The sequence below is a fragment of the Mytilus galloprovincialis genome, chromosome 9 (genome assembly GCF_965363235.1).
Source record: "Mytilus galloprovincialis chromosome 9, xbMytGall1.hap1.1, whole genome shotgun sequence".
NCBI lineage: Eukaryota > Metazoa > Mollusca > Bivalvia > Mytilida > Mytilidae > Mytilus > Mytilus galloprovincialis.
In genome coordinates, this window is record NC_134846.1 from 59057986 (window position 1) to 59127061 (window position 69076).

At 33.3% G+C, this 69076-nt stretch overlaps 2 protein-coding genes across 2 annotated transcripts; one reads left to right on the forward strand and one right to left on the reverse strand.

The window, feature by feature from the left end:
• The first annotated feature begins 6803 nt into the window (after positions 1–6803).
• On the forward strand, positions 6804–43037 carry LOC143045439 (mitotic checkpoint serine/threonine-protein kinase BUB1-like). The gene is made up of 24 exons (XM_076217932.1): positions 6804–7008; positions 14396–14455; positions 14973–15117; positions 15796–15992; positions 17040–17188; positions 17776–17960; positions 18327–18406; positions 18826–18867; positions 19346–19557; positions 20082–20238; positions 21010–21105; positions 21379–21814; positions 22916–23057; positions 24016–24106; positions 24472–24562; positions 25789–26042; positions 27750–28093; positions 28362–28486; positions 29423–29509; positions 30419–30508; positions 30896–31050; positions 31799–31988; positions 35153–35259; positions 39491–43037. Exons 1-24 carry the CDS (start codon positions 6875–6877, stop codon positions 39663–39665), a joined length of 3744 nt encoding a protein of 1247 aa, XP_076074047.1. The 5' UTR covers positions 6804–6874; the 3' UTR covers positions 39666–43037.
• Positions 43038–62803: 19766 nt separating this feature from the next.
• Positions 62804–66370, reverse strand: LOC143045440 (carboxylesterase 1D-like). The gene is made up of 3 exons (XM_076217933.1): positions 66266–66370; positions 63899–65455; positions 62804–63094 (listed from the first exon to the last, which is right to left on the reverse strand). The coding sequence occupies exons 1-3, from the start codon at positions 66292–66294 to the stop codon at positions 62893–62895; spliced, it is 1788 nt and encodes a 595-aa protein (XP_076074048.1). The 5' UTR covers positions 66295–66370; the 3' UTR covers positions 62804–62892.
• Positions 66371–69076: the final 2706 nt, after the last annotated feature.

Genomic DNA, 69076 nt, shown 5'->3' on the forward strand with positions numbered 1-69076 from the left:
GTCTTGTTACCATGGAAACAATGCAAAAAGGTCAAAAATTTCAAAAATAAGAATTTTCCGCAAACTGGATGAAACTTTACAGGAATGGTAACTGGCATAGGCAGAGTTGGATTTTGAAGTTAGAATTTTCAAAATGGCCGCCGTAACCATGGAAACAGCAAAAATATCAAAAATTCAAAATGTTCAAACTTAATGAAACTTTGCAAAAATGTTACTAGACATCTGTAGATGCTCTCTTTGACTTTGGAATTGTCAAAATGGCTGTCGCTCACCTGGTAATAGGGGGAAGGGGTGCCTTCCGTTATTGCTAGCAATTACAAATCTAGTTGTTAATAGTCTTACATATGGTAATAGTTCTGAATTGGTTGAGGTAAAATGATCTTTTTATGACCTATTTATATGTGTTTGTGCTCAACCGATCCTTTTACTTCATGTTCAATACGCATTTGTTCCTTACTTGTTTTTTATACGTTCTACCTAGCTTTTAACTGCTTTATGTCCGTATGTTTGAAGATGGATCTTGGTTCGACGGGATGAAATCACCGTGTTAGCGCTTGCGTAAAAACGAAGATGTGGTATGATTACCAATGAGACAACACTCCACATTAGACCAAAATGACACAGAAATTATCAACTATAGTTCACTGTACGGCCTTCAACAATGAGCATAACCCAAACCGTGTAGTCACCTATAAAAGGCCCAGACATGACAACCTCATACAATTCAAACAACAAAACTGACGGCCGTATTTCATATACAAAAAAATAAACGCGGAAATATGTAACACAAAAACAAACGATAACTACTTAATTTCAGGCTCTTGTCTAGGGACAGGCACATACTTACATAATGTGGTAGAGTTAAACATGTAAGCAGGGTGTACATCGTTTCGGAGCATGCTATTACCTTGTTTAATTCGTTCCATCACTCGCTTATAATTCGCTTATAATACGTGTATCTTACGTTGCACCTTTTAAAACATGATTTTCAATTGTTTTGTTGTCTCTTGTGGAAGATTTGGGCTCTTAGAGGTGATATAACTCTATAAGTGCATTTGTATCCGTTCCAGCGGTCGGATAATACCCTGTTAAATATTCGTTACTAATTCGCTTTTAAAAAGTTTGTTGTACGTTGCACCTTTTAGAAAAGGATTTCCAATTGTGTTCATATCTCTGGTGGTAATAATGTGTTCTTATAGATGAAATACCCCTATAAGCGCATATGTACTCGTTCCAGCGATCGGTTAATACCCTGTTACCTATTCGTTACCTATTCGTTACCTATTCACTTATAGTACGTTTGTTGTACGTTGCACCTTTTAGAAAAGGATTTTCAATTAAATTCATATCTCTGATGGTAACAATGTGTTCTTAGAGATGAAATGACCCCATTAGAGCGCATGTACCCGTTCCAGCGCTCGGTAAATAACCTGTTACCTATTCGTTACTTATTCGCTTTTAATGCGCGGGGTATACGGTGCACCTTGAAATAAATCGTTTTTTAATTGTGTTCAGGTCTCTGGTGGTAAGAATGTGTTCTAAGAGATGAAATTACCCTATTAGCGCGCATGTACCCGTTCCAGCGCTCGGTTAATACCCTGTTACCTATTCGTTACCTATTCGTTACCTATTCGCTTATAATACATTTTTTTATACGTTTCACCTGTTAGAAAAGGATTTTCAATTATGTCCAGGTCTCAGACGGTAACAATGTGTTCTTAGAGATGAAATGACCCCATTAGAGCGCATGTACCCGTTCCAGCGCTCGGTAAATAACCTGTTACCTATTCGTTACCTATTCACTTATAATACGTTTGTTGTACATTGCACCTTTCAGAAAAGGATTTTCAATGGTGTCCGTGTCTCTGGTGGTAACAATGTGTTCTTAGAGATGAAATGACCCTATTAGCGCGCATGTACCCGTTCCAGCGCTCGATAAATACCATGTTACCTATTCGTTACCTATTCACTTATAATACGTTTGTTGTACGTTGCACCTTTTAGAAAAGGATTTTTAATTCAGTTCACATCTCTGGTGGTAATAATGTGTTCTTTTAGATGAAATACCCCTTTTAGCGCGTATGTACTCGTTCCAGCGCTCAGTTAATACCCTGCTTCTTATTCGTTCCTTATTTGCTTTTAATGCACGAGGTATACGTTGCATCTTGAAATAAATCGTTTTTTAATTGTGTTCATGTCTCAGGTGGTAACAATGTGTTCTTAGAGATGAAATGACCCTATTAGAGCGCATGAACCCGTTCCAGCGCTCGTTTAATACCGTATTACCAATTCGTTACCTATTCGTTACCTATTCACTTATAATACGTTTGTTGTATGTTGCACCTTTTAGAAAAGGATTTTTAATTGTCTCCATGTCTCTTGTGGTAACAATGTGTTCTTAGAGATGAAATTTCCCTATTAGCGCGCATGTACCCGTTCCAGCGCTCGGTGAATACCCTGTTACCTATTCGTTATCTATTCACTTATAATACTTTTGTTGTATGTTGCACCTTTTAGAAAAGGATTTTTAATTGTCTCCATGTCTCTGGTGGTAACAATGTGTTCTTAGAGATGAAATGACCCTATTAGCGTGCATGTACCCGTTCCAGCGCTCGATAAATACCCTGTTACCTATTCGTTACCTATTTACTTATATTACGTTTGTTGTACGTTGCATCTTTTAGAAAAGGATTTTTAATTCAGTTCATATCTCTGGTGGTAACGAGTAGGTAACAGGGTATTAACCGAGCGCTGTAACGGGTACATGCGCGCTAATAGGGTAATTTCATCTCTAAGAACACATTCTTACCACCAGAGACCTGAACACAATTAAAAAACGATTTATTTCAAGGTGCACCGTATACCCCGCGCATTAAAAGCGAATAAGTAACGAATAGGTAACAGGTTATTTACCGAGCGCTGGAACGGGTACATGCGCTCTAATGGGGTCATTTCATCTCTAAGAACACATTGTTACCATCAGAGATATGAATTTAATTGAAAATCCTTTTCTAAAAGGTGCAACGTACAACAAACGTACTATAAGTGAATAGGTAACGAATAGGTAACGAATAGGTAACAGGGTATTAACCGATCGCTGGAACGAGTACATATGCGCTTATAGGGGTATTTCATCTATAAGAACACATTATTACCACCAGAGATATGAACACAATTGGAAATCCTTTTCTAAAAGGTGCAACGTACAACAAACTTTTTAAAAGCGAATTAGTAACGAATATTTAACAGGGTATTATCCGACCGCTGGAACGGATACAAATGCACTTATAGAGTTATATCACCTCTAAGAGCCCAAATCTTCCACAAGAGACAACAAAACAATTGAAAATCATGTTTTAAAAGGTGCAACGTAAGATACACGTATTATAAGCGAATTATAAGCGAGTGATGGAACGAATTAAACAAGGTAATAGCATGCTCCGAAACGATGTACACCCTGCTTACATGTTTAACTCTACCACATTATGTAAGTATGTGCCTGTCCCTAGACAAGAGCCTGAAATTAAGTAGTTATCGTTTGTTTTTGTGTTACATATTTCCGCGTTTATTTTTTTGTATATGAAATACGGCCGTCAGTTTTGTTGTTTGAATTGTATGAGGTTGTCATGTCTGGGCCTTTTATAGGTGACTACACGGTTTGGGCTATGCTCATTGTTGAAGGCCGTACAGTGAACTATAGTTGATAATTTCTGTGTCATTTTGGTCTAATGTGGAGTGTTGTCTCATTGGTAATCATACCACATCTTCGTTTTTACGCAAGCGCTAACACGGTGATTTCATCCCGTCGAACCAAGATCCATCTTCAAACATACGGACATAAAGCAGTTAAAAGCTAGGTAGAACGTATAAAAAACAAGTAAGGAACAAATGCGTATCGAACATGAAGTAAAAGGATCGGTTGAGCACAAACACATATAAATAGGTCATAAAAAGATCATTTTACCTCAACCAATTCAGAACTATTACCATATGTAAGACTATTAACAACTAGATTTGTAATTGCTAGCAATAACGGAAGGCACCCCTTCCCCCTATTACCAGGTGAGCGACAGCCATTTTGACAATTCCAAAGTCAAAGAGAGCATCTACAGATGTCTAGTAACATTTTTGCAAAGTTTCATTAAGTTTGAACATTTTGAATTTTTGATATTTTTGCTGTTTCCATGGTTACGGCGGCCATTTTGAAAATTCTAACTTCAAAATCCAACTCTGCCTATGCCAGTTACCATTCCTGTAAAGTTTCATCCAGTTTGCGGAAAATTCTTATTTTTGAAATTTTTGACCTTTTTGCATTGTTTCCATGGTAACAAGACCTATTTTGGAAATTCCAACTCCAATGTTGCTCATCATTACTGTGAAGTTTCATGAAGTTTTGAGCATTTTGAGAATTTTGAAAATTTTGGTGTAGTTTCCATGGCAACATAGTAGTTCCAATGATCGCCAAAATCATCCAACACCTGTATATAGTGGGCACCTACATTGTTTTAAAATATGATGATTCTGAGTTCAAGCATATCCAAACAGTTCACCAAAAACCAAAAGCTCATTTTTTCACAATTGTGCCGTTTCCATGGTAACGGCAGCCATATTAAACTATTCCATGCCATAATTAAAAAGGGGGAAGGATATTAAAAATCAAATAAGTAACGAATAGGGAATAGGGAATAGGTAACGAATAGGTAACGAATAGGGAATAGGTAACGAATAGGCAACGAATAGGGAATAGGGAATAGGTAACGAATAGGTAACGAATAGGGAATAGGGAATAGGTAACGAATAGGTAACGAATAGGGAATAGGGAATAGGTAACGAATAGGCAACGAATAGGGAATAGGGAATAGGTAACGAATAGGGAATAGGGAATAGGTAACCAACTTGACGCCCATCTAATATAGAGCCTTGCGGCACACCTTTGTATATATCTTTCCAGGTACTTATATCTATACCAACTTTTACACATTGCTTTCTTTTACTTAAATAGCTGTCTATCAAGCTCAAAGCTGTTTCGGATAACCCATATGCCTTTAGTTTTAAAATTGATAAATTGTGAGGAAGGCAACCAAAGGCTTTCGAGAGGTCCATCAACACAGCAGCAATATATTGATTATCATCAATAGCCTTCTTCCAATCCTCAATGATTTTCAAAAGTGCTGTCTGGCAGCCATATCCTGCTCTATAGGCAGACAAATATGGGTGAAATATATTTTGAAAAAAATCAACTAGCTGCTTGAAGATGGCTCTCTCGAAAAACTTTGATACAACCGGCAATATTCGTTTGTTTATATTAATCGATTTCAAATCAATCGTTCTGGTTTTATTAAAATTCAAGTATAATAAAACTTTTTAATGACCTTTGTATTTCTTTCCTTGGAGGACAATATTTAATATATAATATATAAAAATATATTTTGGTGGGTGGACAATATTTCATACTTTTGCAGTATATTCTTTCCACTCGAGGGATAATATTTCATGAGGGGGGGCAAGGGGGGTCCCAATATCAGCAAAACAGCAAATTGATTTGGCTCATAACAGATAACAAGGAATTAAAATGGACAAAAACAGATAACAGTAAATGAAATATTAAAATAATTCGGTCTTTGACAAATCAGTATTTCTTATTACGGATATAATCCTTTGTAATGCATTCCATTTTCTATGACTATGTTTTTAGTATTAATTTATGTATCTAGAATGTGTTTAAATTACTACTCAATATATTATAATATTTTTTATACGCTCGTTTACGGAACGTATTATGGTATACAATTATACAATGCATTTGTTTCTGCTTTGAAAAGAATCACAGAGCTGAGTCTATGTACCATATTATATAAAAGGTTAACTGGTTGTTAGGACCTAGTCCTTAATTGAGATCCTTGTCAGATATTCCTGACCATATGTTTTCCTTTTTGTCATATTAAGAATTGTTTAATTTGATATGTTCGTATGGGAAACAAGGAACATTATTCTCATACAAAAAATTAAGATAGTTCTAAATACACATTCATAAAAAAAATGGAATTTATTACAAGGATAATCATAAGATATACTTGAATTGTCTTGGTCCTCACTTCTGTGATGGGTAAATGTTAATGGAATCCTTCTCTGAAGACGGGACAAACATATTAGTAGTGGTAGACCCCAATGTCCAATGATCAATTTATACCGAATATTGACTGTCCAAAAAAATGCTAGCATTCCAATTTTCAATAACAGTTAACAGCAAATACATTATCACAATAACAGATAACAAAAAAACTAATAGCCCAATAACAGCTAACAAAGAATAAGACAATAACAGCTAACAGCAAACATATTTTCAAAATAACAGATAACAAAGAATTAAATTGCCCCATAACAGCATAACAGTTAAACCCCTTGCCCCCCCTCTTTCATGGCAATGGACATCAGTTACTACCAAAATTCGACAGGCACTTGTATCAGATCAAAAATTTCCTATATACCTTAATTTAACACAAGGTATTCATATTCGATAGTCGAAGTCAGTATATAGGATTTTTTTTCTGAGACAAGTGCCTGTGCAAAATTCTATGAAAACTGACTGTCCATGTCTTACAACAGCACTAAATTTAACGTATTATTTACAGATCTCTGTGTTTTAATTAATCACTCTAACGTGTTACAAAGCAAATATTTAAATACAAAACACAATCTCAAAAATACAAAAAAAAAAAAAAAACCACAAAAAAAAACCCGAAAAATATAGTGTCCATATCGTCTGTATTCTAATTTTACAAATCTCAGAAGCGGAAGTGCGCATGCCAGAAGGCGGAAATTTTGAACAATTTTTGTTTTGAGGGAGAGAGGGACTGAGTTTTTCTTCTTTAAAATGAGTGAGGAGAATGAATGGGAACTCAGTAAGGAAAATGTGCAACCAATCCGCCAAGGGAGACACTTTTCAAATCTTTCAGCGTCGCTGCAATCATCAGAAGACCAACTGGCACAGATAAGAAAAGAGAAACAGTAAGCATGATAAAATTTATAAATCCCTTTTAGTTTTAGAATTCTATAGCCTGAGCTATTTTCCAAGTTTTGCCAACCTTAGATTGACATCAAAAGATTGATGCATGTTTTTGAAGCCTGGCCCACTAGCTTACCACCCTGGCCAAACTTCCCATTTGCATCAGGCTCAGCAAGGCTAGGCTATAATGATGGAGACTCGATTGTAACGATTGATACGATCTATAACAATTGAACAATGTTTGTTCATTCAATCAACTCAATGCAGATGTGTTATGAAGAAGACTCGATCGTAACAATTGAACATCATATGTCGAATCAATCAACTAAATGTGTTTTGATGAAGACTCGATCGATAACGATTGAACATCATATGTCGAATCAATCAACTCAATGTGTTTGATGAAGACTCGATCGTAACCATTGATACGATCGAGAACGATTGAACATTGTTTGTCGATTCAATCAACTCAATGCATACATATGTGTTATGTCTAATGACAAAGATTCGATCGTAACTATCGATACTATCATTGCTGTGTGCATGAGTTAATAGTATAGTAGAATTAGAGTTAGAGTTAGGGTTATAAAAAAGAAGATGTGGTATGATTGCCAATGAGACAACTGTCCACCACAAGAGACCAAAATGACACAGACTTTAACAACTATAGATCACTGTAGACTGTATTGAATGTGCAACCTAGTGCCGTTAGCTGTGTCAATGTGCCATCCAGCAATATGTGCTTTGTCCATGTCACATCTAGCTCCTCTGACCGTGATAATGCACCATACAGCACTGTAGTCTGTATCAATATGCCATATAGTGCTGTGAATAAATTATTAATTTACGGAGTTGAATAATCTTATACCATATTTTTAATGAGAAGAAACAGCAGATAGAGTTTATTATAGGGATCAACCGTGGCACAACTGTATAATTGAGTACTAGGAGAAGTAGCCAATTATAGATCCATGTATGTACACACAGAAAATAGAATATAAATATTTAGATAATTCTTGGATAACAATTAACTTTAAATATACATGATGTTGTGGTTTTATTTTGCATATTTGTTATTTATACTATTATACAAATAAGAAGATGTGATATGATTGCCAATTAGACACCTCTCAAACAAGAAGCCAGAATGTAAACAACTGCTTTTTTTTATTATCAAAATATGTACACATAAACTGGTGTTGAACCAGAATAATACATACATACAGCTGACTGGGTTGACAATTTGGATAAACCATGGCACAATTGTGTCGAATGAATACGATATAGGATTAAACACATTTTTTCTAGAGGTTATTGTTTGTGTAAACCGGGGCGATTAACTCACGAACTGTTTTATTTGTTTGAGTTTGTGAGTAAGAGCCTTGGTTTACACATCAATAACCTCTAGAAAAAATGTGTTTAATCCTTATAATTCTTCAGCCAAACATTTGTGATATCTAATAAACATTTTTTTTTATGATGGCTACTATATATATTATCATCAAAAGCACAATGGCAAGTCGTAACTAAGGAGTACGCCGCCATCTTGACTTTCTAAAAACCATAAATGTCAGATAAATACAACGGAATCTTAAATAAAATAGCACCTACCTCAAAAACTTCTTTTTAATTAAATGTTATTCGAATTTGAAGCGTACACGTAACGAAATAATCTTTCCCTTGAAAATTTCTATTCGTATGACGTCGTGTTTTGCCATGACGTAAATTCGCCAAATCCTTCATGAAATTTCGCGGAATTTTATTAAATTTTATTTTTATACATTTTCAAAGCTTAGTGAATTAAATTTATTTCTTTTTTTTTTTTTTTTTTGTTATATATGCACTAGAATAGTCACAACTGTTATGCAATTGTTTTTAAATCTCAAAGTGCTGAAAATCCTGGGATCACTGCAAGCTTGTGTATCGCGCATGAATAGATTACAAAAGTAGTTTCGGAAACATGGTTTATCGAAGTGTAAACTTAGATAAAAATTCTAATTGACCAATCCAATTCAAGTATTTATAGATATGCAAATCATATAAGAATTATTCAGTGATATTGTTGTTGTTTTTTCAAAACTACCTCTACCGTTTTTTATTTGGGAAAATGCATAAATTGTATTGAAATTGGGAAATTTGTATATTTTATTCTAAACCCATCACTGATTATTTGATGGCTTTGCTGTCTTTTTTGCACTGTTTTTTTCATGTATATTTTGGTTGTCAGACATTTTCAATCTGAAAGGTACTTTTCGGAGAGGGAAAGAAACAGAAGCAATGATGGTACTTAATGCATTGAAAACTACATGTGTACAAACACCATGATGATTCTGATCAGAAAACCGGATCTCAAAAGTGCTTTCTAATTATTATCAAAATAATATCATGAATACGATATTTACAAACATTACATCCAATGCCATCACTGTTTGGGGAAAATGTTAAACTTTTTGGGAGGAATTTTAAGCTATTTTTTTAAGTAATTGGGAATTTTCTCTAGGGGAAAAGGCAGAATTTTGGCTGTAATTTGAGGCAAACAATATCACTGTATATCGAAACATTCGTCCCCCATACTTGCCAACAAGAAGATAGTTGATTGAGGTTACTATATTACTCACAGTGGCAGACTAGTGCTCATTAAATACCATCAATACTATCGAGCTTCATGTATAAAACGAATCTACAGTACATGTAGCTACTAGTATATTGATTGTATTGATCAATCTTGGGACAAATGTATTTATAAAATTGGCTTAAACGCAACGCTTGAATATCTATTAAAATACAGAGTTGACTGAGTTGACCATATTTATCAACCGTGGCATAATCGTATCGATTGAATATGATTAATACTTTCGTGATTATTTTATATTATTAATGAGGAGTTGACTGAGTTAATTATATTGATCAACTGTGGCGCAATCGTAACGATTGAATACGATCAAAACGATTGCGTTACGTTTAAAATGTAAAAAAAATAGAGTTGACTAAGTTGATTATATTGATCAACTGTGGCACAATTGTAATGATTGAATACAATCGATACGATCATGCAACATTTAGAATATGAAAATAGAGTTGACTGAGTTGATTATATGGATCAACTGTGGCACAATCGTAACGATTAAATACGATCGATACGATTGTGAAACGTTTAGAATATGAAAATAGAGTTGACTGAGTTCATTATATTGATCAACTGTTGCACAATCGTAGCGATTGAATACGGTCGATACGATTGTGAAACGTTTAGAATATGAAAATAGAGTTGACTGAGTTCATTATATTGTTCAACTGTTGCACAATCGTAACGATTGAATACGGTCGATAAGAATGTGCAACGTTTAAAATGTAAAAATGTAAAGGTAACTGAGTTGATTAATTGATCAACTGAGTTGATTATATTGATCAACTGTGGCACAATCGTAACGATTGAATACGATCAATACAATCGTGCAAAGTTTAAAATGTAAAAAAATAAAGTTGACTGGTTATTTATGTTGATCAACTGTTGCACAATCGTAACGATTGAATAGGATCGATACGATTGTGCAACGTTTGTAATGTAAAAAATAGAGTTGACTGAGTTAATTATATTGATCAACTGTGGCGCAATCGTAATGATTGAATACGATCAAAACGATTGCGTTATGTTTAAAATGTAAAAAAAATAGAGTTGACTAAGTTGATTATATTGATCAACTGTGGCACAATTGTAATGATTGAATACAATCGATACGATCATGCAACATTTAGAATATGAAAATAGAGTTGACTGAGTTGATTATATTGATCAACTGTGGCACAATCGTAACGATTAAATACGATCGATACGATTGTGAAACGTTTAGAATATGAAAATAGAGTTGACTGAGTTCATTATATTGATCAACTGTTGCACAATCGTAACGATTGAATACGGTCGATAAGAATGTGCAACGTTTAAAATGTAAAAAAGTAAAGGTAACTGAGTTGATTAATTGATCAACTGATTTGATTATATTGATCAACTGTGGCACAATCGTAACGATTGAATACGATCAATACAATCGTGCAAAGTTTAAAATGTAAAAAAATAAAGTTGACTGAGTTATTTATGTTGATCAACTGTTGCACAATCGTAACGATTGAATAGGATCGATACGATTGTGCAACGTTTGTAATGTAAAAAATAGAGTTGACTGAGTTGATTATATTGATCAACTGTGGCACAATCGTAACGATGGAATCAGACAGGATATGATGGATCTGATCGTGCAGAGTTTGAAAAAAGAATGATAGAATTGAATATAATCATAGCACAGTTGACTGAGTTGATATATCCTGACATGAATGATATATGTTAATTTGGTACAACAATTGATTGAATCGACAAACTGATACGATCGAGTACAGTTGACAAGATAATTATACTAAAAAATAAAACATGTCGAATCAATCGATTGTCTGATACTGTACCATACTCGTCAATGTCCTCTTTGCATCAGCAAGGCTAGTCGATGTAAGGCGTCAAAGAAAAAAGGTATATTAGCCTTTCAAGACATTAATTTATAATGATTTGGACTACAGCAAGGCCAAAGTGATACAATCCATGTGTCTTTTATGACCACTTTTGTTGTCTCGCCTTGTCAGAGTCAAAAAGAGAGACATGGGTATGCTGTTTCCGGCGGCGTCAACAATGTATTAGTTTGTGATTAGGTCTAGTTTATGGTGAACCACAAGTGGTAGGTCAATCATATTTGGTATGCAGTTGTATAAGCATTGGCACATCTCATTTCCATGGAGATTATTTGGCCATGTCCTCTCAGTCATGGTCTATTGACTTTGAAACTTTTGCTTAATTTACATGTATTAGTTTGTGATTAGGTCAGTTTATGGTAGGCCATTAGTAGTAGGCCAATGTTAATTGGTATTCAGTTGTATAAGCATTGGCACATCTCATTTCCATGGAGAATATTTGGCCTAGCCCCCTCAGTCATTGTTTACTTTGAAACTTATCTTAGTTTACATATTAGTTTGTGATTAGATCAGTTTAAAATGAACTTCTAATATTAAGTCAATGATATTTGGTATGCAAATTTATTGGCATTTGCAATTATCATTTCCATGGAGATTATATAGCCCCACCACTCTTCATGGTTCATTGACTTTGAAACTTTTACATTGTTTACAAGTTAATGTTTGTGTTTAGGTTTGGGAATGACTTATAATAAGTCAATGGTATTTGGTATGCAGTTGTATTAGCATTGGCACATCTCATTTACATGGAGATTGTTTAGCCATGTAACTCAGTCATGGTTCATTGACTTTCAATATTAGCATAACGTGTGTAAGATGTTAAAGTATTGCTATTTTGATTTCAACATTTGCATAATCAAATTACAAAAAGGCGAGACATATATCTGTGTTAACAGTTTATTTATCCAAACAGAATTTTATTATTTATGGTTCTATTAATGATCAAATGATTCAGGAAATTGGTAAGGTTCAGATCAATATGAGGGTCGTAAATGAGGTACATTTTGTACTTTCATGATAATTTTTGGTGCATGACGATAAAATGTACACTTTCTTTTAGACGACAAACAAATGGTCTGATTTTGACAAATCATGATATTTTTTTACAAAATGATGGTCACAATAATCATTTGAAACCTCTGACAAATCACAATAAGGATATTTTGACGAATCACAGTAAACTTTTAACCAGTTTGACGCTATCAGAAGCCAAAAATTATATCTTGACGCCTGTTGGTTAAGGGCATTACTACATTACCCTCCATTATTGCAATATTTTGATTGAAAATTGAAAATTGGATTTTGCATTATTTGTTCATTTTGTACAAGTATATGGTTATTTGGTTATGAAATGATTTCAATATGAAAATATAGTTGTAGCAGGAAATGGTGTTAAATAGATGCTGAGCCATAGCTCATAGGTCCTTATGATATTTTTTACCATTTGCAGACTACATGTAAATGTATACATCATATAGGTTTGCAAATTGTCAAAAATATCATAAGGACTGTGCTTGGTTTTAAATTGTCATAATTTTTTCTTTGCTATTAACAACAATATTGCTGTTCCAAAGACTGAAAAGTATAACTCAGTGTGGATATCAGTATCCCAATCCACATTAACAGTCATTACAACTGGAAGGACGTGCTGGGTCAGCTCCACTTTATGCGCTATCTACGATGCGGGTTTACTGATAGATGGTTCAACAGCACACTACTTTCGATGACAGAAACCAATCCAATTCTGCATGTAATTAAGAAGATGTGGTATGATTGCCAATGCAACAACTCAAGAGACCAAAATGACACAGAAATTAATAATAATAGGTCACTGTATGGCCTTCAACAATGAGCAAAGCCCATAACGCATAGTACGTTTATAAACTTGTTGTTTTGCGTAATACTCACGTTAGCATATGGTCCGTAACACCCAATATGGAAATATTATGCCGACTGACATCCAAGGGTCTGTATTGTAGGTGTTGAATACAATAGACCGTTATTTCAGTGTCTTACGACTTTGGTCATGATAATGCTTCCTGTCATCGTTATTACTAGGTTCGAGACTCATCGACAAGTACTCTTGTCATCGTGATAATCAGGCTGCCAAGCTGACCAACCTGGCCCTGAATGGAGCCCAGACAGGAAAAAAAACAGCAAAATAGTAAACAAACCAAACAACTACTCATGAAAAACCAAGATGGCCGTCTACCAAAATGGTGCCTTCCATCTGTTCCTGACCAATTGTAGAAAATATTTAAAGCTCACCAAACAACTTCAGGCACAGAGCCAACAGTGAGACTCAGAGGGCTGTAAAGCCAGTCAGGGTTGTTAAACACTTCCATCGTTATAACTGAATGATGAAAAATAAGAAGTTAACGATTTTGTTTGAATTCACTAGTACAATGTATATTGAGTTTTCTACTGAAAAGAGGATTTCATCATTTTATGTTTGACAGGATAATGAGGTTTACTTTGTAGATTTATTTAGATTAACTTATCATGTTTTATATATATATATATAAGTCTGAAAATTACACCAAACAGTGTTAGAGTTAGATTTTATACTGACAAATTTTTGTCAGTCCCTCAGCGGGATTCGAACTCACACCTTTGATACACTACAGCACCAATCGCTTAGCCTCATGTCCAGCGCTCTAGACCACTCGACCACATTCGCTATATTAAAATATAACTTCAATAGTCGTAGTGTTACCTTGTCACGGAAGGTGAATCTAGAGATAGACATGAGACACGTGTTTTTTAAGCGTGTGTAGATGTTATATTATTATTTTCATACACAATGTATTTATTATTTGTCAGCAATCTAACTCAACAATTTTTATATATATATATATATTTTAATCATAGACAATTTGAAGATGAACTCAGAACATACAGTGGAGAAGATCCCTTGGAAGTTTGGTATAGGTATGTAAAATTAATACATTGAAATGTTACAAACAGAAACATAGATTCTTTTTCATTGGCCGAATTATAATTAATGCATACAAGCAGGCTGATGCTAACTGATAACTAGTGCAAAGAATTTGCTACGGTCCGCCACTTTGCTTTTCCCAACTGTCAATAGCCTCATCTAGTGGCTCTGATATCCACAAGAGTCGTTTTAAAACTAACTGATTTTCCGATACAAATATTATTGACAATCCCATATCCACATTTAAAGTAACCTTTACAAAGTTTGATTGCCTCTGCAATGAATCTATAATATCCATAAATGTAAATAATTTCTTTTTTATAATTGTTCATCTTACATGTCTAAAATTAAAATGTTATTACAGGTTATATATACATTTTGATATAAGATCCAAGGTAAACGTAAAACCGTGTCTCTTCAAATTGAAATATTTTGTCAAAATGGTTTTGGGGAGGGGACATTTATCATGGGGAAACCCTATTATTTCATAGCTTTTTCTATGCTTTTCAGATATTTGGTCTGGACAGAACAGAATTGTGTTAAAGGTGGAAAAGAAAACAACCTTGAAAAGTTATTAGAGAATTATCTGAAACAGTTTACAGAAGAGAAAAGATACCATAATGACCCTCGATATGTGTCAGCATGGATTAGATACGTAAGTTTGGGTATAGTTTATTACCATTTATGAGACCTAATCTACATTTGAGATCACCCCTAGTTTTTTGATGGGGTTCGTGTTGTTTATTCTTTAGTTTTCTATGTTGTGTCGTGTGTGTTGTTGTTTGTTTGTCTTTTTCATTTTTAGCCATGGCGTTGTCAGTTTGTTTTAGATTTACGAGTTTGACTGTCCCTTTGGTATCTTTCATCCCTCTTTTGTAAGACTTGTGACACTAGAAATGTCTCCTTCATAATAATGGCCATTGAAGTTACTGCTACTGTGTATAAAATGTTATATACCATCAAACTTATGTATGTCATATTCAGTTTCATATGGAAAAGGATTGAAAAAATATTCCCTTGAATTTGACAGTTGCAGGAACTTGAGCCTACATTTCATTGCTTTAAAAAAATCTGATCTTGAATATATATCTTGGGTGTTACAAAGCATCATGATAATTCATCATTTTCATTATTTATTTGGTGTTTCTAAAATTATTTAGAAAATGTAAGAACTAAGCTTTTTGTAGTCATTATAACATCTAGAGGCAGTCGATTATAGTTCATTGACCTTTCAAAGGTACAAATGATCACATTTTTTACAACATTAAAAACAAAAAATGCACAATTTTTCCTTGATAATCAAATAATTTTCCTTATTTTCTCATTCTTACAGGCAAATATGTGTAAAGATCCTTCCGACATATTTAATTATATGTTTGATCAAAAGATTGGGAATGAACTTAGCTGTTTCTATGAGTCATGGGCCTGGATTCTGGAACAAATGGGAAATACTAAGAAAGCCAATCTAATTTACCAGGAGGGAATTAAAAGAAGATCGGAACCTATGGACCTTCTTGAAAGGAAATACAAGTAAGACTTCAAGATTTTATGTTATTTTGATTAAATGAGTTTTATATATAAAAAAGTCCCATCCCTCTGATTTTCAACTAGATATACTTTAGCTCAGGTGGATTTTATTCTCCTCACACACCCACAGTTACATGAGTTAAGAGTGAGAACATGACTGGACAAACTTCATTAGTCCACATGTAGAAACAGTTACAGAATTAGAGAAACAGACAGATCAAGTACATAACTTTGTTATAGATGAAAATACAACATGTACTTCTCATCATTCAAATTATGCATAAATAATGTATCTTGGAGAGAAAAGTAAAACTTTCTTAATTAATATTTTCATTATTCCCCTTAGAATCCCCTAGCTCGATAAAGTCAGAGTAATAAGTATGTGGAAATTGAAATTTAGATGGAAGGTTTGGACCACAAAACAGAAGTTTATCCCTAAAAAAATTTTTTTTTTAAATCAACCTGGTTTACACCACTTTATTAAATGTGTATATAATTTACTATTTCACTCCTTTCAAAGTTGAAATAAATATTTGAAGGTGTGGTTTGCTTTCTTTGTTTGTCTATACGTTAGCATTCAGATGAGTACCTCACTCAAATTGAAATAAAGGCAGCATTCAAGTAAGGTCTGTTTCTTAGGTCATAATTGATTTCTACTGTTTTCATCATATATATCTAATATATTTATAGAATTGCTTTAAACTGTATGAAAGAATATGCGAGGATGCATGTACAGAAAATTTGTAAACATATGCACTACCTTGGAACTATGGCAAAGATATTACTAAATTTTATACAATTTTACAGTAAAAAAATCATAATCTATCTAGTTTAATTTAAAGTTTGAGTGAGCTTCTTGTGGTTGTCAGATAGAAATGAAAAATATTTTGAGGTGTAGTATAGTTGTGACATTTACTGAGAAAAAGATAAAGTCAATGAATTACTTTCTTGTTATATCTTGTACTTTTTCTTGGTCATCTAGCTGTGATTTAAAAATGAATGCACATGGTCATGAGAATACATATTAAAAATATAATGAATTTATTTTAGCAACTTTCAAATGAGGGTAGCAAGAGGCCTAGCAGGTAAAATAATGGATGACGCACCAGAAGAATCAGTTGAGAAAAGGGCAGCACTTGGGCAGCTCAAAACAATGAGTAGGAAAGTGCCAGTGAATAGAGCAGATAACACAGCACTGAGTAAGTCATACAGGCAGAGTTCTTGAAAAGTGGTGGTCTGAAGGTCCTGACTACCAAAATTTCCAAAGGACCAAATCCATTTTGAAATTTTGAAATAGAAATAATAGCTAGTACTTGCAGTTTTTTTTAAGCAACCCCAGGAAAAAATATGAATTCTAGAACTCTGATACTTAAGGATCATATTCCAAGGGTGTCCATTTAGAGACATTAGCATCATTATCTCTCAATGTCTTATCTTTAAAGAAAGCTTTTTATAGAAAGCTATTGTTTAAATATGAAATTTGCTTTAGTCTAGAATTTTAGTTTATTGAAGGACCTTTTGTCTGATTTTAAAATACTCTTTAAAATGTAAAAATATTTGAATAAGCTCTCACCGCGATATGGCCTTTTTGTGCTAATGCAGCGTAAAGCAAACAACAATCAATCAATTTAAATACGACGTGCACAACTTGTCTAGACTCAGAAAAATGATTTTAAACTATGCTAAGATCATAACAACTGTGCAATTATTACTACTTAAAATTGAGTTATTAACTTATCATTAGAAAATTCATGATGTTTTAATTTTTTCTTCAATTTATCAATAGAACCCAGAGGCCTTGGTCTTCAGTCTATAAAACCAGCACAAGTTGGACAATCATTTCAAATATTTAATGATGAGAATCAAGACCCATCATTGCCAGGGCAACAAGGGGACTGGTCTGATGTTCCTACAAAAGCAGCTGTCAATAAAGAAAATGAAAGGAAAGCAGGAGTATGGAGCAAAGCTAAGGTGAGATCACAAAGACAATTGGATTTTTTTTTTTATTTTTGTAAGTTATAGATTGAGAAAGGTGAAGAAGGTAAGTATGATCACATGCTGTATATCGAACAACTTGAATTTTAATTATACCCAAACTTAGCAATGAACAGTTACTGCTGAAGTCATTTAATGTATCTTTTGGTTGTAGTTTAAAAAAAATATAAAATGATTATTAGTTGGGAGAGCAAACTGACTTTTTAAATTGTTATTTGGGAGTATTTTTGCTTTTTATACCAAACAACCTTCATAGCTGAGCATACTATTTATAAAACTATTTTGTGAAAATATGAAAATGTTTAAGACTTTCTTTCAAACATTTGACAATCTGCATTGTAGATACCATGTAAAACAGTGGCACCACCACCAACACCATCCTTCACACCATTTATTGACGAGACTGCTGATCAACCAATGGCGTAAGTAATTTTTACTTACCTAATGTTTACATTAGGAACAGAAATGTCCAAAGATTTGATTCATTTATAGATAAAGTAAATAAGTTATTGACAAATTTCCACTAAACTTCATAGCATATCTATCATGTGAAAATAAATTTACCTAGTAATGCAAGATTTTAAGTAGTCTTTAAGGACTGGTCAGTCTGGTCTCTCAAACGTCATTTTCATGGTTTGTTGGTCAATTTATGTTTTTGTGATATTTACATCATACAACACTTCCATACACAATGTTGACCTATTATATTTGAGAAACTAAAAGAAAATAATACTGTTAATTCATTTAGTTGGCACTTCCGTCTTACATAGAACACTGTATTCAAGGCCAGCAAACAAAAATCTATAAAATCTATTAAATTGATATTATTATCTATTTTTAGGACACCAAGGAAGTTACCTGAAGTTGGAAATCAGGTTTTGAGGTAAGAAGGGATTTCATTCTGCAAAAATTTCTTTGTCATATATATGTTCTGTAAGAAACATAGAATTAATTTTGTTCGTTTACAGATTTTTTTTTCTCGCTGAGCCACAACTTGCAATCCCAGCATTTAGGGAGTTAATTTAATTTGAATTGTATGCAACTGGTGAAGAAACTTGATGATTGTCTTCCCATATCCTGAATACTGTTGAATAAGCAGCCTCCATTTTATGTCTATATACAGTTGCTTTAATTTGAATTATCATTCATTTGCTTAAAAATCCTAACAAATTGGCATCAGTCAGTTTTGAGATAGTGTCAACAGAGTTTGAAATATGTAAGAAGGATGAATCTCAGCTATATACTTATACTTAAATGTGAATATTCAATGCCACAATGATATTTCTTATTTTTCAGTGCTCGTAAATCTCTTAAAACAAACTGATAACTTCAAAACTTATCATATGATATATATTTTTCAGTGCTCGTAAACCTCTGAAACATACTGACAATTTACACAATCTAAGACATGAGACAAATGATCCTACTCAGCGATCTATGTATTGTAAAGATAAGGTATATTGTGGAGCTGAAGAGTATTCATTGGAAGAAATAAGAGCAGCTAAATGGTTCTCCAAAAAGAAGAAAGAAGAAGACAAAAGAAGATTAGAGGAAGAACAACAATTGATTGATGGTAAACATATTTTATAAGTCATTTAATACATGAATATTCTTATCCTATTTGCCAATATATACTTGTATCCGATATTCAATTACACGATAAAATTGGCATTTAAAATATAGGGAAGTGTTTGGTGTTTTGAAATAATATTACAATTGTCGATACATTCGTTTAGCCGATATCCGATTAGGTAGAGTCTACTGTATTTGCTCCATATTATGTTTTTGTGAGTTAATAAATCAAATGTCATATTTTTGATTACTGAATACTCTTGATCTCTTTCTATCAATTACCATTTTTACACCAAAATTAAGACTGCTTAAAAGATCTGAGAAAAGAACAAGGAAAATAATGTCTTTTCTGGTTACGTTAGATTTTCAAAATTATGTTAATTGACTGAAATTTCAATATACATTGATGGCGATTAAAAAAAAATCTCCCAATAAAATGACCTGAATCATTTCTTAACAATCAATAATTTGCTGTTCTCCCTCCAGTAAGTCATTATTTATCTTCATATTTTTGTATCCTAACAGAACAGAGGGAGCAGTTAAGACGTAACCAACTGATGCTTCAGCAGGAGGCAGAACAATTCAGAATGCGTCAACAAACATTACAACAGGAACATCAGGCTATACTAGAGCAATGTAAATCAGAAATACAAAGACAACAGCAGGAATTCAAAAGGGAAAGGTATTTCATTCTTTTTTCATTGAAGAGTTTGACTGCATTAATTAAGTTTTATAGACCAGTCTGTATCTCAGATACTCACTCAATATGTCAACTAGATTTGGTGTATGGAATTATTGTAAGGTACATACATATCCATCAATCAAGGTGCATCTGTATATGAATCATTTTCATAGTTAATCAGTTATTATTAAGTTTGTGTGGTCAGGTCCATTTCACAGTAACTGTAAACAATAAGTCAACTATTACCTTGAGAGCTTGCGCCTTATAAATTGATACTTTGAATTTTAAGTTGAGTTAAGGTTAGCATGACGTGCGTCACATTAGACCTATCAGTTGGTTGTTCTCATCAAAGTTCAAATCATTCATCCATCTATCAAGTAATTTACTTGCCAACTTCCTCAAGCAAAGTCAACATGAACTGTTTTTGTTTGTAAATTTCCTGTCCATTTAATTATATATATAATGTACTGGGTATTGAAACTGCTATTCTATCAGGCAAAGTTGACCTAAGACAATTTTGAATGTGCTTTTTGATGTTTTACATTTTGACTTCAGAGTATTTAGTCCTAAATGTAACTGATGAAGGTTTTCCCTGAAACATGACATGTGTGCACAGAAATCATTTTGAATTAAAATATTTATGAATTATATATTGTTAAATTCTAGTTTTCCAATTCTATTTACATCAACATCATCATAACATATATTTATTATACTATGTTTATATCAATTGTAAATAATCAATGTTAAATTTCAAATGGTATAATTTAGAGAAATGATGATTCAAAGACAAAAGGAAATACTTGAAAAAGAAATAGAAGAAAGAATGAATGCAGGTTTAGCAGCAGCTGGAGGTGGTGGAAATAGGTTTGTCTTATTATTTATGCTGGTTTAGATATTCAATCCATTTTATACTAAAGTTACTAAGGGGGATTAACTCTGATGTACGGGTTTTATGTAATGTGATAAAATTTGAACTATCTGAACTTTAATTTGATTTATATATTCAACTGCCAACAAAGGGTGAAAATATAGTAGTGTCAAGGTAAATCAATCTGGGTTATAATGACAGAGATAAAAATTGAAAACATGACATTGTTTGTGAATCATGTGAAGAGATTAATTTTTGGGTACTTACAGGGAGAAAAGCAGCTCCAAACAGTTAAACTTTGTTGAAATGAATGAATCTTCATCAAGACCAACACAGAACAGCATATTACAGACACAGAGCCCCCTTGACACATCATCCAAGAAGCCATTAAATTCTCTGAGTGATATGACTGATACTAAAGTTTCTCCTTCTCTCTCTCATGGTTACCAGGAGAATTCTTTAGAAAGGCCATCTCAACGGTGTACAGTACCAAGTATTTCATTTCAGTCAGAAAAACCTTCCTTGCCTAATGTTTTCCAGCCAAGAGCTAAGCAAAATTGTTCTTCAGTGAAACCTGCTGAGGAGGTCCATCCAGCACAGGGTCATCTTAGCTTGTCAGAAGTTCAAAATAACAGCTACAGAACACCTATAAACAAGTCAATGGCTATGAGTTCTGCAGGAGGTAGAAATAGTGGTGGCAGACAGGTATATACACTTCACCTCTCATTATGAATATTGGTTCCTGACACATTTTGTATGGATTATACAGAGTAAAAGCATAATTAATGTGAATTAAAGGATAGAATTTAGAAATAAAATATAAGATGAAAGCTCTTCAGATTTTTTATAAAGAAAACTGGGTTCATTAGTTTGGGTTTTTTTTTTTTTTTTTTTGCATTAACATAAAATAGAAAAATTACCTTTATAAATTACACATTTTTATAAGTTTCCTCCCCTTAATATGCTTAACTTATTAAGGAGTAGGTCCAGTAAGACCCCATTTTGGCCTCAATATATAGCAGTTTTACAAAATTGTTTAAATGAAAACTTTTAGCTATTTATTGGAAAGTAGAATGCTTCTGCTACATGAATATGGGCTTGTTTTTGACAGTAGAATGCACATATATCGGGCTACATGAATATGAGCTGTTTTTGACAAAAGAATGCACATATATCGTGTACTAGCAGTCATGCTAAATTACTGAAATCTTCACAATTTTAGCATTTTAGTTAAATTTTATACAGTTTTCGTCTTAATTGGAAGGGGTTGCATTTGTGTTCATTCTTAATATTGAAATGTAAGTTGCATTTGATGATTATACATAACATATATAAGATTGAGGATGAACACGGATGCGGCCACTTTCATTTTTGTCATGACAATTTTTGACATGTTTGATGGATTTTTCCTATTTAAACTTGAATTGGAGCATAAAGTGTTTAAAAAGTGTCAAAAATCTTTCGTCAGCTGAACCTGAAATTTAAGGCCAAAATTGGCCCTTACCAGACCTACTTCTTTAAAATCAAGCAAAAATATGAGTAATTATATCTTCAGATTACATGAAAATGGCAAATTGCATTCCTGCATCAAAATTTACTGAATTTACTGACCTGATTAAAAATGTAGATCTTTTATGTTCTGCTTGTTTACAATCCAAGATTGCTGAAGACACACACACATACCACTTAAAATAGAAAAAATATAGATTTTGTGGCATATATTGTGGTATATTAGAATTATTTAAAACATTCATAAACAATCAGATTGATAAGTTATATTATAAAACAATTTTCAATATACTTTAGAGCATGTCTGAACCTTCCCCTACAGTAAACACAAAGGAAGCTATGCAGTTAGTGATGGGAATGTTTAATGCATCACTAGCCATCGATGCAAATCTTGGTTGGGAAGATGATGATGATGACAATATGGTCACAGCACCCCCAGGTAATATTGATAGAGAAGATGACAGTTGAAATAAGTTTGGGAAACTAAATTCTTCTGGAGTGAAAATGGAAAAAGAATAAAATCTCATTGTCCAGTCTATGGTTTCAAAATGGTAGTATTATCTAGATTATCTATTAACTTTTAAAATTTGAAAAAAAAGTTATTTCTCAAATTTTTGTGCTATTTTCTCATTTCCTGACAGGTGTGAGAAAACTAGTGAAAAGATCTGTTCTTGGCAAATGATTGGTTGAAATTTAATTGTGACGTTAAATTTTCTTGTTTTCTTCTGAATTTTCTTATTGTGACGTCATGAAAAAAGGCAACCATGTCTGATGACGTCCATCAAAAGTACACAACTTTCCTCAAATCTTTGAAAAGGATAAAAATCATAAAAGAAACCGATTCCACCACTGTAACTGGTGTATTACGATATTTCTCCACTCTCAACAGTTATATTTTAATTATTTAAAAAGCTCGGCAAGCCTCTTGCTTTTAATATTAAAATTTAAAAACTGTCTCGAGTCGCGAAATATCATAATACACCTGTTGCAGTTGTGGAATCTATATTTCTCTGTGTAATGAATACTGTGAAAACCTGTTCAATTTTTCAAAAGTGTGGTTTGATCTGTTTCTGAAGTACTAGAAACAAAAGGACTACTTAATTTGGTGTATGATATGATTGAAAGGTGTTTATATTTGTCTAGCTTCATCTGACCTTGACTTCATTTTCATACAATATTGATTATGTTAAGCTTAAGTGCTACTTGTAGTGAAACCTTCATATCACAAACTTCAACATAAATTTAATCATATTTCAAACAGGCGAGCCATATCAGTATGTGCACTCTTTCTGAATGTTTAATTTTGTATATTTATTTATTATTTTGATGTTTGAAAACTTATTCTAGTGTTGTTTGGTAAACTTTAAATATACTATTAAAGTAAATTTCATTTATAGTATCACAGCCTCCAGTTTCCAATGCTCCATTTACAATATTTACTGATGACCAAATGGATACTGGCGAAAGAAATGAAAATGCTGTAAACAGGTACTAAAAAGTGTTTTAAAGATTTTGGCAATTATCAGATACTTGTCCTTCATTTGAATACAATGTAGTAAGAATTTTGTTGCTAGAAAGATCACATATCAAGTTGGTTAAATATATATGTTTGTTTCATTGATAAAAAAATGAGATAATACTCAATTACATATCAATTGTACTTTGCCTTCACCAAATATCAGTACTCTGTTATAATTGCAATGTACTAAGACATCTTATTGGATCTTGCTATCATATACTAGCAATGTTTTATTTAACCATAATCTATTGAGATGGTGAACATTTCATCATGTAACCATTTCAGTTTATAATAAGGTTATTATATTATGAGTTAATAATGTTTTTGTTTGTAGGTTATCCAATAAATCAACAGACTTTATTGGTCAAAGGAAGAAAGGTTTAAACCGAGGTGGACTACAGTCAGTGAGTAAAGACAACTTTGAGGTATTTAGCATCATGATAATGAAGATCGTTTTTGTTTCTTTAAAAGTAATATTGACAGTTATTCACATCTGTATTTCTCCTTGCTATAAAGTATAGGCAAATATTTGAGATTTGCAGTTTTCCTTTGTGTGTTCTCTTTAAATCGTTCCAGGTCACAATCTAGTGAAATTCAGGAAGGATAACTTTGATATCTTGCTTTGGAAATATATTTTATTCTTTCGAACTGCTTTTCTGTAAATTGAGGTATGATACATGTAGTTATAGTCCAGTCAAACTAAGTTTTAACCTCAGACTAATTGCAACAGAAAAAGGGTTTAGTTCTAATCTATAGCATAATGCCCTTAATATACACAGAAAAAAGTCCCAGAAAATCTAACTTGAGGAAAACTCAAATTCAGCATTTTTAATTTCCTATGGAAATTAACACTGGAAGGGAAGGTAACTCCGCAAAAATGAGTCTTTTTGGGGTCAGTTTTTGGTTGATTTTCTTGAAATTTATGTAAAGTATGATACTTTGATAGGGTTATAAAGTTGTACATGCTTGATTATTTTTATTAAATTTGAGATTCTTTACCTTGACATGTTGAGAAATTGAATAAATGGTCAACTAATAAATTACGAAATCTAGATTAAAGCTTGATAAAAGATATGAAAACACCTTTAGAGTTGTTTGTTTTACTTTATAGACTGCTTAAAAATCAAGAATCAATGCATTCTGATGAATAGAAGCGGTAAAACTATAATTTTGTATCAATTTTTATTGATATTTCTGCCTTGTTTGCAAGAGTTATCTCCCTTTTCAATGCAAATCTCCATAAGAATTTTATATGGTGATTTCTTTTGTCTTCCTCAAGTAAGATTTTATGGGACTTTTTTCTGTGTATATTTGGGTATAATGCTAAAGATTAAAACTTAAAAATCTTCTGTTGCAATTACTTTCAGGTTAGGGTCAAATTTATGCTATATTGACTAATAGTGTTGCACTATTTATTCCACAGATATTTTTTACTAAACATGTTCTAACCTTTAATACATACATATTTTTTCTCTCTTTAGATACTCAGTAAATGCAATCAAACAGTGTATTAAATGCTAATAACCATATATAGTTATTGAAATAATAAATATTATGTAATAGATTGAGATAAAAGTTGTAAAATGATTTTATCAATAGTATAATTATTATTTTTGTTTATTTATATGACATTTCTATTGATTTTCACCAGACAATGGAGTATGAAGGTAAAATGGAAGCAATTGAGTCCCAGGCCAGGGATGACATAACAATATGTCCCATTGGTACAAACCAAAGCTTTGCTGCTGCAGCCAGGGTAGCCTCTACACCATTTAACAGGGACAAACCATTAGATTCTCTCAGTGATGTATCTCGTATCTCTGCTCATTCTGATGCTAAAACTTCTCTACAGATTTACACTGACAGTCATCTACATACATCAAAGGAGGAAATCAAGGATCTTAGGTAAAATAAAGTATTGTAAGATGGCAGTAATAGGAAATTCTGACTTTGATCAACTGTACTACTGGAAAGTGCGGATTGTGAAGAATTCAAATCTAGAAATGTTATTTATTATCCAGAAGAAAACTACTGTTTTGAAGAAAGGATTCAAAATTAAGAAAAAATCTCTTATTCTATTCTTTGTTCTTTTATTTGTGATAAGATCTGTTTAAGAGGAATCTCTAATGTGGTTAAGTCAATGCTAGTATTAGCATTTGCAAGTTTTCTTTTCAATGGAGATTATTTGGCTCCACCCCCTATCATGGTTCATTGACTTTGAGACTTTTACATTGTTTACATGTTAAAGTTGGTGTTTAAGTTTGTGTTTGAGGAACCACTTGTGATAAGTCAATGGTATTTGGTATGGAGTTTTATAAACATTGGCATTTCTCATTACCACAGTCTGCACGGTTAGCCACTAGTCCGATGCCCCAGACTAGTAAAATTTCATTCGGACTAGTAAGTTTTTGCAAAACTTTGTTTGGCCAAATAAGAAAAATGTCAGAATATTGGTCTACGGACTAGTGGTTGAAAAAGTTTTTGGTGCAGACTGTTACCATTGAGATTTTTCATGGTCCAGCACCTTAAGTCATGATATATTGACTTTGAATGTTTTTGCATTGTTTATATTATGATATTATTACGTAAGTATTTCTGCATTGGCCTGAGGCGAAGCCGAAGGCCAATACAGCTGGCCGAGGACCAATAACAAGGCCAATACAGAAATACACGTAATAGTATCTTTATTGATTAACTATAGTGTTACAATATTTTTTTAATTCACTTCAAAAGAGATAAATATTTTTACCTTGAAGTGGAACTATCCAAATCTCAGTTTGTTTCTTTTTATCGGATGCAATACATTATAATGATCTGGTGCTGTTTCCGGGTGTCTTCAGCATTTTCTCATATGATGAATTTTTCTACCCTTTTTAGTCACTATAAAGTGTTACAACTTAAATTTAGACGCAACACATAAATAGTAATTGGAAAGGTACTGCCATTGCATGTGTTGCACAGAAACTAATTTAAAATCGATGTGTACAATCGTGAAATTCTGACAGTCTGAGGTCGTCAAGAAATGAACTTTGTGATAATCTTGCTCGTTCCCCAAACCTGAAATAGTTCTATCGTCTATTTTCAAAATACCTTTTGTAAATGAATGTGACCGTCTTTCGCCTGAAATGTATGCTATACTGACATTTTCAGCATGTTTAAGATATGCTAAATGACAACTGCGTCTTCAAAACAACTGTTTACTTTCAGTTTGTGTTTATCGTGACTTTCGATGTAAAATCTAGAGACGTTCCGAAATACTGCACTTATGTCAACTTGGCCAATACAGAAAAAAATCTGTATTGGCCGAGTTATTCTGTATTGGCTGAGTTTATACCTTATATTGCATAGGCAGTTTTCATCATATTACGTCCAATAACAGTGTACATGGTGTAGTTAATTAATAATTTGAAATATTGCCATTTCAATTCAATATTTGCAATATACTATTTTAATTACAAAAAGGCGAGACATACCTCTGTGTTAACAGTTTATGAAAAGAGTGGATACTTCAAGGGTATTTTAATTTTCAATAAAATTCCTGTAAAATATGCACACAGAACAAAAGCTGTAATATTTATTGTTGATTTACTAGAATTAATTTTTGTTTTCTAGCCCCATCATGGAAGGCAGTAATGAAGAATCATCTGGAAATCATGGACAGTCAACTGTAAATAGTGTTTTTGCCAAATCTCACACTTCACATGCTGCCATGGAAACAGACTTTTGTGACATACCAAAATTTGAAGACTTAAACCAGTCAACACATGTGATAGATATTACAAAATATACTCCATCACCTTCAGTTCACCTTCAGATTAAACCTAGGAATCCATTTGATGAAAATGACATTGATAAATTTTTGCACACATCATCACCACCTTTGGAATCAAAGTGTAATTATTACGAAAGGGATGAACTCTTGCCAGAGATCAGAGTTGCTAATATGATTGACTTAGGTAAGGTTTTAACTTTTATTTAACCACAACAAAGCCAAACCTCTCATTTTAAATTTTGGAAATAAAGTTTCTTGAATGTATAAATATTGTTATTATCAGGGTACAATATAGAATATCTTCTTTATGTTATGATTTATAGATACTTCTTTTTAAATAAAGACATTTGGAATTAACAGATTTATGAAACTTTATTGATATCTAAACAATAGTAGTGATTGTTTTTTACATATTCAACAAAATTGATTTAATACCTTATTTTATTAAACAGGACAGGATACATTTATTGCTGAAGAACTGGTTGGGAAAGGTGGTTATGCTAAAGTATACAAGATCTCAAGTTATGATTATCTCAATGAGTATGGTGAAGACAGTCCAGAAACATTGGCTTTAAAGGTATAATGTGCATAGTTTTAGAAAGTTATTTTGTCATGCCTTATTTTCCTGTATGGAGTCAGTACCATATCATCATACCAAAAATGTTCACAAAAATGTTCACATCTGCATAGGATGTTGACTAATTGGAAACACTCAAATTATACATTTTTTGCAATAACTGTTTGTATTTTTATAAAATTTTCAATACTATGTTAACTGTACCAGGAAAAAAAAGTAAAGTCAAAGACTACGTATTGAATTACATATGTTGCATGTAATTAAAGAAAAATTGCTTTTGATCTTTAGGCCATCATGATTAAGGTCAATGTTATATATATTAAAAAGAAACCTCAATGAACTGATAATTTGAGTTTTGGTATTATAACTATAGAAACATAAATGAAATTGGAACCAAACATCAATAAATGGTCACATATAAAGAGTGGATGATCCCTATTAATTTGAGATTACTGTGTCCAAGGGCTAAAATAGGTGCAGAAAAGGATTTTCAGTGTTATCTCTAAAAAAAAATACAAGAGGTCAAATATTATGAGAGAACCCCAATTGATTTTAGATTATTGCTCCTACGGTAAAGATATTAAAAACTAACTAAGATATACAGAAAAAAGCAAGTATAGAAAAGATGGTTCTCTACAAAAATTCTGGACCTGAATTGGGATTTACACAAAACTTTCTAATATGGTAAAGTACATGGCGAGGGCATTTAAACATCCTGCTCAGCTAAATGCACACTCCCTTATCAAACTTACTGCTGGAAGGGAGAGGTACATACAACAGTATTTTTACCAGATATGCCTTTTCACATAGAAATTTAAATTTTCTTGGATTAAATTTTAAAGATAACATATGCAAGTGTAGAAACCTTACAAAGTTTGTTAGGATAGTAAACCAATGTTATATTTATTAATTATGTTACTTTATTTTTTATTTCAGGTTCAGTCTCCACCTTGTCCTTGGGAGTTTTATATATGTAATGAACTACAGAACAGATTAACACAGATAAATAATCCTGTTGATATTGTAGGTTTTTCTTAGTTTACATATCATGACATTTATATTGAATATTAGAAAGTAAGAAATCTTTTATCATACCGCCTTTTCAAAGGAGGGGGAATACTGTTTTAATCATGTTTTTTTTTACCTCATCTCAATTTGTGTGACGCATGAATATTCCGTCACATTTTTCTCAGGAACTTCAAATCAGAGCTTCCTAAAATTTGTTATCAGACTGACAGTGTAAATGTTTTAGTGTGTGATGCTTTGCTCAACTTTTGGTCTACTGAATGCTTAAAGTCATATGAAACGAGTGACTGGTGAAAAGAAGCATGGATATTTAGCACATGTATAACATGTACAATCAGATAATTGTTTATTTCAATAACAGAATCATGCGTATTGCGATCACCAGATTTTTACGAGAAGGTTACTTTAATGCGGAAAATATTTCGGCAAATTGAGCAAGCAATTAATAAAAAAGTAAACTTCTTCTAAATGTGGACAAATTAAAGAATTTTCTTTAGAAATAAGTATATGTACATAAGTTTATTATGAAAACTATCCATTTAGTTATAAAAAACATATGCATCATTTTTTTAATTTTTTTTTGTGATTTCATATGTTTTTAAATATTGTTAACAGGCAACTAACAAACAAGAGAAATAGATGATATGAATTATTAAAGATGAATAAATCACCTACCAAACTTGGAACAACATACAAGAAAAAAACGAAAAACACAGATACAACCAATAAAGAACTATTTATTACCCTTTTTTCATTTTATAGACCTACTTTATAGGGAACTAAACATGCATTTCATGGAATTGTTTCTAGATAGCCTTTCCAAAAACTATTTTTCTAGAGCGTATATCTTTACAGTAGCACATAATAGAAACCTAACAGTAATTTTGCTATTCTGTATACTTGTAGAAACCTGCCATGATGAATGCTAAGAAAGGATACTTCTTCAACAACTGTAGCTGTATTCTGACAGATTACCATGCACAAGGCACACTTTTGGTATTTGATACTTAATACTTTATGTACAGATTCTTATATTCTGAGGATTCTGTCATTCACTGTCAATTGTCCTTGACCTTGTGTTCATGCTTTAGTAAATGCTTTGAATAACTGTATAGTTTATTTATCACATGAATTTCTAACTGATTTTGAGTAAAGGACAACTTTATTTTTTAAATGTGGAATCCTTTGAGGTCTTCATGTTACCAAACAGGGTTTACCTGACCTTGACCTAATTTATGGATCAGTGATCAAGGACCGTTTCTCTTGGTAAAGTCCATCTCTCAGATATTATAAGCAATAGATTATATATATTTGGGGGATAATTTTAAGGTTTACATGTGGAATGACCACAGAAAATACATATTTGAATCTTTTTCTTTTCAGGATCTTGTAAACAAATTGACCAAGTCCAACAGCACCGTGGGTGAAGCATTAGCTATGTATGTTACCATAGAGATGTTATATATGATTGAATACCTACACAAGTGTCAGATTATCCATGGTGATGTCAAACCAGATAACTTCTTGTTAATTGATATGTAAGTCCGTGTTCGCTGTATGCTATAGAAATGTGTTTGTATTTTACCTCGTCTTTGAATATATGTTACTACAATATATATATATTTAGAAGTCGTATTTCATCTCATAAGTATTTATGAAATAGGAAAATGTGAAGTGACTCCAATGAGATAACTAGCTATCAGGGACCTATTTAAATGAAGTGGATGATAGACACTTAGGTTACAATGCAGCCTTCAACAATAAGCAAAACAGATTTTTATGCCCCACCTACGATAGTAGAGGGGCATTATGTTTTCTGGTCTGTGCGTCCGTTCGTTCGTCCGTTCGTTCGTTCGTTCGTTCGTTCGTCTGTCTGTCCCGCTTCAGGTTAAAGTTTTTGGTCGAGGTAGTTTTTGATGAAGTTGAAGTCCAATCGACTTCAAACTTGGTACACATGTTCCCTATGATATGATCTTTCTAATTTTAATACCAAATTAGAGATTTTACCCCAATTTCACGGTCCACTGAACATAGAAAATGATAGTGCGAGTGGGGCATTCGTGTACTGAGGACACATTCTTGTTACTTGTAGCTTTAAAAGAACTTAACATGAAAAAATCTGAAATAATTCATACAAAAAAAACTGATTTATGACATCCGCTGACAAATTTTGCATCGTTGTCTATAACTGTTTTAAAATTATGAAGTATTTATGCTTGAAAATAGTTGGAAAATTTTTAATGCATAGTTGCACATTTTTATCCAAGTGTTTGCCATTTTTTACAGACCAAAACTGAAAAGCAGTACTGATCCAAGTGTTGTTTTTGGTGGAGCTAGTCGTTGTATGCAGCTGATAGACTTTGGACAAAGTATTGACATGTCTAAATACCCAAAAGGTACAACATTTATGGCTAAAGTAAAGACTTCTGGCTTCCAGTGCATAGAAATGCAGACAGACAGGCCATGGACATACCAGGTATAACAAATAAAGAAAATACTACAAGTCATTCCTATTTTTCACACTTCTGTAGTAAAAAAATAAAATTTGTTTTGTTTGTTCAATTTAAATCTTAATATCACTACCATAACTGTCATTTGATATAGTGCAAACTGCACACAATTTTTATAGGCTACACAGGTTTCTTTTACCTCATGTATATGTCACAGTTTATGGGCATTAATATACTAAAAGGGTAAAAATATAACATTTCTATGAAAAACAATTTATAGTCAGAAATGTTTCAGCATTGATGTTGCTTGTAAGTGAAAGAACTTTCTGGCTTTGAAACATTCTGCATTTAACATATCTCTTGATTGTAAATTGTGTAAAGTTAACATTTATTGTCCCCTGTCCAATGGGGGACATAGAAAAATAGGGCAATATCAATGTCTCAGACAAATTTAAAAATCAGTTCTGATCAAATATTTTCAATAATATCAGAGTTATCCTTGGAAATAATAAATATATCAGAAATTGCTCCAAAGTCTTTTGTTAGATTATTTAATAAAAGATAAAAATATTATTACTTATTGCTCTTGAACGAAACAAATAAATTATGTGCAACATAGGGGACATTAGAACTCAGTTTTTGTCGAGCCTGCAACTTTTGTTGCAGAAAGCTCGACATAGGGATAGTGATCCGGCGGCGGCTACGGCGGTGGCGGTGTTAGCTAACTTCTTAAAAGCTTTATATTTTAGAAGGTGGAAGACCTGGATGCTTCATACTTTGTATATAGATGCCTCATGTTACGAAGTTTCCGTCAGTCACATGTCCAATGTCCTTGACCTCATTTTCATGGTTCAGTGACCACTTGAAAAAAAAGTTCAGATTTTTTGTAATGTTGAATTCTCTCTTATTATAAGTAATAGGATAACTATATTTGATATGTGCGTACCTTGCAAGGTCCTCATGTCTGTCAGACAGTTTTCACTTGACCTCGACCTCATTTCATGGATCAGTAAACAAGGTTAAGTTTTGGTGGTCAAGTCCGTATCTCAGATACTATAAGCAATAGGGCTTGTATATTCGGTGTATGGAAGGACTGTAAGGTGTACATGTCCAACTGGCAGGTGTCATCTGACCTTGACCTCATTTTCATGGTTCAGTGGTTATAGTTAAATTTTTGTGTTTTGGTCTGTTTTTTTCATACTATATGCAATAGGTCTACTGTATTTGTTGTATGGAATGATTGTAAGGTGTACATGTCTAGCGGGCAGATGTCATGTGACCTTGACCTCATTTTCATGGTTCAGTGGTTATAGTTAAATTTTTGTGTTTTGGTCTGTTTTTTTCATACTATATGCAATAGGTCTACTATATTTGTTGTATGGAATGATTGTAAGGTGTACATGTCTAGCGGGCAGATGTCATGTGACCTTGACCTCATTTTCATGGTTCAGTGGTTATAGTTAAATTTTTGTGTTTTGGTCTGTTTTTTGTCGAGCCTGCAACTTTTGTTGCAGAAAGCTCGACATAGGGATAGTGATCCGGCGGCGGCGGCGGCGTTAGCTAACTTCTTAAAAGGTTTATATTTAGGAAGGTGAAAGACCTGGATGCTTCATACTTTGTATATAGATGCCTCATGTTACGAAGTTTCCGTCAGTCACATGTCCAATGTCCTTGACCTCATTTTCATGGTTCAGTGACCACTTGAAAAAAAAGTTCAGAATTTTTGTAATGTTGAATTCTCTCTTATTATAAGTAATAGGATAAATATATTTGGTATGTGCGTACCTTGCAAGGTCCTCATGCCCGTCAGACAGTTTTCACTTGACCTCGACCTCATTTCATGGATCAGTGAACAAGGTTAAGTTTTGGTGGTCAAGTCCATATCTCAGATACTATAAGCAATAGGGCTAGTATATTCGGTGTATGGAAGGACTGGAAGGTGTACATGTCCAACTGGCAGGTGTCATCTGACCTTGACCTCATTTTCATGGTTCAGTGGTTATAGTTAAGTTTTTGTGTTTTGGTCTGTTTTTCTCATACTTTATGCAATAGGTTTACTATATTTGTTGTATGGAATGATTGTAAGGTGTACATGTCTAGCGGGCAGATGTCATGTGACCTTGACCTCATTTTCATGGTTCAGTGATGAAAGTTAAGTTTTTAAGTTTCGGTCTTTTTATCTAATATTATATGCCAAAGGTCAACTATATTTGGTGTATGGGAATATATTATGATTTATATGTCAGTCCCGCAGGTTTTATTTGACCATGACCTCAATTGCACGGTTCATTGCACAGTGTTAAGTTTTTGTGTTTTGGTCTATTTTTCTTAAACTATAAGTAGTAGGTCAACTATATTTGTTGTATGGAAGCTTTGTTAGCTGTACATGTCTGCCTGGCATGGTTCATCTGACCTTGACCTCATTTTCATGGTTCATTGGTCTTTGTTAAGCTATCTTGGTTAAAGTTAAGTTTATGTGACAGTTGTAATAAAGCTTTATACTTAGGACTATCAACATAATATCAATGATTAGTAAAGAAGGCGAGACATTTCAGTGTGTGCACTCTTGTTTCATACTATATGCAATAGGTCTACTATATTTGTTGTATGGAATGATTGTAAGGTGTACATGTCTAGCGGGCAGATGTCATGTGACCTTGACCTCATTTTCATGGTTCAGTGGTCAAAGTTAAGTTTTTGAGTTTTGGTCTATTTATCTAATACTATATGCCATAGGTCAACTATATTTGGTGTATGGAAATATTTTATGATCTTTATGTCAGTAGGGCAGGTTTCTTTTGACCATGACCTCATTTTCACGGTTCATTGCACAGTGTTAATTTTTTGTGTTTTGGTCAATTTTTCTTAAACTATAAGTAATAGGTCAACTATATATGTTGTATAGAAGCATTGTTAGCTGTACATGTCTGCCTGGCATGGTTCATCTGACCTTGACCTCATTTTCATGGTTCATTGGTCTTTGTTTAGTTATTTTGGTTAATGTTAAGTTAATGAGACAGTTGTAATAAAGCTTTATACTTAGGACTATCAACATAATATCAATGATTAATATAGAAGGCGAGACATTTCAGCGTGTGCACTCTTGTTGTTGTTAATTGATGATATCAGCTAAAATCGAATCAACATGTGATTGTAAGTTTTGATAAATAAATTATTTTATTGTTTTCAGACTGACTTATTTGGTTTAGTTGGTACAATCCACGTTTTAGTGTTTAGGAAATATATGCAGGTTTATCAAAGCTATGGAGAATGGAAAATCACATCTAGTCTTGTCAGGTAAGTTATAGTAGTTGTTTAGTCTAGAACAGAAGTCTTAGTGACAGAAAATAGATTTTCACCTTAACAAATAAAATACAAAAAATTTACCACTTGTATCAGACATAATTAAGTAACTTACCATATCTATATAAATAGGGTGCAAACATTAATCCATCATTCTGCCTCTGATGAAGGTCCTTTTCGGACCGAAACCGGTCAGGCTATAAAACATCACCAGGCGCTGTTAATTATGTGTATTGGTATATATACTATATTTTTAAGCTTTTACATTTTTCTCACTGATACACATAGTTAGTTTACTAACGAAAGCTCCATAATGTGTTTAGAGACTACTTATGTCAGTACACCTTTCCTATATTGCCTATTGATTTTTGACTGACATAGGAGCTCTAAGCGTAAGCCTAGCGATTACCTGAAATTGATGTATATATGTAATACCTACATTACAAACTTAAGGTGTTGAAAACTTTTTAACACTGAGGATTAATATTCGTCTACCTTTTGATCTTAAAAGGAGTACTAAAGGCTTAAATGAAGCATTCTCAACAAGAACCCCCCCCCCCAACCAAATTTTGTTTGGTTAGGGGGGGGTAATAGTTTTGACTTGAGGTTTTGGCGTATCACAAGCTAAAACGTCAAGACTACATGACTACCATGAAATACTAATATTAAACTTGATATTTAGGTGTATCATAAGCCAAAGATCAAGACTGCATGACAACCATGAATTACTATTTCAGGACTTGATATTCAGGTGTATCATAATCCTGAGATCAAGACTGCATGACTACTAGGAAGTACTATTTCAAGACTTGATATTTAGGTGTATCACAAGCCAAATATCAAGATCACATGACTACCATGACATACTATTCCAAGACTTGATATTTAGGTGTATCATAAGCCAAAGATCAAGACTAAATGATTACCATGTACTTCTTAAATTATTAAAACACCCTTTACCCAATGCTAAAGCCCAAATATGGTTATATCATCAGGTCACATGATTACCGTATAATGTTGAAAAGTTTACCGTAACATGTAAAGAAAGTTTACTGTAACATGTACATTAGCTAAATATAGATAACTGTAACCATGGAAAATCCCACTGAAAGGATAATTGAACCTTTTTAGATATCAACAAGATACATATTTATCCACTGGATAACTTTGATCCGCCGGTTAAATCTCAACCACTGGTTAACTCAACCGCCAGTTAAATCTGAACTGCTGGATAACTCAACCGCTGGTAAACTCAACCGCCAGTTACCATATCTATATAAATAGGGTGCAAACATTAATCCATCATTCTGCCCAGGGTTTCCCCTGGGTCAATTATTTTTTTTGCCACCTCTTTCGCCAAAATATTTCCATACACCAAAACTCAAAAACTTAAATTTTGACCACTGAACCTTGAAAATGAGGTCAATGTCAGATGACACCTGTCAGCAAGACATGAACACTTTAAAATCATTGCATACACCAAATATAGACCTATTGCATTTAGTATAACAATATATTTTTCGCCACTTTATTATTTTTTTCGCCAAGTAACATAAATATATTTTTCGTTTAAAATTTACCTTTTTTTTCTACCCCTCCCTTAAATGAGATGATTTTGCCCCATGGTGTCTCTGATTATTCTTTCAAACTTAGTTTAGAGTCTACATTTTAATGATATATACCAGTATAGTTCGTAGGGAAAGTTGAAAAGAAAATACTGTTGTGCCCTTTTGTACTAAGAAGTCATTTTTACAACAAAACAAAAGCTTTTATGACATGAAATTGATCCCTCATTTCATGTGAGTGTAGTCATTACATTGAAGGGTTACTCTCATTCGAGGGGTTGTTCCCAACCTTTTGGATAGATTTTTTCATCACAACAGTTTTCTTTTCTTGACCATCGTAAATGAAAAAGTTGAGACGTACAACTATGATTGAAACACGTGTGTCACTCAAACGACTTTATTTAAGTCAAAGGATAATTAAAGTTTTAATTCCGAGATTTTTCTTGCTTTTGAACATTTTTCGTCACAAAAACAGCTTTCTTTTCTAAACTATCTTTAAAGGGAGAAAAGACGTCAAAAGTTTGCTTCAAACACGTGCGTCGCAAAGATGTAAATAAATTCTGTATGTGACATTTAGCGGAAGCCAATTTACCATATCATTTTGAGAAACAATTCAATCAACACCTTTATTAATTAGTCCTTTGTTGTCGATAGCTATAAAATGCAATCAGCTGATTATTGATTTTCTGTCTAAATCTTAATGAGGTCAAGGTGAATTCCGAGTATTGTCTGATCGGGTCATGTCCGAGAAACTCGAAAAAAAGTAAATAAACAAGATGGAGGAAAATAAATCGTTTTATATATTTTTTTTGCCAAATTCTTTCGCAAATGACGAATTTTTATCGCCACAATTATTATTTTTTCGCAAATTGCGAAAATGGCGACCGCCAGCGGAAACCCTGATTCTGCCTCTGATGAAGGTCCTTTTCGGACCAAAACCGGTCAGGCTATAAAACATCACTAGGCGCTGTTAATTATGTGTATTGGTATATATACTATATTTTTATGCTTTTACATTTTTCTCACTGATACACATAGTTAATATGGCTTCTACTAACGAAAGCTCCATTTGGAGCTAATGTGTTTAGAGACTACTTATGTCAGTACACCTTTCCTATATTGCCTAATTAAGTAACTAGATTGAAAAAACGCACCACTTTTTCAAATTACAAACTTTTTAACAAACTGTTATAAATTGATGGTGTATGAATAATGAAACTTAAAAAAAAGAAAAATAAGGGTTAATGGGCAACATTTTTAATGGTACTGCATGGATAAAATTAGAGAATTCAGAATAAATGACAAAAAATCCAAAACAAGAGTTGTGAACATCCTTACATGATGCTTAAAAAAATAAAAACAAAATTAAAATTATTACACATACTATTGTTTACAATCATGAAATATTATTTCATTTGCTTTGTGTAATTGAATGTTACTTTTTTATACCCAGATGTAAATATTTTTGCTTGGTTGGGGTATAATTTACCCCCTGGAAATCAACCAATCAGATTGCAAGATTCCTCCTTCATGATGAATAAGAATGTTTATTTTTGTCGAGCCTGCAACTTTTGTTGCAGAAAGCTCGACATAGGGATAGTGATCCGGCGGCGGCGGCTATGGCGGCGGCGTTAGCTAACTTCTTAAAAGCTTTATATTTTAGAAGGTGGAAGACCTGGTTGCTTCATACTTTGTATTTAGATGCTTCATGTTACGAAGTTTCCGTCAGTCACATGTCCAATGTCCTTGACCTCATTTTCATGGTTCAGTGACCACTTGAAAAAAAAGTTCAAATTTTTTGTAATGTTGAATTCTCTCTTATTATAAGTAATAGGATAACTATATTTGATATGTGTGTACCTTGCAAGGTCCTCATGTCTGTCAGACAGTTTTCACTTGACCTCGACCTCATTTCATGGATCAGTGAACAAGGTTAAGTTTTGGTGGTCAAGTCCATATCTCAGATACTATAAGCAATAGGGCTAGTATATTCAGTGTATGGAAGGACTGTAAGGTGTACATGTCCAACTGGCAGGTGTCATCTGACCTTGACCTCATTTTCATGGTTCAGTGGTTATAGTTAAATTTTTGTGTTTTGGTCTGTTGTTCTCATACTATATGCAATAGGTCTACTATATTTGTTGTATGGAATGATTGTAAGGTGTACATGTCTAGCGGGCAGATGTCATGTGACCTTGACCTCATTTTCATGGTTCAGTGGTCAAAGTTAAGTTTTTGAGTTTTGGTCTTTTTATCTAATACTATATGCCATATGTCAACTATATTTGATGTATGGAAATATTTTATGATCTTTATGTCAGTCGCGCAGGTTTTATTTGACCGTGACCTCATTTTCACGGTTCATTGCACAGTGTTAAGTTTTTGTGTTTTGGTCTATTTTTCTTAAACTATAAGTAATAGGTCAACTATATATGTTGTATAGAAGCATTGTTAGCTGTACATGTCTGCCTGGCATGGTTCATCTGACCTTGACCTCATTTTCAAGGTTCATTGGTCTTTGTTTAGTTATCTTGGTTAATGTTAAGTTTATGGTACAGTTGTTATAAAGCTTAGCTTTATACTTAGGACTATCAACATAATATCAATGATTAGTATTGAAGGCGAGACATTTCAGCGTGTGCACTCTTGTTACCTTTCAGATCATGGAATGTACCATTATGGAAGAAGTTATTCCATGAATGTTTGAACATCCCTAGCTGTGATGAGATTCCAGATATTTCAGTAATCAGAAAGGAGTTTGAGGAATACTTTTGCAATAACTTGTTGGACAAATATAATAGTATACAAAATGCTCTCTCCTTACAGTTGTTGTAGTAGAGTGTGTATAAATGTAATACACAACCAGTTAACTATATGTTCATGTCTAAGTCAAATCAACTCTTATTTCATGTGCAATCTATCATAAAGTTTGTCAGAGAAACTGAAATATATTTTTGAATGAAATTGTGACTGCTTACTTGTGCCAGCATAGATTATACAGACAGTATAAACAAATTTTATTTAATTTTTTTGAACCTATTTTCTATAAAAAATAAGGCAGACTTTTTTTTATAAAGCATTGTTCTGTATCAATTCATTTCAATTAATGATTGTGTCTCATTATTGGCTTATTTGCTGAACAATTGGGGAAATTAGCATATACCCATTCTGTGTTCAATATGTCATCATTGCTTTAATGTGTTCAAACTATGTAATAATATTATACTTATTGTACATATTTTTTTATTGCTAATGTGTAAAATGTATCTCTGTAAATAATTTCTGCTATGTATAAGGTTTATACATATGTATATTTTTTGTCTGAGAGCTAGTGCTTTATTTTCTGAGACTGAACTGGCTCTTTTTAGTCCCCTACCATCATTTATCAGTTTTCCACATTTTTTTCTTGTTTTCTTTTGGTCAGTTAAAAATCAAATTTGTATTTTGTTCTGGTATGGCGATTTTGTGCAGAGTTATGGTCCTTCGACTTCACGCCAGTAATCATCAGTTTTTTGCACTTTTTAGCTCACCTGGCCTAAAAGGCCATGTGAGCTTTTCTCATCACTTGGCGTCCGTCGTCGTCGTCTGTCGTCGTTAACAATTTTTCAAACATCTTCTCCTCTGAAACTACAGAATAGATTTGAATGAAACTTAAAATGATTGTTCCTTAGATTATCCTGCACAAAGTGTGTGCTTCGATTTTTGATCCGTCAAAAAACATGGCCGCCGTTACTTAAAATAGAACATAGGTATCAAATGCAGTTTTTGGCTTATATCTCAAAAACGGAAGCATTTAGAGCAAATCTGACTGGGGTAAAAATGTTCATTAGGTCAAGATCTATCAGCCCAGAAATTTTCAGATGAATCAAACAAACCATTGTTGGGTTGCTGCCACTTAATTGGTAATTTCAAGGAAATTTTGCAGTTTTTGGTCATTATCTTGAATATTATTATAGATGAAGATAAACTGTAAACAGCAAAAATGATCAGCAAATTAAGATCTACAAGTAGGTTAATATGACCTAAATTGTCAATTGACCCCTTAAGGGGTAAATGTCCTTTAATGACAATTTTTCACAATTTGTTCATCATATTTGCTAACTTTAAAAAATCTTCTCCTCTGAAACTACTGAATGGATTTGGATGAAACTTAGCATGATAGTTCCTTAGATTATCCTGCACAAAGTGTGTGCTTCGATTTTTGAACCATCAAAAAACATGGCCGCCCTTACTTTAAATAGAACATAGGGGTCAAATGCAGTTTTTGGCTTATATCTCAAAAACGAAAGCATTTAGAGCAAATCTGACATGGGGTAAAAATGTTCATTAGGTCAAGATCTATCAGCCCTGAAATTTTCAGACGAATCAAACAAACCATTGTTGGGTTGCTGCCACTTAATTGGTAATTTTAAGGAAATTTTGCAGTTTTTGGTCATTATCTTGAATATCATTATAGATAAAGATAAACTGTAAACTGCAAAAATGATCAGCAAAGTAAGATCTACAAATAGGTTAATATGACCAAAATTGTCAATTGACCCCTTAAGGGGTAAATGTCCTTTAATGACAATTTTTTACAATTTGTTCATCATATTTGCTAACTTTAAAAAATCTTCTCCTCTGAAACTACTGAATGGATTTGGATGAAACTTAGCGTGATAGTTCCTTAGATTATCCTGCACAAAGTGTGTGTTTTGATTTTTGATCCGTCAAAAACATGGCCGCCCTTACTTTAAATAGAACATAGGGGTCAAATGACGAAGACTGGTGACCAACACTCAGTAGATGACAGAGAGGAGGAGTCTGCCCTCATTTATAAAAACAGAAAAACAAATGCCCCTTGTGGGAATACTATTGAAAATGAGCCTGAGGAGTCTGTCCTCCCTAAAAAACAGATAAACTGAGCATGCCCCTTATGGGAAAACTGAGCAGATTGTACATTTCACCTCTTGTAGTTTTTTCAATTTTTTTTAATACTTTATGCATTAGGTCAACTATATTTGGTGTATGAAAATATTTTATGATCTATATGTCGGTTACGCAGGTTTTATTTGAACTTGACCTCATTTTCACAGTCCATTGCTAAGTTTTAAGTGTTTGTGTTTTGGTCTCATTTTCTTTATTTATAAACAGTAAGTCATATATATTTGTAATATTGAAGAATTGTTAGCTGTACATGTTTGCCTGGCATGGTTCAATATGTTCAATAAGGCATTGTTTACCAGGTGAGCGATTCAGGCTCTTGAGAGCCTCTTGTTTCCATTATGCATGAAGATATTATTTCACAATTGTTATAATTCAGCCTTGACAAGTCATAGTTCAAATTATAATTTTGTTCTATTAAGATGATTTTCTTGCAAAACAATGGTCCTTGGACTTGGAAAGTACATGGAAGTAATCCTTTTATGGCATTTTGTTTCAATACAATGAATTATATTTTGATGGGGATTATATTTTGCCATCCAATATTCTCAAAGTGCTTGTTATGATACTAGTATAAGGTTTAACTAAGAAATATAGTTCTGAAATTAAGGTGGTGAAACTGATTGAATATCAATATTATGTATAATGTGTATAATGTACATAAATCTCTTTTCATTAGGATTTTTCTAATAAGTCTATTTCCTCAACTATGTCAGATTAATTTTAGGCAGTTAAGCTGCCTTATGCGAGCACCCTAGATTTGTGTTCTTCCCAATAAATGCTGAAGTACATGCCATTGTTATTATCTAGATGGATATTATGTTATTTATAACTAATTGGACAGTTTTCATATTTTTAATTCTGGATTACAAAAAATATGACCAGAAAAACCTTAAATGATCGTCGAATCACCCAAGAGTTTTGCAATACTTGCAGATTAAACCAAGGAAAACAATAATTCAGCATTAAGAGAATGTACAGTAGTATCATCTAATGGTTGGTATGTGTATCAAATTATATATTGTCTATAGATCTGTCCTTATCTAATTTCTGCTTCTTATCATATTCAGTGTTTACAAGTTTATATAGCTATTTACAGACAAATAAACATTGATATACACTGTTAATGTATTATGTTATATTATTAGAATTTTGTTTTTTTGATCATCAATTCTATATTGTCTATAGATCTGTCCTTATCTAATTTCTGCTTCTATTCATATTCAGTGTTTACATGTTTATATACCTATTTACAGACAAATAAACATTAATTTACACTGTCAATGTCTCCAATTATATTATTAGAATTTTGTTGGTTGCAATCACTTTATAACTGCTCCTTTGAAATGAATGAAAATTCATTGTACAGCCAAACCTTTTTATGCTCTATTTATGGGCATTATGTTTTCTGGTCTGTGCGTCAGTCCGTTCATTTGTTTGTTCCTCTGTCCTTCTTTCCCTCTTAAGGTTAAATTTTTTGGTCAAGGTAGTTTTTGATGAAGTTGAGGTCCAATCAACTTGAAACTTAGTACACTGTCACATGTTCCCTATAATATGATCTTTCTAATTTTAATGCCAAATTAGAGATTTTACCCCATTTTCACGGTCCACTGAACATAGAAAATGATAGTGCGGATGTGGCATCAGTGTACTGGGTACACATTCTTGTTTCTTCTCTCTCTGTATAGTCAAACATTTTAAAACCAGACCAGCAGTTAATAGATTTCTTGATGCTCTATAAAAAATTTTGAGTCCCAAAATTTTTCTTTAGTATCATAAGTTAAATTTCATCCTCCTAATTTCTTGACCATATCTAATTCTGTCTTATTATCTGAAACAGGCTGATCCAGAAATTTTTCAGTGTCACCAATAATATCTTTCAAAAGGTTGCAAAAATTTAATTAAAATCAAGGTCATGAAAAGTGTTCCAAAATCAAAATTGATTCCAATTTCATATTTCTTGGATGTCTGCAAGTGAATTTGTCAATGATCACATCAAGATCTAAGTGTAAATAGAGTGTACCAGTGCTAAATAATTGTGTCGTTTCTAACTCATTGTTGCACACTAAGTGAGCTCACTATTTGAATGGTCATATTCACAACTGGCAAGTGGTAACACTTTTTATGCAGACAATTTTCTAACTAGCAAGGATTTCTTAATGCTTTCAGATGCTAACTTTGGCAACGTTTTTTTTTTTTTTTTTTTTTTTTGCCAGAAATGCAACCCAACCCCTAAACCTCTCCAGAAGATAAGACTAAGCAAGTTGTAGTTTAAACAATCAAGAAATGGTTGTAGGTTTTCAAGTATGTTTTTGTCTGGATTCTGAAATACAAACAAAAGCCTACTCTTGAAGGGGAGAACACAATCCTGTCATGCTGATTCAGTCAATTTCTGTTTAAAAGTCATTTCTTTGCAGCATTGTTCCTTATGGGAAGGTAATAGTTTTTACTTGGTTGAAAGAAATTCTTTAGCAATTCTAATGTTTGTTCCTTTGTAATTTGAAGTGTTGATTGCCACCAAAGTCCAATGTTGTTTTTATCTGTATCTATATATTTTTTAACACTTTGGAATGTGTATTATAATCAGACATCTGGAACCTCACTTCATCTAGAATTAAGTGCTGTTGCAGTTTCTTGGTAGCTTTAGTAAATATTCCAACTTTAAACTTAGTATTTGATGCTTTTTTAGCTTATGCAACATTGAAGGTTAGAGACGAGAAAGAGTGCTGACTCACCTTGCAAATCTGATTCATGTTTGAAGGTAAAATAAGTTGTATTCATCAGTCATCACTGTCATTTTATAACACCAGTTTGTTCCTTTTCATCAGTCATCACTGTCATTTTATAAGACCTTCATTGAATATTTGAAAAAAAATATTTTTAATATTCTGAAATCTCTCTTATTATGGGTAATAGGACAACTATATTTGGTATGTGCTTACTTTGCTAGATCCTCATGCCCGTCAGACAGTTGTCACTTGACCTCGACCTCATTTCATTGATCAGTTAACAAGGTTAAGTTTTGGTTGTCAAGACCATATCTCAGATACTACAAGGTCTTGTATATTTGGTGTATGAAATGATGTGATGTTTACATGTCCAACTGGCAGGTGTCATCTGACCTTGACCTCATTTTCATGGTTTAGTGATTATAGTTTAGTTTTTGTGTTTTTGTCTGTTCTCCTTATACTGTATGCAATATGTCTGCTATATTTGTTGTATGGAATAATTGTAAGATGTACTTGTCCAACTGGCAGTTGTTGTCAGACCTTGACCTCATTTTCATGGTTCCGGTGTTAATCTTACGTTTTTTGTTTTTTGGTCTGTTTTACTAATACTGTTTGCAATAGGTCTACTATATTTGGTGTATGAAATTATTTTACAATGCACATGTCAGTCTGGCATGTTTTATTTTACCTTGAACTCATTTTTACAGTTCACTGCTAAATGTTAAATTTTTATACAACCACAAATCACTTTGTCGTCATGAGCATCGTTCGAAGACACTTGGTTTCTGAATAATGACTTAGGTATAAGTGAATAGAAATTCATGTAATTTAAACACAAGGTTTATAAACACTAAAGGAAGGTTGGGATTGATTTTTAGGGTTGTGGTCCTAACAATTTAGGAATTATGGGCCAAAATGTGGCCCAAATAAGCATATTTCTAGATTCCAGACAATATTTTATGGATCTTTCTGAAATTATACCACAAGGTTTCATACGAGAAAATGGATAGTTATGATTGGCTAGCGGGCGTTTATGGCTCAAACTGTTTAGGAATAAGGGGGAGAACAAGGATGTCCTGATTAATGGGCAATTAGGATTACCTCCCTTACACTGCTTTTAAGTATTAAATGTGTAATTATGGTTGCAAACTGCATTTGAAATTTGAATTGAGATTTTGACCATATCTAAGGGAATTTTTTTTTAATTATGTTTTTAGCCAAAAAAAGGTCCAAAATATTGCATTCTATGCCCCCTCTTTCAAATATCCTGGAAATGCCCCCGACTACAGTTATTCTGTGTCAGAAACCTATTATGTGTCAAATATTCAATTACAATCCAAATTGACATGTATCAAGAGCGAATATTGTGTCCATTTTTGCCCCAACTGTTCAGGGTTGGACTTCTGCTGTCGTATCCAGCTGTGCTTGGCGAAGCAATTTATTGGTTTTTGGTCTGTTTTTCTAATACATGTACTATAGTATAGGTAATAGATCAACTATAACAGTTGTATGATATGATTGGAAGGTGCATTTGTCTGTATGGCAATTATTATCTGACCATGACCTCATTTTTTATGGGTCATTGGTCAATCTGAAGTTTTCCTTGTTCTTTCTTAGATCTTATATGCAAAAGGTCAACTATATTTAAAGCATGTAAAGACTGTAAGGTGTACATGTCTGTTTGGCAGGTTTCACCAAGGAAGTATGTTGGTGAAATTTGTGACCCTCACGACCACAAACATGTAGTCTATATAATAATCTACACAAAATCTGACATTTTGTCACAATCTGTATTTTCAGCAGTGGACGTTCCAGAACTTTTTGCAATGGAGGGCCACCAATTGGCCTAAAATTCGGGCTCCAAACATACTTTATGTTTGTGACTGTTCCAAGTCAGGAGCCTGTAATTCCTTGTTTATGTGTTACATATTTTGTTTTTCATTCATTTTTTTAAGGCCGTTAGTTTTCTCATTTGAATTGTTTTACGTTGTCATTTCGGGGCCTTTATAGCTGACTATGCGGTATGGGCTTTGATCATTGTTAACTTAGTCTGTACGATGACCTATAGTTGTTAACAACTGTGTCATTTTAGTCTCTTGTGGAGAGTTGTCTGATTGGCAATCATACCACATCTTCTTTTTTATGTTCATCTTACCTTCATTTCATTTTCATGGCTAAGTTTGTTTCATATGTGCTAAAGGTCAACTATATTTCAAGCAAATTTGGTGTATGGAATGATTGTAAGGTGTTTATGTATTTCAAATTTGGTGTATTTGACCTTGACCTCATTTTCTTGGATCATGTTAAGTTTACAGTTGTAGCATAGATGTAATACCCATATTGTATTGGGTATTACATCTATGGTTGTAGTAAAGTCTTATGTTTAGGACTATCAACATAATATCAATAGTTAGTAAAGAATGTGACATTTCAGCGTGTGCATTCTATGAGAGGCCGATCATGTCAAAAACCCGATAAAGTAACGCGTTAAAATTTAACGCGATAAAATCACATTTAACGCGATAAATACAGTTTTAACGCGTTAAAACAAGATTTTAACGCGAAAAGAAATCACTATATTTAACGCGTTAAACTTTGCAATTATCAAGTTTGGGATTTATCCCGTAGATGAAAATAGACGTTTATCGCGAAAAAATATCCGTCGCACTGGCCACATGTGTCATAATAAATCGCATTAATGCGTTTAAAAATTCAACACAATAACGTTGCTACGATACATTATTTTGAACGCGTTAAAACATCATTTAACGCGTTAAAATGTCATTTAACGTCTTAAAATATCATTTAACGCGTTAAAACTTCATTTAACGCGTTAAAACATCGTTTAACGCGATAAAACATCGTTTCACACGATAAAACATTGTTGGTTGGAGTTAAGGAATAATGTTTTTTGGAGTAGCGTGTTGTCTTGCGGTCATAAAACTTTCGAGTCTGTTTTTTGTACTCGTACTTAAAAATCAACAAATTAAAATGCTGGATTTCATGTTTTGAGCACGATTTTTGTGCTCCAAGCACTGAGCAAAGTTTTATGACTTTAACCCAGGACATTTCAGACGAGGAGGATAATGAAGATATTACATTTCGTCTTCCTCTCACGATTAAACCATTCTCCTTAACAAACCAGATTTCAAAATACTGAAAACCATACATGTTCTAATGTCCTATTTGTAACAGGTATCTTGAACAACATACTATCCAAAACAAGTGCTGCAAACAAATGAAAACATACCACCACAAACACAAGAAGATGACACCAATGAAGACGATAACAATTTAGCACACTCAGTAATGAATTACAGCCTTCACTGTATAGTCTTGGCTCACACTGAACAGCAAGGTACAAAGGACCTTAAAAAGACTAGTGTAAAATCATTCAAACAGGAAAGCCAACGGTCTAATCTATAAAAACAAATGGAATCACTTATGAAGCACATCAAAAAACGACAACTACGGTACCAGGTACCTGACTTAGGACAGGTACAAACAAATGCAGTGGGTTTAAACGTTTAAATAGGCACTAACACCTATCCAACTTGAAACAATAGTGTAATATCACAACGTAGAAAGACACACTTTAAAATATCAACTGAAATGACTCAATCAAATGACATATTAAAAAAACTAATGAAGATACACTGAACGAATAAATGTGATCTATGACTCCATGTAAATACAAAATAAAACAATGGGGTTAGAGTCAAACAATATCAGAAAGAAATCATAAGGGAGCTACCATTTGATTTTCATGGGGGGGCTAGGATGAAATTTGAAAAAAATAGGCAGGACAGGCGTTTTGAGTAAAAAAAAAAGGCAGGATGAGACACTTGCAAAAAAAAAGAAGTCAGGACGACAATTTAGGTAAAAAAAAGTCAGGATAAACTAAAAAAAAAGGCAGGACCGAACAGAGTGAAAAATAAAAAGGCAGGACAGAGATTACAGCTAAAAAAAAATGCAGGACAAAATTTTTCATCCTAGCCCCCCCATAAAAATCAAATGGTAGCTCCCTAACCTTTAACAAAATTCAGGACTGATAACGGACGGACAGAGAGACAGTGTCTTTCAGCCTTTACAGGTAGGGCATTGATAATAGCGCCCATTTTAGGGGGGAGATGAATAATCTGTTCTCCGTACATGCCATATTACAAAACAACGCAGTATTTAGAGGTTAACATGTCGAAAATGAATGATTGCGCGGCGAAAAAAAACCCCGACTTAGTAAGTAGTCAAAATAAAGAATAACATCCTCCTTCCTCAATGGATATCAAATGGTCATCCTCTTACTTTTGGCACAGATTCATTACATTATTCAGCATGCTTTACTAGATGCTCGATGTACGCTCTTAAGGGCCTCTTGTTTTAAATATGTTCACACACGATTGCTAGCTGATAAATTCATAATAAATACCAGGATTGAAATTTTGTATTTGCGCTAAACGAACGTTTCGTCTACATAAGACTCATCAATGACGCTCGAATGAAAAAATAAATAAAAAAGACTCGGTTATCTGACTGATAGCCGTGTTGTAATTTTAACTGAGGCTGTCGATAGAAATAGTAAAGATATGTCATGTATTCACCATCTGCAGAAAAAAAACTTCACCTGTAGAGACTTATGTAAGTATACGTCAAACTACCTATGGTAAACCATAATGTTAGATACAGACATCACTTAATGCAAAAAGACGAAGTAAAGTATCTGAAAAACCTGACATATAAACAAAATTTATCCTTTTTTAACGTGTTAAAATAACATTTAATGCGTTAAAGTTGCATTTAACGCGTAACAGTTACATTTAACGCGTTAAAGTTGCAATGTTAACGCAATGTTAAATGCAATGTTAACACGTTAAATGCAACTTTAACGCGTTAAAGCTGCTTTTAACGCGTTAAAGTTGCATTTAACGCGTTAAAGTTGCATTTAACGCGTTAACATTGCATTTAACGCGTAAAAGTTGCATTTAACGCGTTACCATTGCATTTAACCCATAAAAGTTGCATTTAACGCGTTAAAGTTGCATTTAACGCGTTAAAGTTGCATTTAACGCGTTAAAGTTGCATTTTACGCGTTAAAAGTGCATTTAACGTGTTAAAGCTGCTTTTAACGCGTTAAAGTTGCATTTAACGCGTTAAAGTTGCATTTAACGCGTTAAAGTTGCATTTAACGAGTTACAGTTACATTTAACGAGTTAAAGTTAGATTTAACACGTTAAAGTTGGATTTAACGCGTTAAAGTTGCTTTTAACGCGTTAAAGTTGCATTTAACGCGTTAAAGTTGCATTAAACGCGTTACAGTTACATTTAACGCGTTAAAGTTGCAACTTTAACGCTTAAAAAGTGCATTTAACGCGTTAAAGCTGCTTTTAACGCGTTAAAGTTGCATTGTACGCGTTAAAGTTGCATTTTACGAGTTAAAAGTGCATTTAACGTGTTAAAGCTGCTTTTAACGCGTTAAAAATGCATTTAACGCGTTAAAGTTGCATTTAACGAGTTACAGTTACATTTAACGCGTTAAATGCAACTTTAACGCGTTAAAGTTGCATTTAACGCTTTAAAGTTACTTTTATCGCGTTAAAGTTGCTTTTGACGCGTTAAAGTTGCATTTAACGCGTTAATGAAGCTTCTACGTAATGTGCTGCTCATCTCAACATTATCGCGTTAATTGACGAAGATTTGACACATCCGGCCATTTCATTTATTAGGTTTCGAGTAAAATCTGACGTCTTAAAACTTAGTTAATGTGAAAGTAGAAAGTTTTTCTGTCATTTTTTGTAGTGAATTGCTTAACGCGTTAAATTATCAATTAACGCGTTGAAAATTATTTTAACGCATTTAAACTACATTTATCGCGTTATATGTCATTTTATCGCGTTAAATGTTAACGCGTTACTTTATCGGGTTTTTGACATGAACGGCCTTTCATGTGACATTTTGTCACAATCTGTATTTTCAGCAGTGGACGTAAAGCAAGAATTCCAGAACTTTTTGCAATGGAGGGCCACCAATTGGCCTAAAATTCGGGCTCCAAACATGCTTTATGTTTGTGACTGTTCCAAGTCAGGAGCCTGTAATTCAGGGGTGACGATTGTTTATGTGTTACATATTTTGTTTTTCATTCATTTTTTTAAGGCCGTTAGTTTTCTCATTTGAATTGTTTTACGTTGTCATTTCGGGGCCTTTATAGCTGACTATGCGGTATGGGCTTTGATCATTGTTAACTTAGTCTGTACGATGACCTATAGTTGTTAACAACTGTGTCATTTTAGTCTCTTGTGGAGAGTTGTCTGATTGGCAATCATACCACATCTTCTTTTTTATGTTCATCTTACCTTCATTTCATTTTCATGGCTAAGTTTGTTTCATATGTGCTAAAGGTAAACTATATTTCAAGTAAATTTGGTGTATGGAATGATTGTAAGGTGTTTATGTATTTCAAATTTGGTGTATTTGACCTTGACCTCATTTTCTTGGATCATGTTAAGTTTACAGTTGTAGCATAGATGTAATACCCATATTGTATTGGGTATTACATCTATGGTTGTAGTAAAGTCTTATGTTTAGGACTATCAACATAATATCAATAGTTAGTAAAGAATGTGACATTTCAGCGTGTGCATTCTTGCTTTACGAATTCTGTTCAATGCCTCATGATGAGGTTAAATTACAGAAATGTGGACCCTCATGGGGATGTCTTAGTAATCACATAATCACAAATTGTTTTCCAATTAATTTTTTTTAAGCAAGAAATTAATCATTTACAGTCCTAGATTATCAGATAATCATTAAGTATTTGGTCTGGTAATCAAATTATCACTTAAATGTGGCCAAGTAATCCCCTTATCCAAACCCCACGAGGAGGCTCAGAAATAAGTAGACCATATGAAGTATTGTGTGCTGATTCGTAATTAGAGCCAGCAAGATATTAATCATATAATTAAAAATACAGTCCTGGATTATCAAATAATCAAATAATCAGATAAGTACTTGGTCTGGTAATCAAATTATCACTTAAATTTGGCCAAGTAATCCCCTTATCCAAACCCCATGAGGAGGCTCAGAAATAAGTAGACCATATGAAGTATTGTGTGCTGATTCGTAATTAAAGACCATGTTAATTTGATAATTTCATGGTTCACTGACTAACTTGTGGTTGCATTCTCATCTCTGGTGAACAAATCTTGGCTTCAGACCGTAGCTTGGTCTAAAATAGAATTAAAAACTGATATTTGCTGCCATCATTGTATATTTACAATTATGAGCAAAGTAAGAAAAAATTGTCAGTGGTAGGGTAACATTTCTTCTTTGGATTATTACAAATTCAGCCTGTAGTTGTAATATATTTATAGCAAGATATATTCATATTTAATAAGCAATAAAGTGCATGTAATATTTGTTACTGGACATCAATCAGTCATCTATTAGTTTTTCTGAAATCAACTTTCTTTTTCATTCATTTTAATATAATAAATACACTTGAGAGAACCTTTTGATTTTTGACTCACGATATCACTGGTACGGTAATATTCAGTCAGTAGTCTCATAAATTGAAGAACCATAATAACTTATTAATTACTGTGAACGTTTCCTGATAATGGTGATAAGACTTCAAAGGGCTGAGCTCTGAGCTTTATTTCAGATATAAACTGAATTCGATACTTCTGTAGGATTGGAAATAGTAAAAATGAAAAGCTGCAGATTTGAGGTATATTCAAAATAAAATGCCAAAATTTAACTAGCAACTTAGGAAAAATAAAACTGTCATGTGATTGGTTTAAAATGTTCATATGGAAGAACACAACTTAACCTTCCTTTGCGATTTACAAAAGATGACAATATTAACTTGGTGACTAAGGTGGACCAGCCTTATATAATCAGCATTTTTGAAAATTCACGATATTGTAAGTATCGACCGCTGGACACTCAAAGTTTATGTCATAAAAACAAGGTTGAGATACTTTATTTTTAGTCTAGAAAACGCTCTCTTTTATTCTTATATCGGTAGCTGGATTTCCAAGTAAATTTCATGCAGCAAAGAAAAATACAGATCTGAATGGAGAGAATGTTAGATGGACTAATATATATGACACGTTCAACTGGGTTGAACTTACATTTGTAAATTACAATTGTGGGAGTTGTCTATTTTTCTAATCAATACTTTCGTTCATTCCTTCGACCCTTTATAAGAAATTACCAGTAATTGACTTTGACACATGACAAGTAAAACATTTTTAAAAATCTTTTAATTTGTGATGAAGAGTCTTAAAATAACGAAATTTTGATTCCGTCGTTCTTCCCCTTTACCCTGTTTTTGAGTTAGGAGAACTTTTTCATTTGTAGAATATCAACAACGAAATCGTATCAACTGAGATGCATGAACGAAATCGGCTGTTACTGATGGTTTGATATACATACATATACTAAACATGGATAGATAACAAATATAAGAAATGGAAAGTTTTTAGATTGTATTATATGTCTCTGGTTTATAGTCCAGTCATATTAAGTTTGAATCTCAAAGTAATTGCAACAGAAAATGTTTTATATCTAATCTATAGCATTAAGCTCCAAATATACCAGGGATGGGGTTGATTACTTTAAAATGTAATTGATTAAATTACAATTACTTTGCTTATAAAATGTAATCGATTACATTACAATTACACCCTTTTTCATATGTAATCGATTACATTAGATTACTTTTCTTTAAAGTAATCATGATTACTTTAGATTACTTATGATTACATTGTATATTGCAATATCAAAGGTTTTTTTTTATAATTTTTTATCCTCACAAAAAAGCTAATTTTGGAGATTTTGTTAAAAGCCTTAAATTATTCATCTTAATTAAAAGAATTTATAGACAAGTACAGTGTAACATGTATTTGATAAAATAGCTATTACAGACAAGTGCATGTCCTTTCTCTATGTAAAAGATATAACTTTATTTTTTTCTACAAATTTTAACCAACTGCCAAATTAACAAAAAACCTGAACAAATAAGGAAAAATTAATTAAGTATAGTTTTATTGTCTGTTGGGACATAATTGACACATCCATTAATGTTTTTACAGGTGTTAATCACCACTTCCATTTTTTTAAGAAACAATAGGTGAGCTTGGGTATTAAAATTTTATTGTCTTAATAACAATATCAATAAGGTTAAAAGTGGTTGATTGTACGGGGCGCCGAATGGTACTCTTGTGGTTTTGTACAAAATTCAATTCTGTCATAACAAAATCATTTTTGTCTTACAAAACTATGTGCTACAAACTTGTTTTGTGAGAACTTCAATTTTGTGATGACAAAATTCATTTGTGTAGACAAAATTCATTTTTGTCATGACAAAATTCATTTTTGTAGACAAAATTCATATTTGTCATGACAAAAGTCAATTTTGTCTAAAAGGTATGCAAATATAAACATATTTGCATACAAAATTGACTTTTGTTACCTGATTTGGAAATTAAATCACAAAAGTCAATTGTGTGAGGTAAGATTTAATTTTGTGAGACCAAATTGACTTTTGTAAGACAAAATTAACTTTTGTGAGACAAAATTGACTTTTGTGAGACAAAATTGACTTTTGTGAGACAAAATTGACTTTTGTGAGACAAAATTCAATTTTGTCAATTTTGTTGAGACAAAAGTCAATTTTGTTAATTTTGTTGAGACAAAAGTCAATTCTGTCAATTTTGTTGAGACAAAAATCAATTTTGTTGAGACAAAAGTCAATTTTGTTAATTTTGTTGAGACAAAAGTCAATTTTGTTAATTTTGTTGAGACAAAAGTCAATTTTGTCAATTTTGTGACGACAAAAGTCAATTTTGTGACGACAAAATTCATTTTTCTGACGACAAAATTGACTTTCGTGAGACAAAATTGACTTTCGTGAGACAAAAATCAATTTTGTTGAGACAAAATTCAATTTTGTTGAGACAAAAGTCAATTTTGTCAATTTTGTTGAGACAAAAGTCAATTTTGTCTCACAAAAGTCAATTTTGTCAATTTTGTTGAGACAAAAGTCAATTTTGTCAATTTTGTGGAGACAAAATTCAATTTTGTCAATTTTGTTGAGACAAAAGTCAATTTTGTCAATTTTGTTGAGACAAAATTCATTTTTGTCAATTTTGTGTAACTAAAGTCGATTTTGTATGCAAATTATTTCACAGAAACCAAACTAAACTAATTTGAATACAAAATTGACTTTTGTCGCCCAATTTTCAAATTGGGTACCAAAATTCAAGTCTGTGTAACAAAAATGAATTTTGTCATGACAAAAGTGACTTTTGTCCGCTGATAGATAATTTTGTATGACAAAATTTTAAATTTGTAGTATGATACAAATTTTGTTAAACTGAACTTATTTTTGTTGAACAAAAGTCACTTTTGTCCGTACAAAATTGAATTTTGAGTACAAAACCACAAGAGTCCCATTCGGCGCCCCGTAGATTGTCATTACATGTATTTTGTTTGAAATTTTTTAATACTTGATCTAATTAATAATTATTGTCAGGTGAAAACACAAAACAGCTTTGTAACTTAGGAAAGTATGTACATTTCTCTTTAAATTAAGAAACAGTTTATTTAAATAAAAAATATTTTGTACTAATGAAACTTCTGTCGCCACCTATTGTTTACTATGCATATTGTTTGTAATATTATGCCATATGTATACACTGTACATGTACTTGTTTGTACTGATGAGCCGTAAGGCTCAAAGTTAATAAAGAATAAAAATTAGAAAGCACATATTATACATGAATTTATGGAAAACAAAATTTATTCAATTTGTCAATAAATGAAATCTGGTTTTAACTTCCATTTTGAATTAAGTGAGCTCATATATTTATGTCGACCATCAAAGTAAAATTGGAACTAAATTTTTTCTGCATTTGAATTTCAATGTAGTTATGTAAAAATATTGGTTAAACTTATATCAAATTGGAGTTAATATCAGAAGTTTTCAATCAAGGAAAAAAATGCTTTCAAGGCATATTCTTGTATCATAAGAAGTATATTCTTGTATCATAAGAAATATTGGAGAGGCAATTTCCTTTAGTAAACTATTAACAAAATAAAACACTTGTTTATACATGGGCGTCAAGTTGGTTACCTATTCCCTATTCCCTATTCGTTACCTATTCCCTATTCCCTATTCGTTGCCTATTCGTTACCTATTCCCTATTCCCTATTCGTTACCTATTCGTTACCTATTCCCTATTCCCTATTCGTTACCTATTCGTTACCTATTCCCTATTCCCTATTCGTTGCCTATTCGTTACCTATTCCCTATTCCCTATTCGTTACCTATTCGTTACCTATTCCCTATTCCCTATTCGTTACTTATTTGATTTTTAATATCCTTCCCCCTTTTTAATTATGGCATGGAATAGTTTAATATGGCTGCCGTTACCATGGAAACGGCACAATTGTGAAAAAATGAGCTTTTGGTTTTTGGTGAACTGTTTGGATATGCTTGAACTCAGAATCATCATATTTTAAAACAATGTAGGTGCCCACTATATACAGGTGTTGGATGATTTTGGCGATCATTGGAACTACTATGTTGCCATGGAAACTACACCAAAATTTTCAAAATTCTCAAAATGCTCAAAACTTCATGAAACTTCACAGTAATGATGAGCAACATTGGAGTTGGAATTTCCAAAATAGGTCTTGTTACCATGGAAACAATGCAAAAAGGTCAAAAATTTCAAAAATAAGAATTTTCCGCAAACTGGATGAAACTTTACAGGAATGGTAACTGGCATAGGCAGAGTTGGATTTTGAAGTTAGAATTTTCAAAATGGCCGCCGTAACCATGGAAACAGCAAAAATATCAAAAATTCAAAATGTTCAAACTTAATGAAACTTTGCAAAAATGTTACTAGACATCTGTAGATGCTCTCTTTGACTTTGGAATTGTCAAAATGGCTGTCGCTCACCTGGTAATAGGGGGAAGGGGTGCCTTCCGTTATTGCTAGCAATTACAAATCTAGTTGTTAATAGTCTTACATATGGTAATAGTTCTGAATTGGTTGAGGTAAAATGATCTTTTTATGACCTATTTATATGTGTTTGTGCTCAACCGATCCTTTTACTTCATGTTCGATACGCATTTGTTCCTTACTTGTTTTTTATACGTTCTACCTAGCTTTTAACTGCTTTATGTCCGTATGTTTGAAGATGGATCTTGGTTCGACGGGATGAAATCACCGTGTTAGCGCTTGCGTAAAAACGAAGATGTGGTATGATTACCAATGAGACAACACTCCACATTAGACCAAAATGACACAGAAATTATCAACTATAGTTCACTGTACGGCCTTCAACAATGAGCATAACCCAAACCGTGTAGTCACCTATAAAAGGCCCAGACATGACAACCTCATACAATTCAAACAACAAAACTGACGGCCGTATTTCATATACAAAAAAATAAACGCGGAAATATGTAACACAAAAACAAACGATAACTACTTAATTTCAGGCTCTTGTCTAGGGACAGGCACATACTTACATAATGTGGTAGAGTTAAACATGTAAGCAGGGTGTACATCGTTTCGGAGCATGCTATTACCTTGTTTAATTCGTTCCATCACTCGCTTATAATTCGCTTATAATACGTGTATCTTACGTTGCACCTTTTAAAACATGATTTTCAATTGTTTTGTTGTCTCTTGTGGAAGATTTGGGCTCTTAGAGGTGATATAACTCTATAAGTGCATTTGTATCCGTTCCAGCGGTCGGATAATACCCTGTTAAATATTCGTTACTAATTCGCTTTTAAAAAGTTTGTTGTACGTTGCACCTTTTAGAAAAGGATTTCCAATTGTGTTCATATCTCTGGTGGTAATAATGTGTTCTTATAGATGAAATACCCCTATAAGCGCATATGTACTCGTTCCAGCGATCGGTTAATACCCTGTTACCTATTCGTTACCTATTCGTTACCTATTCACTTATAGTACGTTTGTTGTACGTTGCACCTTTTAGAAAAGGATTTTCAATTAAATTCATATCTCTGATGGTAACAATGTGTTCTTAGAGATGAAATGACCCCATTAGAGCGCATGTACCCGTTCCAGCGCTCGGTAAATAACCTGTTACCTATTCGTTACTTATTCGCTTTTAATGCGCGGGGTATACGGTGCACCTTGAAATAAATCGTTTTTTAATTGTGTTCAGGTCTCTGGTGGTAAGAATGTGTTCTAAGAGATGAAATTACCCTATTAGCGCGCATGTACCCGTTCCAGCGCTCGGTTAATACCCTGTTACCTATTCGTTACCTATTCGTTACCTATTCGCTTATAATACATTTTTTTATACGTTTCACCTGTTAGAAAAGGATTTTCAATTATGTCCAGGTCTCAGACGGTAACAATGTGTTCTTAGAGATGAAATGACCCCATTAGAGCGCATGTACCCGTTCCAGCGCTCGGTAAATAACCTGTTACCTATTCGTTACCTATTCACTTATAATACGTTTGTTGTACATTGCACCTTTCAGAAAAGGATTTTCAATGGTGTCCGTGTCTCTGGTGGTAACAATGTGTTCTTAGAGATGAAATGACCCTATTAGCGCGCATGTACCCGTTCCAGCGCTCGATAAATACCATGTTACCTATTCGTTACCTATTCACTTATAATACGTTTGTTGTACGTTGCACCTTTTAGAAAAGGATTTTTAATTCAGTTCACATCTCTGGTGGTAATAATGTGTTCTTTTAGATGAAATACCCCTTTTAGCGCGTATGTACTCGTTCCAGCGCTCAGTTAATACCCTGCTTCTTATTCGTTCCTTATTTGCTTTTAATGCACGAGGTATACGTTGCATCTTGAAATAAATCGTTTTTTAATTGTGTTCATGTCTCAGGTGGTAACAATGTGTTCTTAGAGATGAAATGACCCTATTAGAGCGCATGAACCCGTTCCAGCGCTCGTTTAATACCGTATTACCAATTCGTTACCTATTCGTTACCTATTCACTTATAATACGTTTGTTGTATGTTGCACCTTTTAGAAAAGGATTTTTAATTGTCTCCATGTCTCTTGTGGTAACAATGTGTTCTTAGAGATGAAATTTCCCTATTAGCGCGCATGTACCCGTTCCAGCGCTCGGTGAATACCCTGTTACCTATTCGTTATCTATTCACTTATAATACTTTTGTTGTATGTTGCACCTTTTAGAAAAGGATTTTTAATTGTCTCCATGTCTCTGGTGGTAACAATGTGTTCTTAGAGATGAAATGACCCTATTAGCGTGCATGTACCCGTTCCAGCGCTCGATAAATACCCTGTTACCTATTCGTTACCTATTTACTTATATTACGTTTGTTGTACGTTGCATCTTTTAGAAAAGGATTTTTAATTCAGTTCATATCTCTGGTGGTAACGAGTAGGTAACAGGGTATTAACCGAGCGCTGTAACGGGTACATGCGCGCTAATAGGGTAATTTCATCTCTAAGAACACATTCTTACCACCAGAGACCTGAACACAATTAAAAAACGATTTATTTCAAGGTGCACCGTATACCCCGCGCATTAAAAGCGAATAAGTAACGAATAGGTAACAGGTTATTTACCGAGCGCTGGAACGGGTACATGCGCTCTAATGGGGTCATTTCATCTCTAAGAACACATTGTTACCATCAGAGATATGAATTTAATTGAAAATCCTTTTCTAAAAGGTGCAACGTACAACAAACGTACTATAAGTGAATAGGTAACGAATAGGTAACAGGGTATTAACCGATCGCTGGAACGAGTACATATGCGCTTATAGGGGTATTTCATCTATAAGAACACATTATTACCACCAGAGATATGAACACAATTGGAAATCCTTTTCTAAAAGGTGCAACGTACAACAAACTTTTTAAAAGCGAATTAGTAACGAATATTTAACAGGGTATTATCCGACCGCTGGAACGGATACAAATGCACTTATAGAGTTATATCACCTCTAAGAGCCCAAATCTTCCACAAGAGACAACAAAACAATTGAAAATCATGTTTTAAAAGGTGCAACGTAAGATACACGTATTATAAGCGAATTATAAGCGAGTGATGGAACGAATTAAACAAGGTAATAGCATGCTCCGAAACGATGTACACCCTGCTTACATGTTTAACTCTACCACATTATGTAAGTATGTGCCTGTCCCTAGACAAGAGCCTGAAATTAAGTAGTTATCGTTTGTTTTTGTGTTACATATTTCCGCGTTTATTTTTTTGTATATGAAATACGGCCGTCAGTTTTGTTGTTTGAATTGTATGAGGTTGTCATGTCTGGGCCTTTTATAGGTGACTACACGGTTTGGGCTATGCTCATTGTTGAAGGCCGTACAGTGAACTATAGTTGATAATTTCTGTGTCATTTTGGTCTAATGTGGAGTGTTGTCTCATTGGTAATCATACCACATCTTCGTTTTTACGCAAGCGCTAACACGGTGATTTCATCCCGTCGAACCAAGATCCATCTTCAAACATACGGACATAAAGCAGTTAAAAGCTAGGTAGAACGTATAAAAAACAAGTAAGGAACAAATGCGTATCGAACATGAAGTAAAAGGATCGGTTGAGCACAAACACATATAAATAGGTCATAAAAAGATCATTTTACCTCAACCAATTCAGAACTATTACCATATGTAAGACTATAAACAACTAGATTTGTAATTGCTAGCAATAACGGAAGGCACCCCTTCCCCCTATTACCAGGTGAGCGACAGCCATTTTGACAATTCCAAAGTCAAAGAGAGCATCTACAGATGTCTAGTAACATTTTTGCAAAGTTTCATTAAGTTTGAACATTTTGAATTTTTGATATTTTTGCTGTTTCCATGGTTACGGCGGCCATTTTGAAAATTCTAACTTCAAAATCCAACTCTGCCTATGCCAGTTACCATTCCTGTAAAGTTTCATCCAGTTTGCGGAAAATTCTTATTTTTGAAATTTTTGACCTTTTTGCATTGTTTCCATGGTAACAAGACCTATTTTGGAAATTCCAACTCCAATGTTGCTCATCATTACTGTGAAGTTTCATGAAGTTTTGAGCATTTTGAGAATTTTGAAAATTTTGGTGTAGTTTCCATGGCAACATAGTAGTTCCAATGATCGCCAAAATCATCCAACACCTGTATATAGTGGGCACCTACATTGTTTTAAAATATGATGATTCTGAGTTCAAGCATATCCAAACAGTTCACCAAAAACCAAAAGCTCATTTTTTCACAATTGTGCCGTTTCCATGGTAACGGCAGCCATATTAAACTATTCCATGCCATAATTAAAAAGGGGGAAGGATATTAAAAATCAAATAAGTAACGAATAGGGAATAGGGAATAGGTAACGAATAGGTAACGAATAGGGAATAGGTAACGAATAGGCAACGAATAGGGAATAGGGAATAGGTAACGAATAGGTAACGAATAGGGAATAGGGAATAGGTAACGAATAGGTAACGAATAGGGAATAGGGAATAGGTAACGAATAGGCAACGAATAGGGAATAGGGAATAGGTAACGAATAGGGAATAGGGAATAGGTAACCAACTTGACGCCCATTGTTTATACAAATTTGTTATATAGATGATACAATTTATCCGGTGCATTACGTTTGCGCGCATTACCATTACATTTGCGCACAAAAATCATTACGTTTGCGCGCAGCTTTTGATTACATTTGCACGCATTATTTTTGACAGGTAAACTCAGGTAAAATACAGGAAAACACGGTTAATAATAATTATTTATTCATTTATTTGTTCAATCGTTTACAAGTATCAGTATCCATTCCGTTAGTCTAAGTCTCCTAAGGTAGGGGAAAAGGAGATAAAGCCGCATATTTTTTTTGATTTTCTGATACAATTCAATAAGTCAAAGGTGTATGCAAAATTTTAAGAAATCTGTGACATAGCCCATTTATTATAGCTTGACTTTAAGCTATTACGGGGTTTAGAATTGGTTTCAAGTTAGAATTCAATATGAACAATATATAATTTGAATTAACAAAGTATTTTCAAAACTAATAATTGATAGTCATATAAAAAAGAAGATGTGGTATGATTGCCAATGAGACAACTGTCCACAAGAGACCAAAATGACACAGACATTAACAACTATAGGTCACCGTACGGCCTTCAACAATGAGCAAAGCCCATACAGCATAATCAGCTATAAAAGCCCCCGATATGACAATGTAAAACAATTCAAACGAGAAACTATTTATATAAAAGAATGAACGAAAAACAAATATGTCACACAAACGACAACCATGGAATTACAGGCTTCTGACTTGGGACAGGCACATACATAAATAATGTGGCAGGTTTGTGACGGGGTTAATAATATCTATTATGAAAATACCAAAAAATATAGACATTTATAATTTAATATATTTTTATTTATATTTTTACCTGAGATTACCTGTAAAATGAATGCGCGCAAATGTAATCAAAAGCTGCGCGCAAACGTAAAACATTTTAATCCCCAAATGCACGAAAACGTAGTGCGCCCAATTTATCACATTAAACAAGGTCCCATCATTTTGAATACCAGTTTCATGATTTTTATGCCCCACCTAGGGGCATTATGTTTTCTGGTCTGTGCGTCCATCCGTCCGTTTGTTCGTCCGTCCGTTCGTTCGTCCGTCCGTCCGTCCGTTCGTTCGTCCGTCCGTCTGTCCCGCTTCAGGTTAAAGTTTTTGGTCAAGGTAGTTTTTGATGAAGTTTAAGTCCAATCGACTTCAAACTTAGTACACATGTCCCCTATGATATGATCTTTCTAATTTTAATGCCAAATTAGAGTTTTTACCCCAATTTCACGGTCCACTGAACATGGAAAATGATAGTGCGAGTGGGGCATTCGTGTACTGAGGACACATTCTTGTTCATTCAAGCTTTACATTTTCTTATTTTCATATTGTCTATCCAAAACTATTTTCATATATGTACAAGATTTGTAATCAGCAAGTAATCATATGAATGTAATCTTAAAGTAATCTAAAAGTAATCACGATTACACCTGTATTTTGCAATGTAATCGATTACATTATGATTACTTGTAATCAGAAATGGCATGATTACTGATTACATAGGATTACACTGCAAAATGTAATCGATTACAGCTGATTACGATTACCCCATGCCTGAAATATACACAGAAAAAAGTCCCATAAAATCTAACTTGAGGAAAACTCAAATTTTGCATTTTTTTTTTTCTTATGGAAATTAACATTGGAAAGGAAGATAACTCCGCAAAAATGAGAGAGAAACAATAAAAAAAAAAAGCTGGACCCTATTATTTCTCAATAGTATAAAGTTTAATTTAAGCATTCCTCAAAGAAAACTAAACACACATATTCTGATCATTTTCCGTAAATATTCAAGTTATTTTCGTCCTAAGATACACTCTAGTCTTGAACAGGGCGTTGTTGGTCCTGGTTGGTTCAAATTCATAATCTTCGACCAGAACTCCATTCTGTTTCCATACAAATTGCTATTGATGACAGTATTAATATCCAACAAGGCATATTTCTTTGTAGTATCATCATACGTTGGCCAGTGCACTAATCCAGGCCCATTCACATTCCTAAAAAATAATTAAGCAGTTAATCTAAACGTTTGACTGTTGATTTTTAAAAATATATGGAGACAAGATTTTATCATTGATTCGGTGTACACACAATGTTAGTCCTTTCACTTGAAATTGCATTAATTCGTTGTTACTTTTTAAAGCATTTCTACATGTACAATTATTTGATTGATTGATTGTTGGTTGCGTAAACGTCCAGTGGAATATATTGCATCAATGTTCAAGACGATCTACATGTACGAGTAAGACTATACAATTAATTGGCGAGATAAATCAAATATAAATTTTACAGCGACTTAGATTCTTAATTGATTTTATACTAAAGGGTGCTTTTTTATTTACGTTCTTATGTTGTACTGTTATAACACTGTCCCAGGTTAGGGGGTGGGTTGGGATCCCGCTAACATGTTTAACCCCGCCACATTATTTATGTATGTGCCTGTCCCAAGTCAGGAGCCTGTAATTCAGTGGTTGTCGTTTGTTGATTGTGTTACATATTTGTTTTTCGTTCATTTTTTTTTACATAAATAAGGCCGTTAGTTTTCTCGTTTGAATTGTTTTACATTGTCTTATCGGGGCGTTTTATGGCTGACTATGCGATATGGGCTTTGCTCATTGTTGTTAATGTCTGTGTCATTTTGGTCTTTTGTGGATAGTTGTCTCATTATTGGTCTTTTGTGGATAGTTGTCTCATTGGCAATCATACCACATCTTCTTTTTTTATATATAACATATAAAAGAATGTGTTAATCTGAATTTTTTGCAGCATATCTATGGTATAAATACACTTAGTAAACTTACCCCGTTTTAGCAAAATTACTCCAATACTTCATAAGCATTGTTCCAACTATCCTGTCTGATGTTGTCAAATTGGATTCTTGTCCTCGGAATGGGAAGAGAAAATACATGTCAGCTCCGTGACCATTGCCTTTGTACCAGGGAAACAAGGCACTCATCTGTTCGGAGAACATCGTGCGTGTCCTAAAACTGTACAAGTACTGTTTTATGTTGTGGTTTCCACTGGCATGATATTTCAAACTAAATATCTCGGGGAAGTAAAAGAACAAATCACTGTATAAATTCACAACATTGATAGCTTGGTCCTGTGGAGAAATACTAGATACAAACTGTTTGTAGATATCAGATGCCAAAGCTGAATTGTTGTTGAAATATTGCTCTACAACAACTGGAATAATATGATTTCGAAAATAATCGGAAGGTATTCCATCAGAAATATTAAAGGAAAGTCTGTTTTGTATTTCCCTTATTCCATATGGTATTGCTATCCCTTCTAATTCACAGCCACCAAAAATAAAATCTAATGATTTGTAAAACTCAAGCTCCGGTGATGGTTTACCATATAGAATATTTTGTGGTGATTGTTTCAGAAACACTCCATCAACAACCGGGGCGAATGGAAGATTTAAATACACGTTCTTGGAACCATTAATGCTATATGTACTCGTGGGTATTGTATTAAAGACATCAAGTATCTGTTTGGCAGTTTTATTTCTCAGACAGGTTAGAGTCTCTTGCGTAAGACTTTCATTGCAATTGAGTTTCATGGAAAGTAGTTTTGCATTTTTTCTAGCAGCGTCAGACATGGTAATAAATGAATTACTTGCACCACTCTGTGCTATCACCCGATGGAAGAGTCCCTTATTTGCTGGATAGATAGCCTGTAGTGCAACGCTAAAACCACCTGCAGATTGACCAGCTATTGTTATAGAATTTGGATTCCCTCCAAAACTTTCAATATTGTCATGAACCCATTTAATCGCCATTTGTTGGTCCCAAAGTCCGTAATTTCCGAGTGCCACATCGTCCAAAGTGCTGAAAAATCCAAAAGCTCCCAATCTGTAATTTATTGTAACTACAATTACATCACCAATGCCACTTAGATATGAGCCGTCATAAAACATTCCTTGTCCAAGGTAATATCCACCTCCGTGAACCCATATAATAACTGATTTTGCATTAGACTCTGAAGATCCAGAAGGAACATATATGTTTAGTACTAAACAATCTTCTGATGTATTTGTATTTGGTACGTATTGATCCACCACACCATTCACTGATTGGATACAAGATGGTCCAAAACGGGTGGCATCATAAGTATCACCCCATCCGCCATAAGGGATGGGCTGGTGGAATCTAAGATCGCCAACAGGTGGTTTTGCGAATGGTATATTCCTAAATTCTTTGTAGTTTCTTGTATAGTTATCAAATGTGAATGAGGAAGATATGCCTTTTATGTTACCCAGCTTAGTTTTGAGAATCACTGTACTGTTACCAAAAACTATTGTCAACATCGTCAGAAATAGTAAAACGATTCTTGTCATAACTTTTTGTATCGTTCTGAAAATACGTACATATGAATAAAGTGTTAGTTTATTATTATTTCAAATTTTTCGTTAGATGTTAGAATAAAGGGAGATGCAGAGGACATGCCGATGTACGGAGCTCTGTTGGTCTTATAACAGAGAAAAAAGGGATTCAATGTTAAGCGCTGCAGATATAAATAAAACCCACTGCTGTGTATCCAAAGTCAAGTGCTAGAGATGTCAAGTCCAGTGCTGAAGATATAAAATATATTGCTGTAGATATACAAAAAGTCTAGCGCTGTATATTTTTTAGTGAAGTCCTGTGTATTTAAAATTTTCAACAGTGCTGGACTTAACATCTCCATGCAGTCCTTGATTTTTTTTAAATATCTTCCGCGCTAAACTAGGACATTTTTGTTTGTTTATTGTTTTGTCATAAATTTACTATTGGTTTGTTGTTTGAATTGTTTAACAGTTTGTCATGTTGGGGCCTTTTATGGCTAAAAATTATTATACATTATATATGTTTAACTTTAATATTCAAGGCTGTACGGCACACTCCATATCATTAAACGACGCATAAAGTTCTGATCTTGCAAAAAAGGAAAAGATCGTTTATATGTTCAACGAGAACCAGTAGCCATGATTTGTCACTGAAAATGGCAGATACATATAAATATATCTCAAAGAGAGAACGTAAATGAAACTTCTTCATTTTTTTTTTACAATTCAATTATAATTTACTGACTATAGAAACTTAATTTCTTGAACTATCACAAACAAGCAGAGCCAATTAGATCTAAGTGTAGTCGATTATTATCATCAGTTTAGATCCTATACTTACAACGTTATTTTCCTATCCCGTTTAAACATTAAGTCAAAATTACAATGAAATCCTAATATATATACAAAAATCAGTGATATCCAAATGACTAATTCAAGGTTAATATTATCTGTTATCCTAAGTAACACAGGTTTGAGTCATTTAACTAAACAAATTAACCTGACACGAGAGTTATTTCAAAGTTGACAAATACCAATAGACTAGTTTCAGTTTATCAACCTCAGAACGTATATAATGATAGTTCTCGGTGTTGGTTAGGGGTTCGTCAGTCTTGCTTCCTATTTTGTTGCAAAACTCCACAATATAAAAAAAACGGATCTAATTCACTAAAAGGGTCTGAATTTCGGAATTAATTACTTGAATGTCTTGTCGTCTTATTTTGGTTAGTCAGTATTCGACAATCGATTGAATTGACTTTCACAGAAATCTCTAACTATTGTTAATCCAATTCAATATTGAAGATTTTGGTAGGATCATTCCAATGTTGTAGGATTGTTACTATCAGATGTAATTCACTCACTTAATTTTTTTAAACAATCCTTTATTCTTAGAGTTGATAAAATTGTTTATCAACTCAATCAACTGTTTCAAGTTATTCTGGCTTCGTGTATAGACTCACAATTGTATCAATCGTATTTAATCGTTACGATCGTTTAAGCGTTGATCAATGCAATCAACTGTCTCATCTGATTTTCAGAGGCTCACGATCATATCGATCTTATTCAACCATTACCAACGTTAAATAGGGTTTATATATTAAAAAAAACTGCTTCATCTGGTTTTCGAAGGGTCACATAATCGTTTTATAGTTGATCACTTCATTCAACTGTTTCTTTTCGCTTTCCAGTGGCGGATCCAGGGGGGGGGGGGGGGGGTCCGGGGGTGCGCACCCCCCCTTTATTTTTGCCGATCAATGCATTTGTATCGGGACATATGTTTTGCAACCCCCCCCCTTTTGCCCTGGGTGCCCTGGGTTAGCACCCCCCCCCCTTTCGAAAATTCCTGCATCCGCCCCTGCTTTCAACGGTAAAGATTGTATCGATCGCATTTTATCGTTACAATCATTTAGGAATTCACCAATTGAATTAAATGTCTCTTCTCGGTTTCAAGGATAATGGTTGTAACTATCGGGCTCAATCGATACGCTTTTTCAAAAGTTGATGAACTCGAACTGTCTCATCTGATTTTCAAGGGTCACGATCGTATCAATCTTATTCAATCGTTACGATTGTTTAAGAATTGATCAATTGCATTAACTGTCTCTTCTCGTTTGCAAGGTTCACGTTTGTATCAATCGTATCTAATCGTTACGATCGTTCAAGAATCAGTGAACACTTCAACCAATTAACTAGCTGTCTCATTTGGTCCAGGTTAGGCAGCAACCATTTGATTTTCTGGGGGGGGCTATGGTTTTTTTTTCTGGACAAATTTTTTTTTTCGCCTGCGGCGAAAAACAATCTATTTTTTTCGCGAAAAGTCGAAAACAATTTTTTTCTTTCAATTTTAGCATTACATATAGTGGCAGCTGAGGGTGAAACAAACAATTTTTTTTTCTCAGAATCAAAAACAAATTATTTTTTTCTCCAAAAACTGGAAACAAACTTTTTTTTCCAAAAAAAACCATAGCCCCCCCCCCCCCCCCCCAGAAAATCAAATGGTTGCTGCCTTAAAGGGCCATGCATGCTAGTATCAATCGTATTAAAATATTACGATAGTTTTGAATTTGATAAATCAAATCACCAGCTGTCTCTTCTCGACTGTTTAAAAACTCAAATGCAACAAATTATTTGCATCATTCGTTTTTTTCAAGGATTTGTATAGTTTTTTCAACTTTGTTATACGAGTGAGATAATTATCCGATTCTGATTTGAGGCAAGAAAAAGACGGTACGTCATTCGTCCCCATTTTTTTTTATATAATTTCTGAAAATATAACAAGAATTTTATTCACATATTCTATGTTAAAATTATATCGTGATTTTCTGTCTATCACCAAGGACGTATGTTGGTTAAACCCCTTGCTACCACAAACATGTAGTCTGTTATATATAATGTCTATAATCTATACAAAATCTGACAATTCATAGTTTCACAACTGTATTTTAAGCAGTGGATGATCTAGAACTCTTATAAGCATGATAAATAGTTATCAAAGGTACCAGGATTATAATTTAGTACGCCAGACGCGCGTTTCGTCTACATAAGACTCATCAGTGACGCTCATATCAAAATATTTATAAAGCCAAACAAGTACAAAGTTGAAGAGCATTGAGGATCCAAAATTCCAAAAAGTTGTGCCAAATACATCTAAGGTAATCTATGTCTGGGATAAGAAAATCCTTAGTTTTTCGAAAAATTCAAAGTTTTGTAAACAGGAAATTTATAAAAATGACCCAATGGCCATGTCAACACCGAAGTGTTGACTACTGGGCTGGTGATACCCTCGGGGACGAAACGTCCACCAGCAGTGGCATCGACCCAGTGGTGTAAATAGTTATCAAAGGTACCAGGATTATAATTTAGTACGCCAGACGCGCGTTTCGTCTACATACGACTAATCAGTGACGCCCATATCAAAATATTTATAAGGCCAAACAAGTACAAAGTTGAAGAGCATTGAGGATCCAAAATTCCAAAAAAGTTGTGCCAAATACATCTAAGGTAATTTATGCCTGGGATAAGAAAATCCTTAGTTTTTCGAAAAATTCAAAGTTTTGTAAACAGGAAATTTATAAAAATGACCACATTATTGATATTCATGTCAACACCGAAGTGTTGACTACTGGGCTGGTGATACCCTCGGGGATAAGGG

Bases quoted from the DNA above. Each gene is read 5' to 3' on its own strand.
- LOC143045439 (XM_076217932.1), top strand. From the start codon at position 6,875: ATGAGTGAGGAGAATGAATGGGAACTCAGTAAGGAAAATGTGCAACCA. The intron at 14,456-14,972 runs GTATGTAAAATT...TATGCTTTTCAG, and splicing joins CCCTTGGAAGTTTGGTATAG to ATATTTGGTCTGGACAGAAC. The intron at 26,043-27,749 runs GTAAAATAAAGT...TTTGTTTTCTAG, and splicing joins GAGGAAATCAAGGATCTTAG to CCCCATCATGGAAGGCAGTA.
- LOC143045440 (XM_076217933.1), bottom strand. From the start codon at position 66,294: ATGTTTAAACGGGATAGGAAAATAACGTT. The intron at 65,456-66,265 runs GTAAGTATAGGA...ACGTATTTTCAG, and splicing joins CGGGATAGGAAAATAACGTT to AACGATACAAAAAGTTATGA. The intron at 63,095-63,898 runs GTAAGTTTACTA...ATTATTTTTTAG, and splicing joins AGTAATTTTGCTAAAACGGG to GAATGTGAATGGGCCTGGAT.